Source organism: Solanum lycopersicum, chromosome 2, assembly GCF_036512215.1.
Source record: "Solanum lycopersicum chromosome 2, SLM_r2.1".
NCBI classification, from domain to species: Eukaryota; Viridiplantae; Streptophyta; class Magnoliopsida; order Solanales; family Solanaceae; genus Solanum; species Solanum lycopersicum.
The window spans coordinates 40,191,548-40,263,636 of NC_090801.1; the positions used below are offsets into that span (position 1 = coordinate 40,191,548).

The 72,089-nt window shown below is 36.7% G+C and overlaps 1 protein-coding gene and 1 pseudogene across 2 annotated transcripts; one reads left to right on the forward strand and one right to left on the reverse strand.

Annotated features, from left to right (window-relative positions):
• The first annotated feature begins 6,414 nt into the window (after positions 1-6,414).
• LOC101264268 (twinkle homolog protein, chloroplastic/mitochondrial) lies at positions 6,415-46,871 on the forward strand. Of its 2 annotated transcripts, none has more exons than XM_004231508.5 (21): positions 6,415-6,741; positions 7,002-7,150; positions 8,765-8,820; positions 8,911-8,968; positions 9,061-9,174; positions 12,066-12,149; positions 13,318-13,398; positions 18,172-18,237; positions 18,323-18,439; positions 31,838-31,885; positions 31,977-32,062; positions 32,158-32,218; positions 32,925-33,107; positions 33,955-34,086; positions 36,905-36,966; positions 37,510-37,593; positions 39,456-39,587; positions 45,393-45,489; positions 45,577-45,711; positions 45,840-45,907; positions 46,294-46,871. In XM_004231508.5, the coding sequence occupies exons 1-21, from the start codon at positions 6,510-6,512 to the stop codon at positions 46,340-46,342; spliced, it is 2,094 nt and encodes a 697-aa protein (XP_004231556.2). In that variant the 5' UTR covers positions 6,415-6,509; the 3' UTR covers positions 46,343-46,871. The 2 variants fall into 2 exon arrangements, with proteins under 2 accessions (XP_004231556.2, XP_010315626.2); XM_010317324.4 differs by having other exon boundaries at positions 7,008-7,150.
• A 3,420-nt stretch (positions 46,872-50,291) lies between these two features.
• Positions 50,292-54,002, reverse strand: LOC101248530 (uncharacterized; annotated as a pseudogene).
• Positions 54,003-72,089: the final 18,087 nt, after the last annotated feature.

The following is a 72,089-nucleotide window of genomic DNA, read 5'->3' on the forward strand; positions in this document are numbered from 1 at the left end:
GTGGATGGACCGAAGATTCGTCCTAGTGAACCTTCGTTCGCAATTGGGATTGAAATTGGAAGCGGCCTACGACTCTGGACCATAGACTATGACCTAAGGTTTGTGGGTCCCGGCGTGGGTCAAAACTTAAATAATATTTTTCTAAGGGTTCTGGGGAAGGGTCTCAGGTGGCCATTCACGTACCACCAGCATAGACCGTGGGTAACCATACGGTCTGTGGTTGGCAATCGTAGGTTGCACTTGCAACTCCTGGAAACTTGAATTTTTGTAGTTCTAGCATACATGGTGTTACAATTTCAGTCAATTGTAATAGTTAGGAACTATATATATCTATATATATATAAAACAAAGGTGACATGCCACAGCCAAAACTAAGGCATTAGGTGGGAGGCAACCCACTATTGCTCTAACATGGTTTGGTTAATGTTCAAGAACAACAAGATGTGGTATACGTCACGTGTAAAGGAGTTAAGCTGAAGGAATTTCAAGATATAACTCCACTGGGTTAGGTACCCCAGAGGCGCGTTGTTCCAAGGCTAACCTAGGTTGGTGCCCTGTAACAACCCCCACACCAGTTCACAACTCCTGAAGTCACTGGCTAGGTGCATTGTAGGTGCATCGCGTAGGGCTAATGTCATAGAAGGAACTAGCAAGGGAAGGTTTGACTTAGGCACTGGCATGCGCACTACAGGTGTGCCGCCCCACCATAATGCCTTAACAAAAGACTTTCATGGTTCGGGCCCAAACCTGGCCTAAACCTATATTTTGGTCCCACCCCTTTAAATCCTAAAGCCAAAATTTCCCTCTCTTCAATTCACCAAAACTCGCCGCCCTGAAGCCTGTTTTCTCACAAAAAATCCAAATCATCCATAGCCCCAAAATATACCCAAACCACTACTCTTTCTTACCTTTCCACAAAAATCTTGCAAAATTCCCCCTCTTCTCCTTCCACCAACACCACTCTACTCCCCCCCCCCCCCCCCCCTAAATTTTTATCTTCTTCTCTCAAAATGTTGTTCGTGCCTTTTTAATAGCACTCAAAGGTAATAGAACTGGAAGTAAGCGGATTAAGAAAGGGAACGTTGTCGATGCCTGGGAAGTACTACAAGCCTTAGTGTTATGTTGATGAATTGTCCTTGACGAAATTCCAAAAATTTTAGGATTTCGAATCCAAGTATGAGAAGGGATTATTCTCTTAAATTCTACAAATAAAACCTTAGGTTCTTCTTTTCAAGTGCACGACCAAGGGAGTTTATTATTTATTTATTGTTGGATTCACATGAAAACACCCTTTTTAGGTTTTTGATTAGCATCTATGGTTAAAAGCCTTTATTCTAAGGTTGTAGCTATGAATAATTGTTGAATATCATTGTTGTAGATGAATTAGATTATCATATAAATTATTCTTATAGTCTTGATTAAATATTTCATGTTTGATCATCATTGAAATAAATTACTTGAGAGACGAATAGAAAGAACAGAGAATACGAGGAGTGCAATCTTTCTTTTATATCACTTGTTTAGATTTGTATTTAAGAATCACACTCACACAAATACTATTCTTGGTTATGAGACAAAATAAAAATAAATGTTCGCAGTTGAGTTTGTTTATCCCCGCTCAATCATTTTGTTAGACGGTCAATTGGATAGATAGTTAGAGATCTAGAGATCATGATCACAACATCAACTCTGTAAATCAATAATTTGATAACCTTATGATACCCTTGAAAGAGATATGCTACATGAATTATTAGTTTGTTATAACCCTGAAATAATCCTTATTATCGTTCAAACACTGAAATTGAAGTGGTTTATTGTAGTTACTTTCAAGTTTAATTATTTGCATCAGTAGTATAAATACTAAAAATCCCTCTTTCAAATACATTTAACTTGTAAATTTAATTGAAGTAAATATAAATTTATCATAAGTCCTTTGGGTTTGAAAATCCAACTCTAAAAGAACTATTATATTACTTGCGCGACCGTGTACAATTGCGTTTGTATTTGGGAACAACAATACCCATTACGTGTCATTATGAATTGGCTTACCTATTGATGGGTTATAATATGTGTCATCGTGACTCAAGAAATTGGGTTATGACAAAAATGTTCTTTTAATTTTATCGTCTTTTACAAATTAAATCAACATGTAATTTCGTTAATCATGATAATATAAAATTCATGTAATGTGAACTTATAATCATATCAACTCTTTGTCAACTTATGTTTATAGCCTCAAAAATATCGCTGTGTCTCAAATTTACAGTTGTACAGAACCACTTCAGATTACTACTCACTCCCTTCCTTTATACTTATTCAGTATATTTAAAATAATATTTCTTTTCTGAGTTGAAGGAACTAATGTCCACTTTTTGTATCTATGACTAGACATGGGTGCCCTGCTAGCACGGGCTCAATATATATTATTTTATTAATCTCAATTTATGTAACATACACAAAATTTATGTGATATTTTAAGTTGTTAATTATTGTGATTTATAGTAATTTTTACATAATTTTAAAATAATATATGTTACTCCTCTTGTCCTAATTTATGAGGCACGGATAAGATTTTGAGAATGAACTGATATTTATGTCTTTTAATTTTTAATTATTGTAATCTATATTACTTTTACGTCATTTTAAAATAATATATGTTACTCATCTATCCTTGTCTATGCGACATTGATTCGAGGGTCAATCAAAAAATTTATATGTCTTTTAAATATTTGAAGTTGTTAATTATTGTAATTTATATATTTTTTTACGTTATTTTCAAATAATGTATATTACTCCATTTGCCCCAGTTTATGATGCACATATAGATCCAAAAATCGATCAATTTTTTATATGTGTCTTAAAAAATGTTATGTTGTTAATTATTGAGATTTTTACAATACTTGTTACGTAGTTTTGAAATAATACATGTTAATATTGGCAGAGAAAGTAATATGCAAAACACATATTGAATTTTAGGGTATTCATATTTAAGCCATCTGTGTGCAGTTGTTTAATGACCAATTTACCCTTTAACTTTATAAAAATTGCAAGAAACATACATGTTAAAATCGGTGCTTCAGAGATGGACAGTGTCAGTGCGAGCCTATTATTGATAAATATTATTTTTATTGATGCATTCAAGTGTAGATAGATAACATCAAATGTTAAATGATGAACAATAGTTATGGATGCTATATAGTTTCCAATTGATAACTTGTTTGTAACCAAACATTATAACATTAGATACAAAAATCTACATATACACATATATATGGAGTAATACTATTTATTCAAAAAAGATGATGCATTTTATGTACAAATAAAAATGAACATCTTTCCCTCAATAGACGAAGTTGCTCAAGATCAATGAAGTTATTTCAGGACCAATGGAGTTATCTCTTAACCGATAGCACCTGTAGAATATGAAGTCATGATCAAATGATGGTGACCATATCTTGAATCTTAAGTTGTGTTTGGTAGTTTTTTTTTTTTTTTTTGCTTTGCTCTTTCCTCTTGATTTCCTATATAGATGCTTTTATTTTAGAAAAAAAAAATAGTATATTTGTATAAGAAATATAAATTCTACTATTCTTCTTCCATTACTTTATGTTTGCTTTAGGCAAACTACTTTGTTTCGACCCTTTATTTTCTATTTTGAAACACTTTTGGCTTAAACTCTACTATTTTGAGCTCAAAACCCTTTCTGATGTTCATTCAAATTCATTCCATCTTTTCAGATTCATTCCTTTTCTCTTTCGAAATGATCTTAGTGAAAAAGGACTCAATTTGATAAACTAAAAGTGAAATCAGACTATCACAAACTGAATACAATAATATCAATTTATTACAAGCTCCGATCTTTTCAAAATTGCAAAAGCTAAACTCAGATATCAAAGTTAAATTTTGAAGGAATGAAGAACGTTAATACAAGTTCATTTTTTCAATAATTCATACTACGAACAAAAAATTATTAAATTGCTTTTGAAGAAATATAAGTTTGAACCACTATTGGACGATGTACCTATCATTGTGATAACTCTTTCTCTATTTCTTATCTACTTCCTCCTGTATTTAAAGTACTTCTCTACTTCTTCTTTATTTTCCTTAATATATTAAAAATACTTCGAGGAAAATACTCAAATTTCAAATGTAAAATTTGAGAGGTGTGAGGGGGGTGTAAAAAAACTAATGCATAAATACAACATGTCTAGCATTTAACACAAAAAGTGAAAGAGAAAAAATCTCAAATTGAAACAAATACAGAAAGAGATCCGAGCATATGAATTGTCTAAAGTGGTCATATATAGTTATTTTCTTACATTGACAATTTGGTGTTCAATTTATGAAATTGAAATAGTATACTCAATAATTTAAGATTTCAATAATACTATCAATTAGTGCAAACTAATATTAAGATTCCACATACAATATGTGATCACATAACCAAAGTTTGAAAACAACTCTATTTTATATAAAAGAGAACCCTAAACCAGCCTATGTGACATCACCACAAGTCAGGATTCTCTTTTAACTTATTTATTTCCAAAATTAGCCTTCCTTTTCATTATATGTTGTGACTTTTATGAAAAGTTGCGACTTTTATGAAGAGTTGCAACTTTTATGAAAAATTGTGACTTTTATGAAAGATTGTGACTTTTATTAAAGATTGTGATTTGTTCAAAGAGTCGTGATCTTTCCGATATGAGACAATAAACATTTATTCACACTACACTTTGTTGTCTTTAAATAGAGGGATTCCTTCTAATTTCAAAACAACAAAAATTCTGAACTTCTTCTTCTTCTTCTTCTTCTGCACAATTAACTATTCATGTACTTTGCTCCTGAATAACTAACACCTTGTTTTTCTATCAACACATTGGTGAATAGAGTCGTTCTGTCGTGAGTGGATTTATTCTTTTAAACCTCGGACACTAGAATGAAATGATTTTCTTAAGGGAACAATGTGCATTCAGTGGGCTAGATATTTTCCTTTATGTTTCATTTTATTATTAGAGATCCTTGTATGTTTTTTACAGTCATTAATGTATGATTAATTTTTAATTTTGAGTAGATGTTTTAAATTTTGTTTTTTATGTTTATGCTTTTGATTATTATGTTGAAGTAATGATATGTTAATGATGAGTTTGATGTAATCATTAGACTATTGGGGCATGTACATTGGACTTCTTAAACTTGTAAAATACATGACTTTGATATTTATAGAGTTTTCAAGGGGTAAAAAATCCATGGGATGTCCGAGAAGCGACTTTGAGTGTTCAAAAGTTATGGTGGTTCACACTACCTTAGAGAATTATTTATTCAAAATTCTATCTTATCGAAGCATTCAATCTTAGTGACATCCAAAAAGTAAAGAAATGTAGTGGGATGGTAAGTATTGTACTCAACCTTAATCAAACGTTTGGGGTTCAAATTTTGGGTTTGAAGTCAATGAATTACCCCTCAAAGTAGGATAAATCTATATTAGTCAAATATTAAAGAAATAATTATCTCCTTATAAATGCATAAACAACAAAATATGTCTTTTGACTATCAAAGTAGTGTTATCGATTGCGTATGATTTTGAATAAGACACTTGCCAAGACATCATTTAATCCAAATTATTTGAGCGACATACGTTATTTCATTGAACTCCAAGGGATGTATAATATTAAGATTTTGTATGTAGAGGCTTTGAATAGGAGAAAAACACTTGCAACTGATGAATAAAATGTTTGTACCACCTTTTGAAAATACAAATATAGACAATGAAATAATTACGTATATTTACAAAAGACTTTAGGGATGAACAACTACAGTAAAATAAAGAATTAATATTCACCCCGTTTAAAAAAGATTGACCTAGTTTGACTTGAAATGGAGTTTAAGAAAAGAAAGAAAACTTTTTAATGTTGTGGTTCTAAATTAAAGTTATTTCAAATGTACCAAAATGCCCTTTAATCTTGTGGTCTTAAACATGCCATGTGGAAAGTTAAAGTTAAAGTTAAAGTGTTGCCAAAAAAGGAAAGAGGTCATTCTTTTTGAAACAAACTAAAAAGAAAATAGGGACATTCTTTTTGAAACGGAGCGAGTAACAAAATTCATAAAGACTTAGAATCAAATCTTTTTTCATTTTAAGAATAAAAACAAATTTGATTTCTTCTTTAGACAAAATATTCTTGACAATTTATCATAGGGTTGTAGACTCTCAAAAATACTTATGTTATCAAATCTTCAATAGTAAATTATTCATGTAATTCACCACCGCGTGAAGCGCAAAAAGTTTACCTACTATATATTTATTTTAATAATAAGCTTATGAGGAACTATTTTTGTGAAGGGCGCAAATATGGAGGACCAAAATAGTCCATTTCCAATACATTAAATACCAATTTGAAGTAAATGAGAAACCATAAAACCCTTCCTTAACCCCCTAACGGATGAGTGTAGTTTTGTGTTGTTGAAAATTAGCATTAGCAGCAGCAGGAGCAGGAGCAGGAGCAGGAGCAGGAATGATTCTTCTTCCTTATCGCAGGATTGTAGTGAATAACTCCAACAACTTTGTAATGGGCTCCAAATATTTTCTCCACAAGCCATCCATTACTTTACCAACAATATACAAGTCGATTCCTGTACTTTTTAAAACCCAAAGACTCATCTTTTCAGCATTTGCTTCAAAACCCATATCCCCAAATCGCGGAACTTCAAGCTTCTCATACAGACCTCAACGAATTCCTCCTCCAGGTACCTTTTTTTTCAATTTTATTTGTCGAGGCAGTCATTTCTTAACTTTGCAATGTTCTTCAATCTGTCATTTAGTTGCCGTCTGCACAATAGCTATAAAAATATAAGCCTTATCTTTAAAACAAATACGTGTTTGGATATTTGCGCTAAAACCTTCCTGAATGAACTTATATAAGAATATTTACATTTTTTGTTGCAAGATTCCAAAAAATTTTCACGAAAAATTCCACCTTTGTTATTTTAAATTATTATTTTTATAGTTTCAGTTTCTGGAGTAATGCTGGAAGATCCGAAGGAGGATATTACAGAGTCAGACCACGAGAAGGCACTGAAGCAGAAATTAAGCCAGGTTGGGATAGATATTGGTTCTTGTGGACCAGGCCAGTACAATGGGTTGCTTTGTCCAATGGTGAATTCCTAACTGGTCTTCTGCTATCTTTTTTAAAAGAATATTTTGTACGAAGGAAGTGTGTTCATGAGGGATGGTAGTTATTGTTTAACTAGAAGAACAATCTCTCTATTGAGATGAGAATGTTACTTTGATCAGCAAACTGCCCTGGAAAACTTATCTGCTAGAATTTTTCTGGTTTGGTCTTCTGTGATGACAAAATATTGAAATCATATTGGTTTGTATCATCCTTGCTCTTATAGTAAACAAGAAAAAGTAAGAATTAAGTTCATGTAGACATAAATGTGGTTGTTGCTATTGCACCTGATTAGAAGAATGACATCAACATATTGTTTAGAAATGGAAAAATAAGATGAATGAGGAGCAGTTTGGGATTTATTACAATGATTATACATATCATTAGTTAGATTTACTCATATTCTATTTAGATTAACCCAAACTGCATTATTGACTTCAATTCTAGATTTTTATAGACTTAATGAGGGCAACTCTGTGATATCTGATATCATTGTAGGATCTAACTGAAGTCTAACTGAAAACTTGTTAGATGTATCTATTCAAGAGGATCAAGTGTTAAATGAACTTAGTAGGCGTTTGGACATGCAATTTCATCTCGCGATTTGAAATCAGGTGATAAAATTGGCATTTGAACATGCAAAATATCTCCTGATTTCGAATCATGAAATGAAATCCCAAATTCTTCAAAAAGCTTGATTTGAAAATTTCATATTATAATTTCACATTATTCAAATACAAAAAAAAAAAAAAGTTGCCCGTTACCCTGAAAATTAACCCCACGGGTATCCATTTAGTATGTTTAAACCCCACAGGTTCAGTGAGGCTTGAAGGAGTCGTGTATTCATGTTGCATAAATTTTTGCAATGAGACTGGAATATGGCGGAATGAATTAGACTGGATAGGGCGGAATGGTCCAAGAGAATCCATACAACCAAACTAACTAGTCTAGGATTGATGCATAATGATCAATTCTTTGATAAATATCTGTCATTTTTTCAAGTTGCATTAGGTATCATTGCAGTAGGTGTTGTTGCCCTTACTATATTTTCTATGACTATGTTGTCGATTGCAATTTGAGCTATGATGACTTGAATTTCTTATAACAGGTTGGCTATGTAGAAATAAAATAGATTTTCAATGCATGAATGATCACCGTGTCGGTGTAACAAATTATTCCTGATTTTATTTGAAACTGAAATAGAGTTAGGGAGGTGAACAATTTGGATTTAAATTATAACTTCTTACAATACTTTCAGTAATTAAAAGCGAATGGAGCTATTGCTTTGTCAAGTAGAATGATAAGAAATAAAGTTTAAAAAAAGTAGAAGGAGGAAAAACACTTGCTGTACGAAATAGAAGAAATGAAAGTAATCATAATTATAGATTCCCCTTCTGGTAGTTAAATATTTTTCTGAGAAAGAAAATTGTGATTCATATCTTCAACATGTGGAGTACATGGAGCTGAGAAATAAATTAAACATGGTACTAATAGGTGTTATGAGCTTAAACTCTTTAAAAGTTGTTTAGTATTATTGCATCTGTAAGGCGCTTAGAATGTCCTATATTGACATATAATGCAATGTTTTTGCTTTGTAGTGCAAAGGTGGGGGCTCAAATGAAAAGAGCTTATCTCTCTTTATTACTCCGGATGGGTATCTACCTTCTTACTTTGCACCTTGCTTTTGATGTATGCTTTCTTCCTCTCTAGCAATATATTGCTAAAACATGTGAGTGATATATAGGTATGCAGCTACATGGACATGCTTTCGAGCTAAATGTGGATGGAGAGGTGGTACACGGGTATAACATGGTTTATATGAGCTCAGTAATCCTTTTATATAGCATTTTCTTTGGCAGCTTTTTAAATTGTTGTCTTTCTCGTGCACTTTAAGGCCTTTGCAGATGTGAGGACAGCTTTTGCGGATATGAAAAGGATTGGGAAAGTGAATAAGAAGTACAGACAGATAACTGAGGAGAGTTTGGGGCTGGAACCTTTATGTGATGTGGTATGCTGATCTTTCTTTTTATGCAACTTTACATTAGGTGAAGTGAAATCCAATAATATTTGTATGTGTATGTTGTAGTAGTTTGCTTATGACATGAGAACCTGCTTCATTTTTTACAAGCTGTTGGGCATGGGTTGTATTTTGAGTTAAGTTGTGGTCAATCCTTATTATCGATTACTACAAGTCATTTATTATTCCTTCATGTATCCTCAAGATACTTGATTTTCCCTTTACCGCGTCTGAGTTGTGCATAACTTTCTTGAACGAAATATAGATAAATATCTTTCGAGTCTTTAACTCATGTGAAGTGTCACTCTCTTTGTTTTTCTTTTTCTCTTTCTTTATTTTCTACCTCTACTGCTATCTTGATTCCTCGCTGCTGCTGTTTTCTATTCCTCTTCATCTTTGCTAGCATTGCTGTTATCAGTGAATAGTCCTACACCCTACCCTCCTTTTTTTATTTTTATGATGAGTGTTTCATTTGAGGCAGTATTGATGTCCTGAGCCTATTCTCGGTCTAGCCAACAAAAGTTTGCTACATTGCACAGAATTCAATCCACTAGATTTCCTTTTCAGTTTAGGGGTTGTCAAGATGATCTGACTGAACGAACAGAAAAATTGAATCAAATGGAATTGTTTCTATTCTGTCCAGATTGGAGGAATCGTCTTCTAGATCGCAGTTAGACAGATTCTTAGTGTACATTTCGTTTAGAGGAGACCGCTGGTCTAGATTGAAGAATCATTTGCTAGATTGAGGTTAGACAGATTCATAGTGTCCACTTCTTGGGAGATGTTGTCTCCTAATGTGATTCTGGTTCCTCTTCTGTGGCTGTTAGCAGACCATTCAGCTATCTTGTCGGATGGTGGTAGAGGAAGACGTTCAAGAATTTTTCGGACTTGAGAACATGTGGTTACGTTTGAATGATTTCAAGGATAGAATGGAAGCTTGGTGGGATAGTTATGAGGTGGTAGTAAGGTGATTTGATATCAAAATTTTAAAAGTAAAACCCAACTCTATAAACACATTAAAGATAAAGGATAGAAAGATAAATACACGTAGGAAATTAGACAATAATGGTTAAGAAACCAAAACCTTCAATAATGGATCCGAACAAGCACCTAATCCATAAAGATGACCCTTAAGAAGATAGTTTTTCACCTGGCTCGGTATGGATAGTAAGGTGCCGAGGAAGGTGCGTTTCTTCACGTGGTTAGCTACTAGAGGGGTGATTTTAGCGGTAGTGTCTTAGAAAACGAAAGGTTATCTGCATGAGTTGTTCCCTTTGTAAGGAGATAGGTGGGGACGTGGACTACATTCTGTTACATTGCAAGTAACCACAAGGTTATGGGAGAGTATGTTTAGATGGTTTGGCGTTTCTTGAGCAATGCCATGATCCGTGAAGAAGTTGATGTTTTGCTGGAACTGGAGCTAGGAGAAGAATGCACACAACTTAGAATGTTGCTCCTCTTGCTTTAATGTGGGTTGTTTGGAACGAGAGAAATATGAGAGCTTTTGAAGGGGTGGAGATGAGCTTTGCTCAATTGAGGAGTAGTCTCCGATCCCTTATTTTCTTTTGGTGCACCCATGTAGTTCCTGATAGAGGATTGAGTGTCTTTTGGAGAGAATCATATCTTGTAGGTCTGTCCTCTTTTTGGTATACCACTTCTTTACGGCCAAGTTCGCCTTGTTATTATCAATGAAATCTTTTACTTGATCAACAAAGAAAAAAATGGCACATGGTTTGATTTGGTACAGCTTGGTGTTAAATCTAAAACACTAGCAGAATTTGCTTGGTTTTATATTAAGCATTAACAGTACGGAGCTGAAGCAAGACCGACACACTAACTATATGCATAATTTTTCTAGTTTATAAATCAAAATATTTGTTATTTAAAATTTTGAATATTTTGTTTACATAGTTTATTTTTTTTAGCACTTTGGAATGTGGTCTCTATGTTTTGATCTAAGCCTGCTTGTATTCTAATTTCACTGGGCACCCACTGTAACTTTTTATCTAGTTTAAACAAATACTCTTATTGAGTTTTAACTGCTTTGTCTTTTTGGGGCTTCACATTTATAATTGATTTTATGAATTTCCTAAAAGACTTCTGCAGTTGTCATGGACTCTAAGGTAGATAGGAGGACTCCTACCTCGTACAACTTTTAAAAATTAACAAAACAGACTCAAAAGATTTGGTGTATTCTATTTCTTCATCATTTGGGTCTTATTATTATTTTTTCTTTTGGTTGAAATCTGTAGGATGCCCGTAATAGCAGTGTTCTTGTCTGATTAAGCAAGCTTTGTAGTGTTCAGAAGACTCCCTTTGGGTGTCTTTGTCTCCAGTTGGAAGACTACTCTCCACTTTGTTGCCCTCCCTGTGTTGGTGCTGCATTTCAAACATTTTGTAGCCCATATTTTCCTCCAGTTTCTAAGGCAGAGCTGTTGTACTTCACTATGTTGAGAAGCAACATAGAGTGAACTTATCTGCAATGCACGAGTTTATAATGTAGCAGCATCTAGTCCAGAAAGCAGAGCAACTAAGAAAAATAGTCGGGGAACCCTACTTTCCCTGATCTATTTGATACTTGCAATTTCTTTTCCTATTATTCCTGTTACTCTTACAGAACATCCTTGTATCAATAAACCATTGGCCCATCAATATAAACAGTAGAATGCCTCTGTGATGTATTGCTGCATTTTCCGAAAGAGGAAAAATGCTATTGTAAGGCCCTGTCTGTGATTTTTAGCCACTCTCCAACCTCCAAAGTAAACTGCCGATATTATGTGATTGTCTTCTTTCTTACTCAATATAATGCTCTTGATTATGTTTTATTTGGACGTGAATTAATGAGCTTTTTATTAGTTGATTTTCTCCTTGTTGCTCTTCAGTTACTCACATACTTTTCTGAGCGAATGATATCAAGAGAAACATTGCGGAGAAATGCTGTTATGCAACAAAGACATGGTGATCAGGTCTGACATCTTGTCATTTTCTTACATATTGCTTGATCAGTTTCCGTTTGTGGCTATCATGGGCCCATAGACCTGATAGCCTTTTGCTGGCATGCTAGAACCCGTAAGAGAAAGATATACCTTTAAATTAGTTATTCAGTTAACTGTCTATCAGTTTGCATACTGGTTGACCAGATGAGTTTATGTGATCCCACTTGGTAGAACAGAAATCGATTCAATCATCTAGAGCTATTCATCCTTGAATAACAGAAGTTCAATGAGATTGAATAATCTGCTTGCTTAAATGGATTCAGCATTTGGAAAATTCCTTAACTTGTCATAATTGTATCTTGTGCTTGGTTAACATAAAATAGAACCTCAATATTTTTGTCCAAAATGCTGTGCATTTTGATTTAAAATTTAGAAGATGAATCTTAGTATTACGATGTTTTAGAAGATTTTGGACAAGATTAAAAGCTAGTCAAATTTGGACCACTTTTAATCACTTCTTGGCTTATTTTGGTGTTTGGTAACCAAGTCCTTTTACAGCAAAATAAGCCAAAAGGCATAAATTGGGTACCCTTACGGCTTTTAGCTTCAGGAATCACCCAGATTTCAAATCAGAAATCAGAAAAAAATCAAATCTGTTCCATTGTTATCTGTGGTTGCTATCATTCTCCAGTTAGCTCCTATATTCAGGAAGGTTGAGATCTATTCTCACCCTAACTGTAATTCCTAAACTTTAAAGCAAGAGAATAACCTTTTTCCTATGAAATTCACTTGATACTTTCTCACACGGAAGATTTTCCATTAAAATCAGCAGAACTTGTTAGATTTTCCAAGGAGAGCTGTGAACATCCACTTTACTCATTTAAAATTTCCTTTGTCATTAAAATACAACCCGAAGATTTTTTTTTCTTTTTCTGTTTTTTTTAGCATCACTTTTGTTTGAAACACATCTTCTCTTGACTTTCTTGACATCTAAAAACCAAGAAATATAAGTCTTCCTGCTACACACCAGAACAAATAGACTTCTCTGGGAAATTGCTATTTTTTTGGATAAGACACGGGGGTAAATCGTGTCAAATGAAGCAATTATTGTTCATTTCTCTGCTCAAGGGAGACTCATTTCCTTACTGTAGCCGAGTCACTTCTTGACTCTTCAATCATTGATGTATTTTTTTTTCAGGTTGTTATTGCATTTACGTATCGGAGGGATGGAGCACTTGTAAGCTGTAAGTATCGGAACATGACCAAAAAATTTTGGCAGGTTAGTGTCAATGTTCTTCATTTGCTACTTAACATATTTATTTCAGTTAAATGTAAAGATACTATGACGTATATATATATTTTTTGAGAATGTGAAGACACTATAGAGTACTCCCAAATCGTTTAAGTTGAGATTAAGTCAAACTACACCACATATTTTGTGCTAAGTCAAACTACACCACATATTTTGTAGGTTTCTCCTTGTATATGGCCAAGATGTCCTTGTTATTACCAACGAAATCTTTTACTTGATTAAAATAACAGTGGATCAAATACTATATCAAGTTATTGATAAAGTTCAGATTGCAGCAGTCATGCTTTTCAGTTGTCAAGTTGTCAGCAACCTTGTTCTCTTTATTGTATGTGTTTGATTTCCATATCACTAACTTCAAGCAATTTCAATCAGTACTTAGTTAAGTATGCTGGTCTGCTTTTGAAGTTATTCATTACTACAAATTTTAAAACTTTGGCTATGACTGTCATCTCAATATTTGGAGCTCTGTGTTCATTCTTAAATATATTACTATGTCACTCTATTTCTTAGTGCAAAATATTCAATAAGAAATTCTATGAAATTAAAGAAAACGAACCATATAGTTATCCTGATCTTTTTGTTCCTTATTTATCTTTATTACTATGTCACTTTGTTTCTTGGTGCAAAGTATTCAATAATAGGATTTCTATGAAATTAAGAAAACGATCCTTATAGTTATCTCATCTTTTTGTTCCTTATCATCTTTGTTACTTTATCCACTATTTAGTATTTTTGGAAAAGGGTCAAATTTGCCCCTTTACTATGTGGAAAATATTGATTTTACCCTCTGATATACTATTCGTACAAAAATACATCACATAAATGGTTCAAATATACCTCCCTTATTAAGGATGTCCAAGGTGAACACCCAAATCCATGGGACACTAACATTTTATGATGACATATTATGAGGTGGAATGCCACCTCAAAGCCTAATCAATATTACACTTGTTCTTCCACAATCCAGTACTAGCATTTTCTTCCCCTCCACCTTGCCATTCTTTACACCATCATGACAACTACTATTTTAATGGATCAACATTTATACTTAGCTAATAGATATTCAACTGTTAAAAGTTTAAAAGTTGCGTAGATGGATTCAAATAAAAGAAGTGAACTAACTAATTAAAAATAATCGATATTAAAGAGATTAAGGAAAGAAGATAAAAGAACCACCATTCTTTGAAGTAATTTAGGACTAATCACTTGCACTTGGAACCCTAACATTTGGAAGTGATGAGTTTTTTACAAGACAAAAAATACTACATTAATGAGTGGGGAGAATGAAGGATGAAATATGTTCACTTAATATAATGGTAAAAGCGCTAGAAAAATTGTGCAGGAAAATATTTTCTTGGATTTTTTTAATGTTTTATAATCATAGTGTTCGTGCCAATTTGTGACACCTTTACTAATTCTACGATCTACCTACGACATTCCACAATATGAGGTAACTTTATCCACCAAGGCTAAGGCAGATGAGACGAAATCATCATGGTTTTAGTCTCTGTTGGGATTTGAACCTGGACGTCGTGGTTGTCAACTCATTTCATTAACCATTATGCTTCACCCTTGGGTGCAATTTGGTTTTCTATTATCGATTTCAGTTTTATTACTTGATATTATCCATAATATGATTATGTTATTGTAGTGCAAGGAAAAGTAGTTTTAATTTTATTAGTTCTGTTTGCCAACTATCTATAACCTATTGGTTATTGGCGGTTCATTTTTTTCTTGGACAAACTTTATATCTTAGAAAATGCTTGTATTGGTTAGCATAATCAACTTTGGTCATTATCTCTGTACTCTCTCCATCCCAATTTATGTGGTGTAGTTTGACTTAGCACAAAGTTCAAGAAAGACTTTTTAAAATTTGTGGTCTAAAATATGTCGATGTTTCGTTGCTAAAAATAATTTCATCATGGGTAAATGGGTATTATGAGTTAACATGTTACTTAGTATAGAAATGTTTCATCATTTTAGAGACTAATTAACCAGGGAAGTGAATTGAATAAAACAAGACAAAAGGAGTATTAATTATTACCCATACAACAATATAGTGAAAATATTACAATATCTTCATCATTTATGTATTTTTTAAATTTATTTATTTTTATTATCTTTCAAGTCTCATAGACTATTCCAATGAAATTTTTTTCTCCAAGATAGGTTGTTGTTTTATCTTTTAAGTCTAAATTTGAATTTGGTAAATACATACATTACCCCCTAAACGTATCTGAATAAGTCTGTACAAACTCTTATTTTACAAGTGACGTTTTACACCTCTAATATTGTGTAAAATGGGATACTACATAATATTAATTTCATAGTTGGAAGTGATGTACACACCTGCATAAGTGCCAAGCAGATGACGTGTCAAATATTAACAACATTTCTTTTTTTTTCTTTTGATTACACCATGTCATTTATTTTAAAAATTCTGGTCCCTATCTTCCCTTCTTCTACTTCCTTAATCTCTCAACGCACTCTCTTATTTCTTTTTTCACGTTAGTAACCTTGCTCTTAAGTTTCATTTTTGTGTTTTTCAAGCACTATTACAAAAGTAGTGTGGTAAACCTTTTTTGAACTTAGATTTCTAGTCCAGTGATCCTTTTAATCACTAGAAACCACCTCCTCTTTTTTCTTTCTTTTCTTTCCCTACCTAGTCATAAAATCTGCTCAAGCAACTTTTTCCAAAAATTTTCAGGGATTCTTTGGTTCGCGTTGTTGTGATTTTGGGTATTGTAAGGGTATATTGGTTGAGGAGTTTAAGGGTGTTATTCATAAGATGAGTAGGGGAAAGGCAATTGGGCCAGACGAGATTATAGTGGAATTTTGGTAGAGTGCAGACTGGCATACTTGGAGTGACTGACTAGTTGTTTAATGTCATTTTTAAGAGAACAAAAGTGCCTGAAGAATGGAGGTTGAGTATACTGGTGCCCTTGTACAAGAACAAGGTTGACATTAATAATTGTAATAACTATAGAAGTATCAGGAATGAAACCACACAATGGAAGTTTTGGAGAGGGTGATGGAAATGAAAGTTTTGAGGGGCGTATCTATTATTGAGAACTAATTCAGATTCATGTTTGGGTGATCAACTACGTAGGTCATTCATCTTGTAAGGACACTGGTGGAACAATATAAGGAGAGAAAGAGGGACTTCCACTTGCTGTTCATTGACTTAGAGAAAGCATACGACAAGTCTCGAGGAAGGTTCTACGGAGATGTTCGCAGGCTAGAGGTGTATGATGAAGGACATGTATGATGGAGCCAAGAACTCAGTCAATACACTAGGATGAGACTCATGCTTGGAGGCCAGAGATGTATGATGGAGACAAGACCCGAGATTAAGACAGTGGGATGAAAGTCTGACCACTTCCCAGTAGTGATTGGTCTGCACCAAGGATCACTCTTAGACCATTTTTATTTTCCTTGGTGATTGATGAATTAATGCGGCATGTCCAAGGTGACGTGTCATGGTGTATGTTATTTGCGGATGACATAGTTCTGATTGACGAGACTCACAATGGAGTTAAAGCTAGACGTGAGGTTTAGAGACAAATGATTCTAAAGGGTTTAGGTTGAGCAGAACCAAAAAATTGTACTTAAAGTGCAGGTTCAAGGATGCGTCCCATGAGGCTAGCGTGGAAGCGAAGCTTGATGCCCAGGCTATCCATAAGAGATGAAGTTTCAAGTATCTTAGGTTTATAATTCAAGGTGATCAAGAAATTAACAAGGTTGTCACTCTCTTTATTAATGCAAGGTGGATGAAATAGAGGCTTGCATTCGGTGTCTTGTGTAAGTTCTACGAAGTGGTGGTTGGACCAACTATGTTGTACGGGATTGAGTATCAGCTAGTCAAATACTCATATGTTTAGAATTGGAAGTTGTGGTAATGAGGATGATGAGACGAATGTGTTGGCATACTAGAGAGACAAAATTAGAAATGAAGATATTATAGACAAGGTGAGAGTATCTTCGCTAGAGAACAAGACGAGGGAGGCAAGGCTAAGGTGGTTCATGCATGTGAAGAGGAGACACATAGATGCCTTGTGTGAAGGCGTGAGATGTTAACTTTGGTGAGTTTTAGGATAAGTAGAGACAGGCCGAAGAATTGTTGGAGAGGTGATTAGACAAGGCATGACACAACTTTAGCTTAATGGGGACATGACATTAAATGGAAGGTTATGAAGCGCACGAATTAGGGTAGAGGTTAGTAGATAGTTGTGTGTGGCCTAGCTTTTTAGTAACTAGTTGTGTGTTGCCTAGCTTTTCTTTTCATATCAGTAGTAGTATGTACTGTACTCTTGTAGACTCGTCCTTTAATTTTTGTTACTATTTGTTAATTTTTTCTTGTACTTCGATTTCCATACTATTTTGTCGTAGTGATTGTTCATTTCTTTTCAGCAAACTATCATGCTTTTTAAATTTTTTTTGCCCCAAGGGCAGAAGGAGTTCGAAAGACTCTCTCGTCCAGTCCATGAAAATGCCCCATGTCTTCTTTGCTTCTTATTTCTTTTTCTAGGCTGCTTTGAAATGCTCACTCTTGAGTCAATAATTTATCAGAAACAACATCTCTACCTCTCAGGTAGGGTTAAGGTCTGCGTACACTCTACCCTCTCTAGACCCACTTGTGGAATACACTCGGTATATTTTTATCATCATATTGTTGGATCCGGAAAACTGATACATAAATTGTTATTAGTTTGACCTCATTAATATGCTGTTCATTTGCAGGAAGCTGATACTTTAAAAATATTCTATGGTCTCGACGATATAAAGGGAGCAAGTGATATCATCATTGTAACTTCTGATTCACTCATCATTTCATTTTTGAATAGGCTTTTTCACTTCTGATAATATTTATTGCCTACTTCTCTTATGTTAGGTTGAGGGTGAGATGGACAAGCTTGCTATGGAAGAAGCAGGATTTCGGAATTGTGTGAGCGTTCCAGATGGCGCTCCTCCATCTATTTCAGATAAAGATTTGCCGCCTGTAGAGAAGGTTTTTCCTCTATAGTTTGTCCTACCTATAATTTTTTAATTAAATGCTTTATCATGATAAACTTTTGTGTATATGGATCTGGTAACCAACTTCTGTTTATCTTTGAGAAGGAATGTCTTATCTCAGCTCAATTCTCATGCATTCACTTTATTAGTTTTTAATTAGCCTTTTATGGTTTCAAGCTAGACTCTAGACTAGAGTTATAAATTCTAATTTTCTTCTTGTTCTTTTGACCCCCTCCCCCCCTCCCCCTCCCTAATTGTAGTATGCCCATTATCTTGATCAGTTCATCTTCTTAGGGTTTACTTGGTAAGGTGTATAAGAATAGTGCAGAATATGGTGTATAGTCATGATGGTATTAGTATGCTGAGAGTATTTCTTATGCATTGTTTGGTTTGGTGTATTTAAAATAAAACATGGCATTTGTTTACAAATACGGTGGAAAGGACGTGGAAAGACTTTGAGGGGTAATTATTACTTTAACCATGTTAATGCATGCATTAAAACCCCTTGCATTGCTAATACCATGGTTTTCCCATGTATTTAGTTATACATATCATGTACCAATAGAGGGTGTGTTTGGTACGAGGGAAGGTGTCACGACCCAAACGGGTTGCGACTGGCACCCACACTTACCCTCCTATGTGAGCGAACCAACCAATCTAAACCTTAACATTTCCATATAATATAAACAGAAAGTAATGCGAAAGACTTAAACTCATAAATAATCAACTTCTATAACTCAAAAACTTATCATTATCCCCAGAATCTGGAAGTCATCATCACAAGAACATCTACCTTTAAATTACTAAACTAAGAGTATCTAAAAAGCTAAAAATACATGAGAAGCTAGTCCATGCCGGAAGTTCAAGGCATCAAGACATGAAGGAGAAGATCCAGTCCAAGCTAGAAGCGTTAGCTCACCCTGAAGATCCGGTGTGGCGAAGACTGGCTTGAGTTACTGTTGAGTCGAAGATGACGGCACGTTTGCTGCACTCCACAAATAACAAGAAGAAAAACGTAAAAGTAGGGGTCAGTACAAAACACGGGTACTGAGTAGATATCATCGGCCAACTCAAAATAGGGAACAGTATATATCAATATTATCGTAAATCAACTATAAAACTCAACATGAAGCAACAAGAAGTATTATAATCATCAATAAGTACCATCAAGTTCATCCATGAGGGCTCAAGCCTCAACACCATACTCATTTGGGAATTAAGTATATTAAATTGAATATATTAACATCTTTCAAGATTCATTATCTTTATTCCCCTCGTGTCGGTACGTGACACTCCGCTCCTCAATATACTATCCTGGTGTCGGAACGTGACACTCCGATCCTCATTCTATCCTGGTACCGGAACGTGGCACCCGATCCATATTCTATCCTGGTGTCGGAACGTGACACTCCGATCCTCATATACTATCCTGGTACAGGAACGTGGCACCCGATCCATATTCTATCCTGGTGTCGGAACGTGACACTCCGATCCTCATATACTATCCTGGTACCGGAACGTGGCACCCGATCCATATTCTATCCTGGTGTCGGAACGTGACACTCCGATCCCCTAATCTCACTACTTTCATTCATCAAGCCTTCTTTTATACCAAGGCATCATCATTAACAAAGTAGATTAGGGTTTCTTTTCAAGATTTGGGATTCAATAGCTTCATCATGCTTATTTATTCATAATTACATAATCACATCATTCATGCAAGCATACAATTAAGCATATAGAAGGTTCACAATACTACTAACACATATCATTCGCTATTAAGAGTTTACTACGAATAGCATGAAAACCATAACCTACCTCCACCGAAGAGTTGAATCAAGCAAGAATTTTCCCCAAAGCTTTGTTTCTCCCTTCTCGTTCGATTCCCTCTCTCTCTTGTTGTTCTTTCTATTTTCTTATTCAAACCCTCTTTCTTTTACCCTAATTAGTATATAATTAAGAATAAAAGATGGCAATAATACCCCACTAATTAACTTAGGGTTACCTCTTTTAACCCCTCAAGAATTTTAGTTATTAATATAACCCCACGAAATCTATAATTAAGGAAAGAATAGTCCAAAAACGTCCCTTAAAACTTCACCAGAAATCCGACTCTGCCTGGGATTTGCGCAACCTGTGACGGGCCGTCGTGCCTGCGACGGTCCGTCCTGCATGTCGTCGCGGAGTTCAGAGACCCAAATTTCCACCAAGGGTCTGTGACGGTCCATCACGCCTGTGACGGTCCGTCCTGCCATTCCGTCACGAAGTTCAGAGAGTCGATTTTCAGTACCCAATTTCAGATTTTCTAAGTGTCTTGAAACGAGACCCTGCGACGGTCCGTCGTGCCCATGACGGATCGTCGTTTGGTCCGTCGCCTCAACCTGTTTTTCCAGAATTGAAGTTTGTTGCTCAAAACGACTAAACAGGTCGTTACAATAGATACCAATTTACCCATCGTTCGTCCCCGAACGATCAAAAGAAGGAAAACAAGGGCGAAAAGGAGTACCTGAATCTGTAAACAGATGTGGGTATTTTTCTCGCATATCCGCCTCCTTCTCCCAAGTGGCTTCTTCAACGGGTCGATTCTTCCATTGCACCTTGATGGATGCAATCTCTCTTGACCTCAACTTGCGAACTTCTCTATCTAAAATAGCAACAGGCTCCTCCTCATAAGACAAGTTCTCATCAAGCAAAACTGAATCCCAACGGATGATGTAGTTTCCATCCCCATGGTATCTTTTCAACATCGACACATGGAATACCGGGTGTACTCCGGACAGCCCTGGAGGCAAGGCTAACTCATAAGCCACCTTCCCCACTCGCTTAAGTACTTCAAATGGTTCAATGTACCTTGGACTTAGTTTACCCCTTTTTACCAAACCGCATCACCCCTTTCATTGGTGAAACTTTCAATAAGACTTGTTCACCCTCCATGAACTCTAAGTCTCTAACCTTTCGATCTGCATATTCTTTTTGTCTACTTTGCGCCGCTAGAAGCTTTTCTTGAATAGACTTCACTTTTTCCATTGAATCCCTCAAGAGATCAGTACCCCAAGGTCTAACCTCGAACGCATCAAACCAACCAATGGGAGACCTACATCTTCTCCCATATAATGCTTCAAATGGGGCCATATCAATGCTCGAGTGATAGCTATTATTGTATGAAAATTCCGCTAAGGGTAAAAAGCTATCCCAATGGCCACCAAATTCTATCACACACGCACGGAGCATATCCTCCAACACTTGAATCGTTCGCTCAGACTGACCATCGGTCTGGGGATGGAACGCAGTACTAAGGTCCAACCTAGTACCCAATTCAGCATGCAATGTTTTCCAAAACTTAGAAGTAAACTGCGTACCTCTATATGATATGATGGATAGTGGAACCCCATGCAATCGCACCACTTCCGAGATGTAAAGTTTGGCTAACTTTTCTGTATTGTAAGTCACCTTGACCGGAATGAAATGAGCAGATTTAGTTAACCTATCAACAATCACCCAAATGGAGTCATACTTACCCATTGTCTTCGGAAGACCAACCACAAAATCCATTGCAATTCTTTCCCACTTCCATTCCGGAATGGGCATTTTCTGAAGTGTTCCTCCGGGCCTTTGGTGTTCATACTTTACTTGTTGACAGTTTGGACATTTGGCAATAAAATCCACAATGTCACGCTTCATTCTACTCCACCAAAAGTGTTGCTTTAGGTCACGATACATCTTGGTTGCGCCCGGATGTATAGAATACCTTGAACTATGAGCCTCTGTCAGAATAGTGTTGATCAAACCATCGACGCGGGGTACACATACCCTTCCCTTGATTCTCAAAACACCTTCCTCATCGATTTGTGCTTCCTTAGCCTCTCCTTGCAATACCTTATCTTGGATTCTGCGCAGTTTCTCATCATCGAACTGTCTTCCCTTAATTTTGTCAAGAAAGGAAGATCTTGCCTCCACAGAAGCCAACAATCCTCCCTTCTCATTTACTTCTAATCTCATCAAGTCATTAGCTAGAGTCTGAACCTCTCTAGCCAATGGGCGTCTAGAAGCTTGCAAGTGAGCTAGACTTCCCATGCTTCCCGCCTTCCTACTTAAAGCATCCGCTACAACATTCGCCTTCCCCGGATGATACAAGATAGTGATATCGTAGTCCTTTAGTAACTCCATCCATCTCCTCTGTCTTAAGTTCAAATCTTTCTGAGTAAAGACATACTGAAGGCTACGATGATCCGTATAGATCTCACACTTAACCCCATATAAATAGTGTCTCCATTGTTTTAATGCAAACACTACCGCAGCCAATTCCAAATCGTGGGTCGGATAGTTACGTTCATGCACCTTTAATTGCCTTGAAGCATAAGCAATCACACTCTTCTCTTGCATTAGTACTGCACCCAAACCAGAATAGGATGCATCACAATAAACAATGAAGTTCTTACCCTCTACTGGCAAGGTAAGGATAGGTGCGGTAGTCAACAAAGTCTTGAGCTTCTGAAAGCTTTCCTCACATTCATCCGACCATACAAATGGGACATTCTGCTTAGTCAAGTTCGTCAATTGGGAAGCGATAGAAGAGAATCCCTTGACGAATCGGCGGTAGTAGCTAGCTAACCCAACAAAGCTCCTTATTTCTGACACATTAGTAGGTCTTACCCAATTCTTCACTGTCTCAATCTTAGAAGGATCCACCATCAGTCCATCCTTAGAAACCACGTGTCCCAAGAAGGACACTGCATCTAGCCAAAACTCACACTTAGAGAACTTGGCATAAAGCTTTTTCTCCCTTAACATTTCCAATACCATTCTCAAATGCTCTTCATGTTCCTTCTTGCTCTTTGAGTATACCAATATATCATCAATAAATACGATCACGAAGAGGTCCAAATATGGCTTAAAAATCCCGTTCATCAAGCTCATGAACGCAGCAGGGGCATTCGTAAGACCAAAGGACATCACTACAAATTCGTAATGCCCATACCTCGTTCGAAAAGCAGTCTTTGGTACATCCGTTGCCCGTATTTTCAATTGATGATAACCGGATCTCAAGTCAATCTTAGAGAAGACACAAGCACCTTGTAAATGATCGAACAAGTCATCAATGCGGGGAAGAGGATACTTGTTCTTTATGGTTACCTTGTTTAGTTGTCTGTAGTCTATACACATTCGAAAACTTCCATCCTTCTTCTTTACAAACAAAACCGGAGCACCCCAAGGGGATGCACTTGGTCTAATGAAGCCTTTGTTCAATAACTCTTGAAGTTGTGCCTTTAACTCTCTTAACTCCGCGGGAGCCATTCTATAAGGGGTATAGAAATGGGGCGAGTACCGGGTTCAAGATCAATACAGAAGTCAATATCCCTATCCGGTGGCATACCAGGAAGATCTGCAGGGAACACGTCTAGAAACTCATGAACTACTGAAACCGACTCAATCGAAGGTACTTGGGTAGTGTCATCCTTGAGATGTGCCAAGAAAGCTAAACACCCTTTACTAACCATTTTCTTAGCACGAAGAAAGGAGATGATACGTACCGGATTGGAAGTGTAGTTACCCTCCCACACTAACGGGTCTGTCCCAGGCTTGGCTAACGTCACCGTTTTAGCATTACAATCCAAGATTGCAAATTGCGGAGAAAGCCAAGTCATACCCAGAATCACATCAAAATCATCCATTTCTAAGATAATCAAATCTACATAAGTGTTGCTCCCCACAAAGTTTACCAAACAAGACCTATGTACCTTTTTAACTACCACAGACTCACCCACCGGAGTAGAGACACGAATAGGCATATCAAGTAATTCACAATGTAAATTTAGACCATTAGCAAATGAGGAAGATACATAAGAAAATGTGGATCCAGGATCGAACAATACAGAAGCCATGCAATCACAAACCAAAAGATTACCTGTGATGACAGCATCAGATGCCTCCGCTTCAGACCGCCCAGGGAAAGCATAGCAATGGGCCCTATCGTTCATCTGTCCGTTGCCCCTACCTTGTGGTGATGTAGTGGCTCCAGTTTGCCCATCACCTCGGCCGTTTTGGTGACCACCATTTCCTCGACCACCACGTCCTCCAGAATAACGGCCTCTGCCATGACCACCTCTACCTCTAACATTTGGAGGTCTGTAACTCTGTTTTGGACAATATCTCTTAATATGTCCAATCTCCCCACATCCATAGCACTCTCTGGGTTCATGCATAGGTCTCTCAGAGAAGTGTTGACCGGTCGGAGGTGGACCCCCAACTACAGTCTGTAGTGAAGACTGAATGGGTCGAACTGCGTAACTTCCCGAACCCTGTCCTTTAGTGTAAGAACCACTAAACTCACCTCCCTTTCGAAACCTTTTTGATGTCGATGTTGTGGTGAAGTCGTCTGGCTTCACTCCTTCCACTTCTATCACAAAGTCTACCACTTCTTGGAAGGATTTTGCCGTTGCCGCTATCTGTAAGGCCGAAATCCGCAATTCTGACCTCAACCCCTTCACAAACCGGCGAATCCGCTCTTGAGGACTGAAACAGAGTTGAGTGGCATATCTGGATAGTGCACGAAACTTAGCCTCATAAGCATTAACCGACATTCTACCTTGCTCTAGGCTCAAGAACTCATCCCTTTTCCGATCCCTCAAAGTCCGGGGAATATACTTCTCCATAAACAAACTTGAGAACGAGGCCCAAGTCATAGGTGGTGCCTCTATTGGTTGACACTCGATATGTGACCGCCACCACATTTTGGCGTTCCCTTGAAACTGATAAGTCACAAACTCCACACCAAACCGTTCTACTATACCCATCTTGTGTAGTAGCTCGTGACAGTCAACCAGAAAATCATAAGCATCCTCCGATTCAGCACCCTTGAAGACCGGAGGTTTCAATTTCAAGAACTTACTGAAAAGTTCATGCTGATCATTTGTCATTATAGGCCCAGTAGTCAGACGTGGAAATGTGCCTATGTCCAATGGAACATCCATGCGGGGAGCCATAGTAGCCGCATGTTGCACTTCTGAAACCGGAGGTGTTGGCGCAGAAAACACTGGAGGTGCCTGACCCTGATCAGACAACCCACTAAGATAAGCGAGAACCTGATTGATCATCTCTGGGGTAGGTTGGGGTGGCAATTCCTCATTTTGCACTCGTTCATTCTCCCCTTCCTCACCCTCTCTTACCACTTCCTCAGTCGGTGGAGGAGTCACTGCCCTAGTATCAGATGGGCTAGGTGTTCGTCCTCTTCCCCTAGAGGACGTCCTCCCACGACCTCTTCCACGGCCCCTCGCCGCTGTTCTTCCTCGAGCCACAGCCCCAGTGGCTGGCTCAGTTGTTTCTTGTCTGGCCGGTGTTGGTGTTGACGTAGTCGTTGCTCTAGTTCTAACCATCTGCGAAAGAGAGTGAAGATGGTCAGATACCAATTCGTATCGCCTAGATACCAATTGGACTCAAGTAGTAGCACGAAAGAAAGAATGAAAGAGTGAAATTTTCCTAAAGTCTTATAGCCTCTCAAGGAAAAGTAAAGGCGTCCCCCTACCGTTCCTTAAGACTCTACTAGACCTGTTCTTGTGTGATGAGACCAACGAACCTAAGGCTCTGATACCAAGTTTGTCACGACCCAAACGGGTTGCGACTGGCACCCACACTTACCCTCCTATGTGAGCGAACCAACCAATCTAAACCTTAACATTTCCATATAATATAAACAGAAAGTAATGCGGAAGACTTAAACTCATAAATAATCAACTTCTATAACTCAAAAACTTATCATTATCCCCAGAATCTGGAAGTCATCATCACAAGAACATCTACCTTTAAATTACTAAACTAAGAGTATCTAAAAAGCTAAAAATACATGAGAAGCTAGTCCATGTCGGAAGTTCAAGGCATCAAGACATGAAGGAGAAGATCCAGTCCAAGCTAGAAGCGTTAGCTCACCCTGAAGATCCGGTGTGGCGAAGACTGGCTTGAGTTACTGTTGAGTCGAAGATGACGGCACGTTTGCTGCACTCCACAAATAACAAGAAGAAAAACGTAAAAGTAGGGGTCAGTACAAAACACGGGTACTGAGTAGATATCATCGGCCAACTCAAAATAGGGAACAGTATATATCAATATTATCGTAAATCAACTATAAAACTCAACATGAAGCAACAACAAGTATTATAATCATCAATAAGTACCATCAAGTTCATCCATGAGGGCTCAAGCCTCAACACCATACTCATTTGGGAATTAAGTATATTAAATTGAATATATTAACATCTTTCAAGATTCATTATCTTTATTCCCCTCGTGTCGGTACGTGACACTCCGCTCCTCAATATACTATCCTGGTGTCGGAACGTGACACTCCGATCCTCATTCTATCCTGGTACCGGAACGTGGCACCCGATCCATATTCTATCCTGGTGTCGGAACGTGACACTCCGATCCTCATATACTATCCTGGTACAGGAACGTGGCACCCGATCCATATTCTATCCTGGTGTCGGAACGTGACACTCCGATCCTCATATACTATCCTGGTACCGGAACGTGGCACCCGATCCATATTCTATCCTGGTGTCGGAACGTGACACTCCGATCCCCTAATCTCACTACTTTCATTCATCAAGCCTTCTTTTATACCAAGGCATCATCATTAACAAAGTAGATTAGGGTTTCTTTTCAAGATTTGGGATTCAATAGCTTCATCATGCTTATTTATTCATAATTACATAATCACATCATTCATGCAAGCATACAATTAAGCATATAGAAGGTTCACAATACTACTAACACATATCATTCGCTATTAAGAGTTTACTACGAATAGCATGAAAACCATAACCTACCTCCACCGAAGAGTTGAATCAAGCAAGAATTTTCCCCAAAGCTTTGTTTCTCCCTTCTCGTTCGATTCCCTCTCTCTCTTGTTGTTCTTTCTATTTTCTTATTTAAACCCTCTTTCTTTTACCCTAATTAGTATATAATTAAGAATTAAAGATGGCAATAATACCCCACTAATTAACTTAGGGTTACCTCTTTTAACCCCTCAAGAATTTTAGTTATTAATATAACCCCACGAAATCTATAATTAAGGAAAGAATAGTCCAAAAACGTCCCTTAAAACTTCACCAGAAATCCGACTCTGCCTGGGATTTGCGCAACCTGTGACGGGCCGTCGTGCCTGCGACAGTCCGTCCTGCATGTCGTCGCGGAGTTCAGAGACCCAAATTTCCACCAAGGGTCTGTGACGGTCCGTCACGCCTGTGACGGTCCGTCCTGCCATTCCGTCACGAAGTTCAGAGAGTCGATTTTCAGTACCCAATTTCAGATTTTCTAAGTGTCTTGAAACGAGACCCTGCGACGGTCCGTCGTGCCCATGACGGATCGTCGTTTGGTCCGTCGCCTCAACCTGTTTTTTCAGAATTGAAGTTTGTTGCTCAAAACGACTAAACAGATCGTTACAAAAGGTGTTTTTCTAGAAAATATTTTCTTGGAAAACAAGTGGATTTCTAACTTATTTTCTCATGGTTGGTTGGTGAGTAGAGAACTAGGACAAGACCTCGATGACCGTTCCAAAATCTAATGTAGCATAAAAATAAAAATCTAAAATTTGAAATATTTTTCAAAAAAAAAATTTAATTTTTTTTCGATGGGGTGGCGCAATAAATGAAAACAAGTTAAAATTTGAAATATTTCCCATAAAATGTATTTTTTTTTTAAATTGACGGGGGAGGGGACGTGAGTGACCTTGTTTTGGTGGGGGGGGGGGGGAGGGAATGGCGTAAAAAATAAAATTTGAAATATTTTTCAAAAGAATTTTTTTGGGGGTTTTTTGAGGGGGGGGATGAGGAGGTTGGAGATAGAGATAAAAATATATTTCAAATTTAAAAAAAAAAGAATTTTTTTTTTAATTATTTCTTTTGAATGAGAGGGTCGGGTACAGGGTAGGGGTAGAGTTTTGGAAAATGTTTTCCTTAATTTTGGAAGGGAAGTCATTTTCCTTAAATTTGAGGAAAATGAGTTGATTTGGAAAACATTTTCCAAACAATTTAAGTCAACCAATTGGAAAACATTTTTTTCCAGAAAATGATTTCCTCTTTATACCAAACACAATCAAAATCTTGCATTATTATAAATAGGTTGAAAAATGTACCAAATAAAGTATTAGTAGTACACAAAGCTAATGCATGAATTAATTTTTTTAATGCATCCTACCAAACCACCCCTTATTGCATTATGACCATGTGTACCTTTTTCGATCCATGCATGTATTTACTGTGTATCCTCATCCACATTCTGGCTCCATCCTTTATAACAGTGCAAAGAAGAGCTTTGCTCCATATATTTGTATAACTCGGTAAAACTACTTGTGAACTATTTATTAAGCTAACATATGATCATTCGGTAATATTCGTATTTTTGATACATACACTATAGTCAAGAACATTTTATCTTAAGGCAAAGCATTACTACAAAATTTTAAAGTGCTATATTTTTTTAATTTTCATTTTGTTATAGAAAAATTGTGAGTCAAATTTTAAGTATAAGAAAGAAGTCTAAGAAAATCTCCATTGAAATAGTTGGTCAGAAGTAATGAAAATTTCTTAATTCAAAAAAGTCATAAAGAACAACATCAAACGTTATAGAAGATACCAAAAAGCCTCGAACAACAACACTCCCAAGTAAGTTGAACATCACGTCCATACAAGAACATAATTAACTAAATTCAAATGGAGGACCTTCGACTCCTTTCTTATGAACCTCCATCAATCTCTTTTTTATTATTGTATGATGTATATGTTAAAAATGACCTTAAAATTGTAAATATCATTATTGTTTTTCCTCATTGTCTTAGAATAGTCATTACTATTGCTTAGTTTTCATATCACCTGCCCCAACTTATTTGGAATTGAACCATAGTTATTGTTATGGTTATAGTATGCAGTTTCAAAGAATTAATGCCAAGCAGTAGGTGACATCTGAATGAAACAGTTCACAACTGGATATTTTAAACCAAAATTTTAACACATTATGTACTAAAATCTCACAACATAATTGTGAGCATTTGAACTCACAAATATATTTTTTTTGAAACTGGTAACATACTTGAACTCACAAATATCCACAAATAATAATCAAAACGGTCTTATTTTCCTAATAATCAAGAAGAAAAAAGCATGTTGCTTAATACATTTTTCAAAAAGATAGTTTGTCGAGCTGTATCCAAGTTTACTGTTCACAAATTAATTGAAAGAAACCAAAAGGAAGAGTTGTTGCTTCTTTATCAAAAAATATTAAACAAAAATCTTTATCAAAAGAAAGAGTTATCACTATAGTAAAAATGTTCTTTAACGATAATTAATTGCTTAATTGCCGCTAAATATGATTTTTAAGAGGCAATTGGTACTCTATATAAATGTCCCAAAAGTGTATAGCAACATTGAATCTAATGACAATTAATTAATGTTGGTAAAGACTCTACCACTCTTTATTAATGTGAATTTTTATTGCCGTTAAAAATTATTTTTGTTATATTGTATTTTGGATAGTTGTTATTTCAAGAAAACTTGATCTTTTATTATGCCCAAAAAGAAGAGATGAAGAAATATGGCAAATTAGTTGGCTTGGATAAAATAAGTGGACTAATTGTCTCTATACTAATGTTCTAGGAAGGATGCATTGACATACAAAATGTTTGTACCTCTGACAAAACAATCAAAATAATATACTAACTGTGGCAAGCAAGAGAGCCAAGAGAGCAATCTGTTTGGTTCTTTTAGCAAATTTCATCTTTGGTTCCGTATTAGTTATATCACATATTTGTTGTTGTGTGCTATCTAATATAGCACAACCCACAAGCAATTTTCTCAAAAGTATATGAAGAAACCCGTAGAAAGGGACAAAAGAGAGGATAAAATTTTCAATCATCCTCACTGAAATTTCTAAAAGAGCTCAAAAAAGTCACCAAAATAGCAAAAACAAATTGCAGAGTTACATGAATCACTAACTTACACTAAAAGATTAAGCTTCATGAAATAGGAGGAAAAAGACTTTGGGGAATGAAACACAATTCATAAGAAGCTTAATTAATGTATTTGAATTTAACTCACCTATAGGGAAAAAAATCTACAAATAATAGTGGCAGAAATAAAAATTTTGTTTACTAAATAACCAAATGTAATGAATTCAACCATTTCAGTAGCGAGCATTATGAGTTGTGGACTCAAGGTGCAAGAGTAGTAATGTCTTATTGCTTTTGTTTACTAAAGAACCAAATGTAATGAATTCAACCATTTCAGTAGTGTTATGAGTTGTGGACGGAAAGGTGCAAGAGTAGTAATGTCACATTGCAATTAAAACAAATTTTCTTTGTTTATATGAAGAAACTTGTAGAGAGAGACAAAAGAGAAGTTCAATCATCCTTGCCGAAATTTTTAACACTGTCAAAAAAAAGTCACCAAAATAGCAAAAGGAATTGCCATAGTTACACGAATCACTATGACTTGTAGTAAAGATTAAGCTCTATGAAAAAGGAGGAAGAAAACTTTGAGGAATGAAACAAACTTCATAAGAAACTTAATTAATGTATTTGAAATCAACTATCCTTAAGCGGAGAAAATCCTACAAATAATAGTGGCAGGAAATCCCTCTATTTATAGACAACAAAGGATAGTTGGAACAAAAGCTTATTGTGCCTTATCAGAAAGGTCAAACTCTTTGGAAAAGTTACAACCCTTTGAAAAGTCACAACCTTTCATATAAATCTCAATTTTTCATAAAAATTGCAACTCTTTATAAAAGGGGAAGGCTAGTTTTGGAAATAAATAAATTAAAAAGGAATTCTGGTTTGTGTAAAAAGCGCAGAAAAGCTCGCTTTGAGGCGAGGCGATGCTCCTGCGCTTTTAGCTCCTGAGGCGAGGCGATAATGAAAAGGCGCTTGCTTCTACTGTAAAAGCGAGAAGTGCGATAAAGCGCCTTTTTTATTGAAAAGCGCCAATTAGGGTTCTTTTAAAAAAAAAATTGTAAGGTTATTTTTTTTTAAAAATTTCTGAAAGATACGTGACTTCACATACTATTTCTGTCTTTCGCGACTTCACTCACAGCTGCGACTGCTTCTCTTCTTCAGACTCTTCTGCGATTTTTTTTTGTATTTTTGGTTGGTTGCTGCCAAGTTGCTGTAAGTTTTTTCTTCTTCTTCTCTACTAAGCTGCTGCGATCTGCTACTGTTTTTTTTTTATTGCTGCTGGGTGTTTTTTTATATTTTTATTGCTTCATTTTGAAGAGTTTGAGGATCTTGTTGAAGAATAGGAGTTTGATTCTTTGTGATGTAATTATGTTTTTGTTTTTGATATGATTAAGCTGATATTTTAACATGTTGTGGAACTAATGCTCCTTTTGGTGCATTTTGTGAAGCTAGGACACAAAATATCAGTATCTTTGGAACTGCAAAGAATATCTGGAAAAGGTTTGAAGACCCCTCTTTGCTAATTATGTTTCCTGTGTTGTTATGTGTCAGTCATGTAACAAGAATGTTTTTGTTCTTTCACCATTTATAGGCATCTCGCATTATACTGGCAACTGATGGGGATCCACCTGGTCAAGCATTAGCTGAAGAGCTTGCCCGCCGGTTAGGGAGAGAAAGGTCTAGTGTACTTTATTCCAGTGCAAATGATGGTAGTTTTGGTATATTATACCTTAATAATGAGTGCTCTTAACTTTTTCTCTTTGACAATGTAGGTGCTGGCGAGTTACATGGCCAAAAAAGAGCACTATAGATCACTTCAAAGATGCAAATGAGGTCTTCATGCATGGAATTTTCTTACCTATTTGTTTATAGGAGAAGAAAAAAAAGAAATTTTTGAATCAGATCTTTTTTCATATTCCACGAGCTTTCTGATTTGTGATTGACAGTTGTGTACTTTCCCAAGCCCCTTGTTGGAATTTCTTCTCTTCAATTTTATATTCTGATTTTTAATATGGAAATGCAAGTTTATAGTTAATAGCAGTCTTGTTAAGTCTACTTTAATTTCAAGCACTAGTAAAGTTGGGAGTTGTTTTTTTTTTTTAAATTTAAAATTGAGAGTTGTTTTGAATGGCATTTCTCTTGTTTCTCAAAGTCGAATCTGTTTGCAAATATTGGTTGCATAACTGCTTTGTAGTTCTCTCAATGATTACTCCATCTGTTACTATCACACAGTTATGTAATTTTACAGTCGGTTTATATCATGCCTACACAATAACGTTCTTCCTGGGGCAAAACGAAATCCTCCTTTTTGATAAATATGGACAGGGTAAACTATGCTCATGATTTTACATGCACGAATCTTTGTATGCTAGATCCTTGGTATCCTAGTTCTAGCCATTATGAGTTAGGATTTACCTACTGATAATACTTTTCTAGCTGTCTTACTCATTTTAGTGCATCAAAGATGCTCATTTCACCTGTTTTCTTTATGACTCTCCAGTAACCTCAAGTTTATCTTTCTTCATTTGGGCATTAATAGGTACTTATGTGTCTGGGGCCTGGTGCACTGAGAGAGGTTATTGAAGGTGCAGAGCTGTACCCGATACAAGGATTATTCAACTTTAATAATTACTTTACTGAGATTGATGCATATTATCATCAAACAATTGGCTACGAGCTTGGGGTTCCAACTGGATGGAGGTCCTTAAATCATCTATACAATGTGAGTGGGTTCTTATTTGGGAACTAAATGTTTCTCTAGTCTCTCAGTACTTAAATAGGATTAGGAAATATGTGTTTTCATGCCAGGGACAGCAGCTACGTTGTAGGGTTTGTGATATACCAATTAGATTTGACAATTATGTGAAGAAAGCTTAATGGAAGGTTCTTTTTGGGTATACTTTTGGAGCATGTGATATCCCAGTTAGCATAGATAATCTTCTTCATATTAGATTCTTTGTTTTTCTTACACTTTGTATTTAGAGGATTTTGTGTATCACTTCACTAAGGTTATTTACTTAATCAAGTCCCCAAGGAGGTGGTCTAGCAGTTGAAAAGTTGGAGTGGCAACCTTGGCAATCATAGTTCGAAACCAACAGAGTAAACACAAGGTTATTTCTTCCCATCTGCCTAATCTTGGTGGGCTGAATTTCTTGGTACTCCTGTTTGTGGGAAATACAAGGTACCTGGTGGAGATTAGTGGAGGTGTGCACAAGCTAACTTGAACACCAGTTTTATCCAAATAAAATAGTTACTTAAATTGTACGGAGAAAAGTAACATAGTGAACAAAAAAAATGATGAGAGATTCTTGGGAATGGAGAGGGATGGTACAGTGTTAACAGGCCTTGTAACACTAGTATATTACCTAAAGACAAGGTACTGAAGTAAAGAACCAAAACGACTGAACTTTCCCCAAGAAATGATACAGAATCCTATTCTTCAGCATAACATTCTGAAAACGTATTATTACTCTAGATTAGGACTTATTATTGTCATATCAGCATGTAACCATGACATGAAATTCTACAGCCTGGCTGATTTTTGTTTCTTTCTTCTTGATTCTATACAGGTTGTACCGGGAGAGTTGACTATTGTTACAGGAGTCCCAAACTCCGGGAAGAGTGAATGGATTGATGCTCTTCTATGCAATCTCAATCACAGTGTTGGCTGGAAATTTGCACTTTGCTCTATGGAAAACAGGGTTGGCACTTATAAATCTGTTTCTCATCATATCAAGCTAGGATAAATAAGAGTGATTGAATTCATCAGAAATTAGTTGCCGAGTTGTTTTTGCTACCTCAGTTAACTAGATGAGGGTTGTGATAAATGGATCCTACGAAGATTCTTAGTTCTTACCCTCTAGAAAGATATTGGTAGTATGGCGTTGCAGGATGTCATGCAAAACATAACGTATTTCTGCATTATCTGGATCTTCTATTTTAGTCAAAAAATTGGAGTTCCAAGATATATATAACCTGCACAAGGATTAGATTGCTTAAAGTCTTATGAGGTGTTTCTAAAAAATAAATTAAAAAATAAGTGATTTACTTTTGTGCCCTGCTTATTGGTTGAAGATTGCCTAGACCCTAAATCATTCTGCAATTTGGATAAACATAAGTAATGTTTTAGTCCTGTTGTACTAACTAGGTGTTGGGAGAACCCTTAAGTCAAACCATAGTCCTACTTGTCTTTACAAGCTTGTTTGGTTTGGATTAATTGACCTGTTTTGGCAAGCTTTATTAGTTTTAATTGTGCTCAACTCCATTTATCAACTATTGATGTGAGAGTTTCACATTCATTTGTGAGTTGATATTATCCTATGAAGCCTAAAAAAGTTTATCCTCCCCATATTGGTGCTGGGTGGTGTGAGATACAAAAGGGTTCCCGCATCTTAATGGATGATGATTGTAAAAAGCTAGAGCAAAGAGTCAAATTCAAATAGGTTGTTGAGCATTGGTGCGCCGAAAGGGAAGTCAATAAGTTAGTGGATACTACATAGAGGAGGTGAGTTGATATTAGGTCATTGTATGTCTAAAAGACAGTAAAGAGACGAGAGAAGGCTACTAACTTGGAATATAGTTTTGTCGATAAAGAAGTCAACAGAGTTACTGGATATCTTAGAAAGGGAAGAGTTGATGTTCACAGTTCACACAAGTTGATCCAACATTTTAAATTAAAATATCATGGTCCTATGGTATATTTATAAAAGTACGAAGAGTGAGAATCAGCATTGAGCTAGTATTTAAGGGTAAAGTTGAAGTAAAAAGAATTGGTGAAAGAGCTGAGGGGTTTGACCACTATGGTTCAACATATCTACAAGATGAATATCATGTAAATTTGGATATTAAGTCGTGGAACTTTAGACAGGATTGGAAATAATTACATCCAACAAAAGGTTCAACTGTTCAAGTACCACAACAGGGATAAACTGAGAGAAGATTGTCCAAGTTGGTTTCACCATGTCTTACATTGATATCCCAAACACTGGTTTATAAGTGACGACATTACAGTGATGAAAGGTATTAGAAGATAGGAATCACATGGAAGAAAATTATCTCATATTTTTTTTGGTAAGTGCATTCCTCATTGATGTCGGTGTTGCATGAGCCTGGCAGCCCAAAAATTATCTCAAGAATATCAGTATCTTGAAAATTAGCAGATCACTATTGGGTTTTGTCTTATATTGGTGTTATATTTTCTGATGGTTGAACCAAGAGTATGATATGACCACGATTTAAATGCTTGTTAAAGTTCCTTTTCCTTCTGTTGAGGATGGATGCATGAGTCTGTAAACTTGAATAGAGACCACGAGGTGTCCTGTTCTATCAGGCTTTAATTGAGAACTGTGGGTTAACAGTCTCTCATGAGTCATGAACAACCAAAGACGATCACTTCTGACAAGATTGATTGCATCGTGATTATTGTGGAAAGCCAAGACATACAAAGGAGACATGAAAGAACAACAAGAGGTCGTTTGGGCAACATGTTCCCATCAAGGGTTTGGCTAATATTATAGAAAATGTGGAGACATTCAGGGTAATGGTTTCGTGAGAAGTTTTGTCTCCGGATGAAATTTAGCACCTTTGTTGACTCCTGAAATTTGACTCACCTCTGTTGCCACATCCCAAGTTGCTCAGACTTTTTACTTTTGGCGCCACACTCATGTTGACACGACATCGGTGTGGGATTCTTACCAGATCCAGTTAATCAATTTTGGGTACTTGGACCAAAATCGATAAAGAAATTCAAGACATATGCAATGATTTCTGGAACATCAAAACATAAGTTAGGGGAAATTATAATTTAGGGATATGATTTTTTCTATCGTCAAATCATGTTAATTTTTGGTGTTTGATTGTGTTAAAGTCAAGCTTTGAGCTAATAATGACAGGTATACGAATAGAAGTTAGTTAATTTCAGATAGATTGTTTAATAGACACTTATTAGATTAATCAGATTCAATTTATACTGTCAAACCAAGTAAATCCTACATCTTGAATTCTTGTGAAACAAGATGAAAATATTGCTTAAATAATGTTTCAGCTCGTGTAGTTTTGTTTTGGACCGATGTTAATACATGCATTATTGTGTTGCCACCCAAAGGCTTCAAAGGTTAATTGTGTTTAGAACAGTTTGAAAATCGCGCCTCTGACCATAAAATGAAATGTGAATAACCCGTCCTGCTCTCTTTGAAAGAAGGGGCACTTTTGGTTTTGTCAGTGCGTGAAAGGATTTTTTCTTCTCCATATTACTATATCTTTCTTGAGTCTTGTCATAGTCAACAATCACCTTTGTTTTTCTTCAATGCTTAATGGGAGCTTTTAAAATCTGTTAGAAGGAGCTGTTTTACAGCTCAGCCTTCACCTTTCACTAAATATTATCTCATAAAATTAGGGTATTCCACTTTTTTTTTCTTTTTTACCACAGTACGAAACAATGTATCCTTCAGCGCATTCACCCTTGCCCAGTTGTTGTTTGCTTGTTTTTTCTTACTTTCTTTTTGCTTTACTGATTTGTAGGTACGGGAGCATGCTAGAAAACTTTTGGAGAAGCACATAAAGAAACCTTTTTTTGATGTGAGGCAAGTAGGAAACATCCTATACTTCTTAAGTCTCTTTGTCATTTTCTTTTTAGTATTGTTACATTGAAATCATTTATCACCATAAGCAAATCTGCAACTCTTTGAACCTCCCAATCATTTAGGTATCCATGTACTATTTTGCGCACCTTATCTTATACACACAATAGTAACTGGTTTCCAAAAAAGACAATGATTTAGGTATCAGAAACATACTGCTTCCATTCTTGCAAATGTGTGGCACATGTTTGAAGCTTTCATTCTTTGCAAACATAGATTGCTGGTTGGACCAACAGCCTTTTCTTTAGCTTTCTAGAATATAGACCCACTTTAACTTCTCTGTGGCTTGGTCTATGAAGGTGGGATAGTAATATCCTGCTACTTATTTGTAAAGCTTTTGTTGTTTTCCTCTTTCAGCTTTTTTTCCTGTAAGCAGAACCTGACTTTCTGTTACACGAGAGAAATATCTTACTCATACTTGTGAAATCATCTATCTTTTATTCGTTGTTAGTTTGTATGTTAATGTTTTGATCATTGATAATGCAGATATGGGGAATCTGTTGAACGGATGAGCGCTCAGGAGTTTGAAGAGGGAAAACAATGGCTCAGTGATACATTTTTCCTCATAAGGTGATGGTGGCAGTTTCCTAAAATATGAATCTTGAAGCTTGCCTGATGATCTCACTGACCTCTATTTTGAACTGACATATGTTCTCTAAGCTTACTCTCCATGTTCTGTAGTTCAATTTAATGAAAATCCTGGACTAACTGATTGTGTATATACATCAAGGATGCCATGTTTTGAATAGGTAGTATCCGATAAGGAATCTAGTGTTATCTTTTGTCTCCCACATCAGTTGAGTGAATAAACTATTGTCCCTTATTTGGTATTAGCAATCCTCACCTCACGAGGTTGAGTTAGGCATAAAGTGCACTTTTTTACATGGTATAAGAGGCCCATTGCTATTTTATGGTTCATCCTATCAGAGTGCGTTATAGTCCCACATTGGTTGGGGAATGGACTGGTGGTGTGCTTATATGGACTTGGACAATATTCCCCTCATGAGCTAGTTTTTGGTGTTGAGTTAGGTCTAGGTGTCATCTTTTCATGGTATCAGAGCCAGATAGATTCTTGTTTGGGCTCCCGGCCCACGCTACAGTTGGGTCTGGGCGTGAAGGGGGGGTTAAAGTCCCTCATTGGTTGGGAAATGGGTTGATGGTTTGCTTATGTGGACTTGGACAATCCTTCCTTCATGAGCTAGCTTTTGGTGTTGAGTTAGGCCCAGGTGGCATATCTTTCAAGATCCAATATTAGGGCCTTATATCTTATGTTGTCCACGTAATGATATCCAACCGGGGAATGTGATGGGGCATTAGATCCCAGATTGGTTTGAGTGTATGAGTTGTTGTCTCTTTATATGATCTTGAGAAATCCTTATAAAATAATGGTCTTTTCTATTCTCACCTCATGAGTTTGTCTTTTGTATTGAGTTAGGCTCAAAGTCCATCTTTATTTACCATATCAAGCAACAAAATGAACGAGGTGTTATTGCTCTTAATAGGTGAATCAATGCGATGTGTAAGAAAACACATTTAGACTCAAGCTAGAAATGGTCTCTTTTATGCATCAAACAGAGAGAGAGAGAGAGAGAGACAGAGAGAGAGAGAGAGAGGGAGAGGGAGAGGGAGAGGGAGAGGGAGAGAGAGAGAGAGAGCTTAATGGGTGAATCAATGCGATGTGCAAGAAAAACACATTTAGACTCAAGCTAGAACAGAGAGAGAGAGAGAGTTATTCCCCATATATCTTATCGCTACTGTACTTCTCTTTAGCTTTTTTAAATATCTCAATGATTTCTTTATAACTTTTCTTGTCTAATGTGTCATAGTCTATTGGTGTCTTAAGTTGCAAAGAAAAATTGAAGCGTGAGCTTTAACAAAGCGATGCACTAATGAGGAAAAGATTATGTGCCTGTGGTATGGAAAAATCTCTACAAATACTAACAACACTCATTTGGACAAAATAACTGAAATATTGTACTCCAATGAAATGTTTGAAGTGAAATCAATTTCAATCAAGTTCACAACTATTTTAAATCTCTAATTTAGATGAGAAGATTTAACTTTTAAGTTTTTTGAACTAGCTTTCTTAGGGTCTTTTTATGTTTTTGGGGCTAGCTTTCTTATACTACTTTTTTTTTTTTTACTATCCAGAATTACTAAAAATTGATTCATACTGTCTTTTTAGCAAATAGTATGTCAGTTTACTAACTATATTTGTTGTTTAGTATTACCTTCTTATGATAGAGCCCATGGGTGATGGATGAGGCACATGCCTTGCTGCTTAAGCTAGGGAAAGCTCGTAACCTTGAGCCATCTTTTTCTTTTTTATTTGAATCTCGTATTTTGAAGAAGCTTACCTTATCTTTTCTTTTTTGTTTGTTTGTTGAATCTCTTTTTTCTTCACTAACCAGAAAAGTAGGTTAATTGAACAGGTGTGAGAATGATTGCCTGCCGAATATTGACTGGGTTCTCTCGCTTGCAAAAGCTGCAGTTTTAAGACATGGGGTGAATGGACTTGTAATTGACCCATACAATGAACTTGATCATCAACGTCCTTCAAGCCAGTGAGTAACCTTTTATGCATTTTTTATGGTTGGTGAATCCATATTAACACGCAGTCTCCTGATTATCCCAGGATAACAAAATCTGTAGCTCAATTTTAAAATACTTCTTGCCACCTGTTCTTGGTAGTTGCTTGAGAATATTTTGTGCTGATACCTTGTATAGGGTGAATTCCTACGTTCTCTTTGCATTTTCTCCTTGCTATATTTGTTTGCTACTACTATTCTCTTCCTCATACTGCTGCCATCTGATGCTCCATTTAAAAGAAATCTTTTGGTAGTCCATTCTGCTGAAGTATCTTGACAGGCTAACAGATTCCAAGAAGTAGAGCAAGGGAAGTGAAATTCCAAAAGCTTCATGGATTCTTGTCTTTGTTGTAATTCAAAAATCAGAAGATGTGTTCTTTGAATTTTGAAATGCAAGAGAGAATGATGTGGCCATAAGTGAAAGAAGGGAAATCGTCCCTTTCCTATTGTTGAGAGTGTAAATACGGAAGGTTCTTATATTATCTAGAAAGGTTAATCTGTGTAACTTTGTGAGTAAGAGATATATAAGATGTAGGGTTCTTGTACACACTATCTAAACCCCAAGCTTTGAAGAAATAATCAAACTTTGCAATTCTTAGAAAATGTTCCTCCTATTTGTCTTATTGTTAGACACTTGAGCTTTTGGTAGTTATTGAATCGAGTGAACTAAATTGAAGGGACTGCTTGTGAGGTTTTGATGGACTGGGGTTGGTACCGCTCTCTGGTCTCCCAATTTTGCTTCATGAATTTTTAAGAGCTAGATGGAGTAGGATGCAGTGATGTAAAATCTAGGTGAAGTAGGGTTTGGCTCTTCAGGCGAGGCAAGGTGGAAGAAGCAGCTTCTTCTTGGATAGAAGCGTTAAGCATTTCCCTTTTTCTTTATTTTATTTCTTGTAGAAATGTTTACTTTTAATTGGAACAATGGTGTTAAGGAGTAGAGAGAGAAGGCTCCCAGGCACTACCCCCAAGGTAATTTCTTAGAGCTGATTTTCAAGCTGGGGTCCTGAATCCGGTGGACTTCTGATCACTGAAAAACATCTTCCCATCCTTTCTACCATTCTTCCTTTTTCCCCTCATTTACAGCAACAAAAATTCGACGGGGGAGAACAGAATGTATTTTTGCGGTGGGGTCAGAACTTTGGTACGACTGGGTGGAACAAAGCCGTAATCTGAGCGAAGAACGGCATTCAACAAGAAAACCATGGAGTGGATTGGCTACTTCCTACAGGAAGCTTCAAGGGATAAAGAAGCACAGACGAGGAGATGAAAACTTAAGTAGCAATATGCACTATTTTTCTGTCCAAGAGAAAACAACAATATCGGCAGATTTATAAGTATTTTTTCGGTACAAGGAGACAACAGATTTGTCATTATTATCCCTGAAGTGACATTAAATGCTTGTCACGTTTAAGATCAACAGATTCATCAAAAAAGTACAAGTCCGACCGGAAGACAGACCCAGAAATTCCATATGCTGAAACTGTCAGAACCAGTAAATGGTAATCAAAGGGGGCAAACGGAACATTGATCAGTACAAGCGACTATAAAATCACCATAACTGAGGGAAAGCATCGGCTGAGAGCGATGACTTGGGATGATGTGTGGTCTGTCATTTTAACAGTTATTTGAATGTAAAACCAACACTATCAGATATAAGAAGGTGGTTGGTGTCGACTTGAAAGAATGCATTCAGGGTGAACATTTACGAAATAGCTGACAGTCAATTTTTATTCAAGTTCCCAACAAAATACATGGTGGAACAAGTTCTTCAAGGTGAGTGGAGCTGGAAAAAAGAAAAAATTTACTTGGAGTGGTGGGCTCCAGTCACTGGATGTTGTTTGAATGGATGACAAAAAGAATGAACTTGGGTCAAAGCTATGGGTCTCTTCACCTTTGGGTCAGATAGATATTCAAAGCAGTCAGAGAACAGTCTGGAGGATGGTAAAAAATGGAGGAGACATCTCCGGAAAACCATCTTCAATGGGCTAGATTAAAAGTGAAGAGATACAGTAGCAGCATTCTAAAGGAAGTGAAGATTGAGGGAAAAGGGTTAATTTTTATTGGAAGACGAGAAAAACAAGGCTCTGGCTACTCTGGAAGTGATAGAGGCATAGAGCAAAGTGAGAGAGTGCTTCCTGATGAAGGACAAGCAGAAATAGAGAGGAATTTTATCAAGAGGTAACTGGAGAAGTGGCAAAGTCTGAAGAATTATTTTTGCTGATAAAATCTCAGAGTTTTGTGGATCGAACAAGTGAACAAGAAACACAAAATGCACTATTGACAAAATGTTAGCACTCCTTGGCTCCTAAAGGCTTACAACAGTAGTTATTTGCACCATCTCATTCCAGTAGAGTTATCTGTAGCTTTGGACTCCAGTGACGTTAGGAAACCGTGTCCTCGTTTCTAGGGGTAGTTGTCTTACCAGTATAGTATTAAACTCCATTTATCATATGAAATCTAAGCAGAAACTTATTCCAGTTTTTGAGTATACTTTAACTCTTGAGATTGCAGCTTCTCTTTTAACAAACCAGCACCATAGGTCGTGGGAAGAAAACATCAGACTCATTTTGCAGCGTCCCCATAACTAGATCCATGTCATGTGATCATAACAACTTGGTATCAGAGACGGAAGTTATGGGAAACCAAATCCGATGACAACTAGCACAGTTGGGGAACTTGTTCCAAGAAAAACCTGCAGCCAATCTAGCCAGACAAGAAGCCATAATTGCTCGTTTGGATACAATCACCAAGGGTTTAGCAAATTTGAAGATTGATTCTGAATCAAATGAAAAGTATCAGTCATAATCAAAGGTTGGAAGGGTAAAACTACTGTGGCAGGAGGGTCAGGATCAGAAACTGGAGGACGTTCTATCATTCTTAGATATACAAGGTTGGATTTTACTTGATTTAATGACCCCTTGGGATGGCTGAACAGGTCCGAGCATTTCTTTTGCACTAGCAAACACTAGAAGAAGAAAAAGTTGCACTGCCAGTGTACTAGATGGAATGGCTTCATTATTATGCCCTTTTTACCTACAACTGCAGCATTGGAGAGTAGTTGAATTTCATAAGGGATATGTTCTTGTGGAATGGTAATGCCATTAAAAGGAAGATACAATACATCTCTTAAAATTGGAAGTGGTCATTAACGGTAAAATCAGGGGGTTTGGGAGAGAAAAAACTGAAATTATACAGAAAGAGCCTACTGGTTAAACTGATTGTGGAGATACTGTTGGGAAAGGTAAGGCACTAACAATGAATATCCTACAGGATAATAGCAGAATAATATCCAAGTCTAAACTTTCCTTTCAATTTGAACCAAGAGAAGAACTAAATCAAGCAATACGAAGAATGGACAGCAAGTATATCAACCAAACAAAAACAACATGACAAGAATAAGCCAATCACACAACACACAAAGATTTATGTGGAAAACCCTTCGATGTGAAGGGTAAAAAACCACAGGACCAAAAGCTCCACTATAAACACCAGTGTTGAAATATTGTTCTCCAAAATTGGCCACAAAACAAGTGCCAAACAACGAGCAATAATGAAACAAGTTGCACCAAAACTAGAGAATTAAAGGAGACATTTCACTCAAAAACGAGCTACTGTTCACGCCCCAAAATCAGAAGCTACAAACAACCAAGTCCGATCTCCACCGTTGAATAGCAAGAACCAGATGCTGAGAACTCCCAGTTCAAATTTGAGCATGAACACGATCCACCGGTTAAAAAAGAGTAGCAGCAAACTCTGAAGCGGACTGCCTGAGCAGAAAATTTCCTGAAGCAAAAACGGGATTTTTCTCTCTTCCTCTCAATCTCTAAAACGGCTCTCTTGATTTTTCTCCCGTGTGTTTATGAAAATAAGACCTAAATAAGCCTTGTATATGCCACATAATGTTGGGCTTATGGGCTTAAGTGGGCTGGTCCAAATAAGACTTCCATTTATCCAACATAGGAAGGGAAAAAAGATCCTAAACCCAACAGATACATCAAGGGTGGTGATGAAATCTGGGAAAGATTAATCGATTTTATCTGAGGCAAGATGGATGGTTGAAGACAATCCCACACGATTGAGAGTAACAGGGGGAGTCAGGAAAGGGTTAAGTGTACTGTGGGGTGAAGAGTGGGGGAGATCTTTTACAACGTACTGATCCAGAAGTGGGAATAAGGCCAGAACTAAATTTTGGTCAGACATCTGATTGGTAATACAAGTTTGAAGAACTGGTTTCCAGATATTTTTAGCTGCTCTATGGTTAAGGATGGCTACATCTCTGAGTTTTCCATTCAAATTCTGGTTGGCAATTACACTTAAGAAGGAATCTAATTAACTTAGATTGGAAGGTTTCTGTCAACTGTTTCAACAATTGGTTTCAGTTTCAATTGTTCAAAACAAAGAGAATTGCTCTTATGTTCTCAATCAAAAATTTCTAGTCTGTTATTAAAGCTAACAATGTGTAGGGATTTCTCACTGGTCCGGAATATCTTGCAAAAGAGAGATTTTGATTTTAAAGAGTAAAAGCTATCTGTGTGAAGAGAACCAGGAAACAGTGGGACATATTTTCCTATATTGCAGGTGCTCTAGATAGTATTCAGTGTTGTTTCTTAATGTTATTGGTATGGGTGATGCCTCTGAAGATTAAGAGCTTACTAGAATGCTGGCAAAGCCAAAGGATTTCAAGACATCTGAAGCAAATTTGGAAGACCATATCCATATGCATTTTTTGGATCATTTGGCTGGATTGAAACAAAGCTTACTTTAAAGGAAAAAGGATACATATTTCTAGAACTAAGAATAAATGTTTGCATAACTTTTATGTTTGATGTAATAGTAGTTTGTTAGGAGAGATCACATGACAGATTGATGGTATGATGTGTAGAAGGTTGTTGAGTCCTGCACTACATGTGTAAGCTTGGTACTTCATTTGTAAATCTACACCTTTTTTAAAAAAATGAAGATAGAGATTCTAAACATGAATTTCACAGGAAATGTTATAGGTGGGAGTGGCAGGGAAGCAAGGGTTGGGGAGTAGGAGGGGATGAAACTTACCCTCTAATTGGATTGGGCGTCAATTACACAATCCACATTTGATTGGCAAATCCCGTCCAGTTGCTTCATTTCATTAGAAACCGAGAAGAATTTGCAATACCCTGGGCCTTGACCCTGTTCAGCACTTGGCTATCAACTGACCCCTTAGCACTTTCAAACTGTTGGAGTATCGCCCGCAATCTATATAATTCTTGCTTTTGAAATTTGTTCTGTAGATTTGTCCTGCTCTTTAGGAATTTTGACTTGTATATCAAGCAACAGTTTTTACTACAATGTTGTTGGTTGGCTTTTCTTCTTCGACATCTTCCTCTCAAGAGGAAACTCTTACTTCTTTAGATCTCGAGCACTCATTTTTCTCCACAGAGATTGATTACCATTGTCAACCCCGAAGGCTGAAATTTTTGTAAGTTCAGGATTCTTGGTTGTATCCCCTTTTCAAGATATTACCTGCAGAAATATTCAACTTGGTGAAGCTTGTTCTTGTCCAACTCTTCATTATGATAACATCCTTAGGTTGCTCTGTTACCTATTGTTTCATTTCTATACTATGTTTCACTCTTGAAATTAATACGAGTTCTCTTTGTGCTTGAAACATTGAAATTGTAGTTGTAGTGTTCCATGTTCATCACCATTCAGTTTTCTCCAATATTGAGATCATTAGGAACATGGTCTCTTTCGCTGTGACTTGTTGGAGTTGGGTCATTTATAACCATTCATTTAACTTTTCAGGACCGAAACAGAGTATGTCAGCCAGATGCTGACGAAGATAAAACGGTTTGCACAACACCATTCATGTCATGTTTGGTTTGTTGCACATCCGAGACAGGTTGGATGACTTAAATTGTTGTGCTACTGCTGTTGCCTTTGTTATTCAATTCAATAATATCAATGACCATCAAATATATTTTGCTAGTTGCATCATTGGGTAGGAGGTCCTCCAAATCTGTACGATATTAGTGGAAGTGCACACTTCATAAACAAATGTGACAATGGTATTGTTATTCATCGTAACAGAGATCCTTCGGCTGGCCCCGTGGATCAAGTGCAGGTTTGTTTTGCTTAGTAAGATCATTAGTTGTTTACCTTAGATATTTTGCTTAATGTTCTTTTTTTCTAGTAAGATCATTAGTTGTTTACCTTAGATATTTTGCTTAATGTTCTTTTTTTCTACTCTAGGTTTGTGTAAGAAAGGTACGGAATAAAGTTAGTGGAACAATTGGTGATGCCTTCTTATCATATGACAGGTACTTGATATTTTTAATGCGAACTCCCCAAACATTTTATGGAGTCCTTATGTTATTATTTCTTCTAACAACATGCTGTGTACTAAGAACTCAAAGTGAAACTAGATCTGTTTATATTTTCAATCTCATAGCTAATTTACTTCTGAGGAGTTTTTGCTTTTCCTTTGTTTTTGTTAACAACAAAATAAAGATGTTTCTAAGAGTGCTGGAATTGGTTACATAACACCCTTTTTCAAATAAAAAGAAACATTGCTTTGATATTTATGACTTAGCTCTAAGACACTGTAACAGTCTAGAAATTCAGCTACCCATAAAAGAAAAATCGATTCAGAATAACAACTTGCTAAAGCGTTAGATGGTGATACTTGCCTCTCTCTGTTTTGCAGGGTTACTGGTGAATTCATGGACATTGATGAGCACCCAAGGAAAGGCTAGTTAGCAAATTCTGGATATTCTTCCATTGTACATAACGGGAATGATACTTACTTGACCTGTGATGAATGATCACATCGCTCCTAGAAGAAGTTTGCAGCCATATTATGTGGAAATCAGGCAGAAAAATGTCGCAGTGGTTGGCATACATATATGTAGTGGAGCATTGTGCCTAGTGAAGTTCTTCGCTTTAGTGGCTCTTGTAAGATAAGGTAACAAGCAACTATTAAGCTTAGAACATCAATTTTCTTAGGGCGGCGGTGTTGGAAGCTTTAAAATTTACCTCTTGTTGAATTGTTCAGTAAGTGTGCTTGATTCCTGGCAGATTAAATTAGTCTGATAGTGCTTAGGTGATCCAATGCCATATTCTCAAGTTAACATTTGTTTTGGTCGTGGCTTATTTTTGTAAAATTAATTGGGTTGATCCCAATAGGAAATATTGATGATTGATTGTAGGCATCCTTCTTTCACAGATGTTATTGGCTTTGCCTATGTATTCACTATATTACTATTGTATGTGTTCTCTAGTCTAGCCAATTGTGTGGTTGTAGGTTAATGTTAGCTCCTTTTTGCTCTGGGCTTCTTACTCAACTACACAGGTGAAAAAAAGTTTATGCCTAGTGTATTTATGTGTTATAAATAGCTATATAATGTATCAATTCGAAATTTTATATTAATGTATAATTGTGTATATATGATGCATAATATGTAGTGGAAATTTAACAGTGTTGTACAATGTTATATATTGCAACTGTTCGAGGAAGAAGCCCCGGCTAACTCCGTGCCAGCAGCTGCGGCAAAACGCGGGGGGGGGGGGGGGGCGTAAAGGGCACGTAGGCGGTGAATCGGGTTGAAAGTGAAAGCCGCCAAAAATTGGCGGAATGCTCTCGAAACCAATTCACTTGAGTGAGATAGAGGAGAGTGGAATTTCGTGTGTAGATCTTTTTTCATGAGTTGATTTTTTTTAAAAAAAAATCGCGATCAGCAACTCTTTAAACAATTTCATCTTTTTTCATGAGGATTTTTTTTTATATCGCGATCGGCATCTCTTTAAACAATTTCAAATTTTAAATATGAGCTTTTTTCGATGTTTCAATTTTTTTTCATGTATTATTCACTTAAAACCATTTGTGTGTAGTTGAACTTCAAAATTTTACCTTGGAAGCTTTTCAAGTGGGGAGTGTAATACACATTCGACTCAAATTCCTCTGGACAGTCCCAAATTAAAATTGTGAGTTCCTCTTGAAATTTCGTATTTATGATACATTAGTTGCTACTATTTCAACAAGGAGTCTGCAAGAAAATTGTAGGTAGACAACAAATGCCTAAATGCAACAAGATTGATACTTCCATTTAGCTACTTTTGAGGGTTGAGTTTTTATGCTTAAACATACTTTTCTATTCTATACTATCCATTACTTTATTTCAAGTTGATTAAATTTCTTTATAGGATTGGGCATGCACCTACTCTATTTTGACTAAATAAACAAAATCCTTGCTACTCATTCTCAATTATAAAGAACATACAACAAAAATAAGAAAAATTCATTGTTTTAAAAAAATTTTAACAATATTTCTAAGAATCTAGCCTAAATAGGTGCAAGAGCTTCTAACAGAGTACAAAGAAAGAAGAAAGATAAAACAAGATTAAAAAACCACTCAAGGTCGCAGTAAGCCGATAAGTAGAAGAGTAACCGTCATTCTCAGACTTAATCAATTTGAAACAGCCTTACACCAACTCCCTTTTTCTCATTATCAAATAGGAGTCCTTTTTTTCTTTCACAGTTGTGATATCTTAACACAAATTTAAATACCAATAATCACTTTATAGTTGGAATTTGTGTTAAAGAAAGTAACGAGTAGAACATAGAAATATATTGAAGGAAAAGAAAACATTTTACTGTCGGAGAGATTTAAATCAACTTACAACAAACTATCTTCTACAACTTATAAAGAAAAGGAAATAACTTAACCACAAACAATAACTGAAACCTAAAAGCCAGGACCTGCTAAAGACGTGGGAAACATGTAGAAAGTAAATGTCTCCACTAATAACTGTAACATAGAATTAATAGTTAAATTAAATTCTTGACATTCCCTCCCTTTCAGTTTAATTTCTTGAATATACATCCACAAAAGTACAAACTCCAAGTGATTCCCTAATGTCACGGGGTGAATTTTTCCGCACCGTGAAGGACAGTCAAGAAGGCTTGCACGGCTCTTCTAACTCAGTCCAACCAAACGTCCAAAGAATCTAAAGCAAGAGTCCACAAGCAAAGCCACAAAATAGAAAATGAAAGCATGAATGAAGGCAAGAAAGGCAACCGAGTTTGGGAGGCAGCAAGGCCAATTTTCCAATATTTCCAAGAGAGAGCTTCCAAGAGCTTTTTACAAAGTAAGAGAGAAAGTATTTTTCTAACTATCCTATCTGAATGGCAACTTCTACAATATACAAAGGCTCCAAAAGTGAGCCAAAAACGTGTGGGCAAGCATTCAAAATAAAAGCTACAAGTGGCAAATTTTCTGAGGCTAGAAAAGAGGCAGTTTTGTCTTCACAGCTTTACTGCCACATGGCAGATTGCTTGCACAGAATTTTGTCTTTCAGCCCTTGGCTGGCCTGGTGAGCATGGCCTGTTTTCTCCATGTTGGCAAGCAACCTCCAGCATTTGGGGAGGCAGTTTGACAAGGCATTTGGACCCTCCAAGCTTTGAGGAAGTGCTGCTGGATTATTGGAGACGCTGGAATTTAATGTTCCGCCTTGCGGGGCGGGACACGCTCCACCGCCTGAATTGGCGACGACCCCGACGCCACACAACTGCATGTACCGATGGACCTTGTCGCGGAACTGCCACAAGTCTTCGTACTTCTCCCAAGTTGCCTTCTCCAGTGCCGTTCCCTTCCAGTGCACTAGAAACTGTGAACTGGAATTGTTCCAGCCTTTCCCACGAACGAGCTGGTGATCGATGATAGCCTCAATCTGTTTGTCCACAGTGGGCGGAGTGATGAAGATTCTGGCCCTCTCGGACTGCCCCCGATCCTTGTCTTCTTTGTCTTCAAAATAGGGCTTTAATTGGCTTGCGTGGAAGACAGGATAAATCTTCAGATGGTGCGGCATGTCTACCCGATAGGAGATCTTGTCAGCCTTGGCAATAATCTCAAATGGCCCCTCGTACTTGCGAATCAAATTCTGATTCACGCCTCGCAGCGACTTGAGTTGCCGGGGATTCAGTTTCACCATGACTCTATCTCCAATCTGATAATTCACCGGACGTCGCCTACGATCAACAAATTTTTTCATCTTTCGGGCAGCCTTATCAAGGTACGACCGTGCAAGGTCGACCTGTTCTTCCCAGGCCTTGGCCATTTGATAGGCACCTGGACTTTTGAAACCAGCATCAACAGGCAAGGACTGGGGTGTGGTTGGCTGCTGCCCCGTCGCTAGCTCAAATGGACTTTTCCCCGTTGCCTCACTGCGCTGCAGGTTATATGAGAATTGGGCAGTATCAAGCAGCCTTTCCCAGTCCCTCTGATTGGCACTAACATAATGCCTCAAGTAGCACTCCAATAGTGCATTGATCCTCTCCGTCTGACCATCCGTCTGAGGGTGGAAACTGGTCGAGAAATGCAACTCCGACCCCAGCAAGCTAAACAGCTCCCTCCAAAACAAACCCGTAAATCGGGGATCACGGTCGTTGATGATGTGTTTAGGAATGCCCCAGTATTTGACAACATCACGTAGGAAGATTCTGGCAGCTTCCTTGGCTTTGCAGTTAGCCGTGGTGGTGGTGAACGTCGCATATTTGGAGAAGCGATCCACCACGACCATAATTGTTCCGAAGCCCTCTGAATTTGGCAAACAGGTTATGAAATCCATTGTGACGCTGTCCCAAGGCTTTTCAGCAATGGGCAGCGGCTCCAGCAATCCGTCCGGTACCTTTGTCTCAACTTTGTCCTATTGGCAGATAAGGCACGTTCGCGCATACACATCGATGCCATCCCGCATCCGAGGCCAGTAGTATGAAGCTTCAAGTAAGGCCAAGGTCCTCTTCTGCCCCGGGTGACCAGCCCAAGCAGAGTCGTGGCCTTCCTTCATCAAGGTACGCCGAAGTCTAGCCCACTTCGGGACGTACACACGCCTGCCCGTTGTATAGAGCAGGTCGTCTTCCTCCCAAAACTTCTTCGTCTTGCCTTGTTGGGCCAAGGTGAAGAGTTGTTTAGCAATGGGATCATGCTGCAATCCCTCCTTAATGTCATCAACAAGTGAGCTGCTGCTTGAGCTCACAATGGCTGCCAATGAAGTCCTGCGGCTAAGGGCGTCAGCCACCACATTCGCTTTCCCCGGCTTGTACTCCAGAGTAAAGTCGAACTCTGCTAGGTAGTCTTGCCATCGAGCCTGCTTGGCGGACAACTTCTTTTGGGACTGAAAATATGTTGTCACGACGTTGTCCGTCTTGACGACAAAGTGAGCTCCCAGCAAGTAGTGGCGCCACGTTCTCAGGCAGTGCACCACGGCTGTCATTTCCTTCTCATGTGCTGAGTACCGCTGCTCCGCTTCATTCAGCTTCCTGCTCTCATAGGCTATCGGGTGGCCCTCTTGCATTAGGACGCCACCGATAGAGAAGTCTGATGCATCCGTGTGGACTTCGAATGGCTTGGAGAAGTCTGGCAAGGCCAACACAGGATCTTTCGTCACAGCCAACTTCAGCCTCTCAAAGGCAGCTTGGCAAGCTGCCGACCAATTCCAGTCACGGTCCTTCTTCAGCAAGTCTGTGAGAGGAGCTGCTATGGCGGAATAATTGAAGATGAAGCGCCGGTAGTAATTAGCAAGGCAAAGGAAGGACCTCAATTCTGGTACCTTCGTTGGTGCTTCCCAATTGTTGATAGCAGCTATCTTGTCGCTATCCATATGAATCTTGCCATGGCTGATAGTGTGCCCAAGGAAATGGACAGTTGGTTGCACGAAACTGCACTTCTCACGCTTCACATACAGCTCGTTGTTGCGCAGGATCTCAAACACTTTGCACAAGTGCTCTACATGGTCCTCCATGTTGTTGTTGTAGACCACGATATCATCCAAATAAATCACAACAAACTGATCCAAGTAAGATTGGAACAGTCTGTTCATCAGCGTGCAGAATGTCGCTGGTGCGTTCGTCAACCCAAATGGCATCACCAGCCAATCGAACGCACCATAACGCGTTACACAGGCAGCCTTCGGCTCATCACCTTCGGCAATCCGAACTTGGTGATACCCTCTTCTCAAATCCATTTTGGTGAACACCTTCGCCTGTCCCAACCTGTTTGAACAAATCTGCAATCAAAGGCATGGGGTATTTGTTCTTTACCGTGACCTTGTTGAGGGCCCGGTAGTCGATGCACAACCGCAGCGTCCCGTCCTTCTTCTTCTGGAATAGCACAGGCGCACCAAATGGCGCCTTGGACGGCCTGATGTGTCCAACATCCAGCAACTCCTTGAGCTGCTTCCTTAACTCCTCCAGTTCCGGGGGTGCCATGCGATAAGGCGTCATGGCAGGCGGCTTTGCCCCTGGAACTAGCTCAATTTGATGGTCAACTTCCCTCCGGGGTGGTAGCCGTTGGGGAAGTTCTGTTGGCATAACGTCCTTGTTGCTTCTAAGGACATGTTCGATGCAAGGCGGCAATGGAACTGCCTCAGGGCAGCTCCCAGTGTCTTCAATCAGAGTGGCAAGAAATGTTGGATCGCCTCTCTTGAAGCCCTTGATGATCTGCATTGCCGACAATTGCATTCCAGTTTGTGGTACCCGAATAAGGGGTACCACGCAAGACCCACCGGTGTCACTGATATGAAGCTGGTTGTGACGCGGCGAGATGAAGGCATTGACTTCATACCAAAAGTCAAGTCCTAGGATGACATCAAATACATCCATCGGGGCAATTGTAAAATCAGTCTGCCCGGCCCACTCTCCTAACTCAATCGGAACTCTAGGCGCGAAGCCAGTGACAGTAGTAGGAGTGGCATTGACGGTCTTCAACTTGGTATTACTGGCAACATAACTTAGGCCCAGCTCCCTGGCCTTCTGCTCAGTCACAAAGTTGTGGGTTGCCCCTGTGTCTACCATGATCCGCACGTCTGTGCCGTTCAGCTTGGCATCGACGAACAGAGATTCTCGAGGCCTGACGCTAGCTGGTTTGGCAACCAAAGCAGCAATGGAGATGTGGCTGATAAGCTCCATATGATTGAACATGCCTACGGCCACGTTCTTGCCTTTGTCAGCTCCGCTACTCTGCCCACGTTTCTCACCGGCAGAGCTGTCCGCTTGCGCTGCAGCCTTCTCTTGCTGCTTCTCGGCAGCTACCACGGCACTCAGCTTCCTCAAAGACGGACAGTACCGAGCGGCATGTGTCGTCTCTTCGCAGATGTAACAGCCTTCCCGCTGAGGAGCACCCCTCTTGCGGTCTTCATAATTTTTCCGAAAGTTTGAAGGCTCATTATGAGGGTTGCTTCTCGTGTCACTGCTCCGGCTGGTATTTGGTCTGCTCCGTCCACTGTTGTTGTTGTCGACTTTGGGAGGAATAGTTTTGCTCCTGTTATCCCTCCCTTTTGCAGCATCACCACGGAAATCATTGAGCGATTCCGCCACTACGATCGCCTCGTCAACGTCATGCACTTGACGTCGTTGCAGCTCCTGACTGGCCCAATTCTGAAGGCCATCAAGGAAATAGAATAGAAAGTCCTCACTCGTCAAACTAGGAATCTGAAGTGTTAACTTCGTGAATTCCTTCACATACTCCCGGATGGAGGAAGTCTGCTTTAGCTCCCTCAACTTCCTGCGGGCTTCGTGGACGACGTTCTGGGGATAGAACTGCCGTTTGAGCTCAGTTTTAAACTGCTCCCAATCATCAATCTGGCAAGCCCCTCTCTCCATATCAGCCTTTTTGCGTCGCCACCACAGCATGGTTGTGTCCGTCAAGTACATAGCCGCTGTCTGGATCTTGGCCGCTTCCGTGCGCATCTCAACATGTTCAAAATAGGACTCCATTTTCCATATGAAGTTCTCTACGTCCTGAGCACTCCTATCCCCTCTAAATTCTTTGGGTTTAGGAGCCTCAATCCGGGTTTCTCGAACAGTAACGGGAGGAGCAACTCCCGCCTCGACAGTCTTATCAACCTGCCGTTTCAAAGCCTCCACCTCTCTTTGAAGGGCAGAGATGGCTTCGTTGAACTTGATTTCAAGGGCGGACAGACCCTCTCTTTGAACATCTTCAAGATCAGCCAAGCTGTTCTTCACCTCGTCCAGCCCTTCAATAGCTACGGACTCGAGGGAACTAAAATTATTTTCAACCACCACAATTCTCCTGTTCAAGGCCGACAACCCCACCTCAACTCCGACGATTCTCTCGTCGAGTGGGTTGTTGTCCGCGCCTCCTTCCTCTTCAACAGCAGTACGACCAGCAAGAGAAGGGTTAGAAGAGGGCTCTCTTACCTTGCTCTTGTCTCGCTTCTTCGATGGTTCTTTCCGAACTTCTGGTTCCTTATCTTGAACAATCTCCTCATTCCTTTGTGACCTGGACGTCATGCTCAACTGTTGCTCTGATACCAACTTGTCACGGGGTGAATTTTTTCGCACCGTGAAGGACAGTCAAGAAGGCTTGCACGGCTCTTCTAACTCAGTCCAACCAAACGTCCAAAAGAGTCCACAAGCAAAGCCACAAAACAGAAAATGAAAGCAAGAATGAAGGCAAGAAAGGCAATCGAGTTTGGGAGGTAGCAAGGCCAATTTTCCAATATTTCCAAGAGAGAGCTTCCAAGAGCTTTTTACAAAGTAAGAGAGAAAGTATTTTTCTAACTATCCTATCTGAATGGCAACTTCTACAATATACAAAGGCTCCAAAAGTGAGCCAAAAAAGTGTGGGCAAGCATTCAAAATAAAAGCTACAAGTGGCAGATTTTCTGAGGCTAGAAAAGAGGCAGTTTTGTCTTCACAGCTTTACTTCCACATGGCAGATTGCTTGCACAGAATTTTGTCTTTCAGCCCTTGGCTGGCCTGGTGAGCATGGCCTGTTTTCTCCATGTTGGCAAGCAACCTCCAGCATTTGGGGAGGCAGTTTGACAAGGCATTTGGACCCTCCAAGCTTTGAGGAAGTGCTGCTGGATTATTGGAGACGCTGGAATTTAATGTTCCGCCTTGCGGGGCGGGACACTAAGCTTCACAAACTATGCATATTTGAGGGATTTAGTGAATATGTCAGCGACCTGCTGATCTTCACTTGTTCATTACATAAGATCAATTACCCCATCTTCAGTAAGATTTTTCAAAAAATAAAACTTTACATCAATACGCTTGCTTCTCCCGTGTAAAGCAGGACAATTTTATAGCTGAAATGTTGTCATAATAAATTGTTGAAATTCAGCTCAATTAGAATATTTCTTAGCCAAATGGCTTGCGAGACATGTGCAGTAGCTACAACAAATTCAACTGACAAAGTGATGATTGGCTACTTCACTGATGACCATGAGACTGCACCTCAACTCAGCATAAACACATAGCATCAAGTACTCTTCCTATTATCCAAGTTTCCAACATAATCACTATAAAAAAAAACAAAAAAAAAGACCAAATGAGCACTGCATTTTCTCCCTTTCTGTACAACAATCCAAAGTCTATAATACCTTTTAAGTATCGAAAAATCTCTTCTGCAATTCTCCATGAATTTGCTAATGAGACCTACAACGTGTGTGATATCTGGCCTTGTTGTTGTCAAATACATCAGACTTTCCACAATCTATTCTTAAAAGTTTTCATCGATCTTTATTCCTCCAACATCCTTTGTAAGTTGTGAAGTCACAGGATTGCAATTGCTCATTTGAAATTGATTTGAGATAAGAAATATATATTTTTAATTATTATTTGACTCATATTTATCATTTATATCTATTCTTTTTAACATAAATTTTATACATTGTTTTAAATAGTGTATTTTATTTGTAGGATTAAATTAACATAAAGTTGAAGAAATTTGAAGCTAAAACAAATTAAATATAAAAGATTGAAAATAGGAAATCAAGCAAGTAACTTAATAGATTATATATATATATCCAAAGAACGTCAATTGACATTGGTCTTACCACGTGGCAGCAATTGAAGACACAAGAATGTGAGGTGGTTCGGCTGAAAAAAGAGAGAGTCAAATTTCATTTGATTTTGGATTCCTAATTTACTTTGGACTCAATTATTGTATTTAGGGTATATTATATCTATAAATAGTCTATACAAATAAATATTGGAGGCATTCAACTAGAGGAACGAATCTAGAGGAGGTACTTTGGAAGAGAAAGCCGTCAATACTTTTTAGGGTTCTTTTCTTCTTCTTATTTTCTTAGAAATTAGTAGTTAAAACCCTTATTCTAGGGTTGTAGCTTAGGATTGAATGTTGAGTATTAATGGCATTTTGAATTAATTTTTTTTTGTCATTATAAGTTACTTTTGATCATCATGAGATAAATCTATTGTCCAATCTTAAAATCGAGAGACGAGAGGTTAGATAGACCAGAGATTAGATAGACCAGAGAATATAGAAAGCTCGATCGACCCATTAGATTGAGGTGATTTGTGTTAGGAGTGATGCCCGGACGAAAAACTTTCTTGGTTACGAAATAGGATGAAATATAAATGCTCACCAATTGGTTTTATTTATCCCCGCTCAACAAAGTTGTTAGGTTTCTAATTGGAGTAGGCGGCGAGAGTTGTGTAGCCCGACTCATACAATTAATCCTATAAACTAGTAACTTGACAATTAAAATTAGTTCTAAGCCAAAAATTTGATACATGAAATTCAATATATGTTGCATCCCTGGGATTTTCCGAACTATTGTAAGTAATTTTATTATTTTATTTCTGCTTTTTTTTCTTTTGCACTCTTTAATATATAATTAGACTGGTATAATTTTAGTAAGAATAGTTAACTGACAAGTCCTTTGGGATCGATAATGTGGTTCTTTTAGAAGCCACTATATTATTTGCGTGATCAGGTACATTTGTGTGCGCAATTGGGAGCACCAAGTTTTTGGTGCCGCAGCCGGGGACTTAGAAATTAACTATTCTTATATATTATACTTTTTTCTTTTTATTTATTTAAATTTTTTTATTTTTGTTAATTTTTTTCTAAATAATTAATGTTTTTTCTTTTCTTTCTTTCTTTGAATAATTTGATACTCTTATTGATATGAATGATTAAAATAAATCGTGGTTGGGTGACGAAAGTCATTTATGTCATATATGTGATCGTCAGTGTATTCATTGGAATGGTGAATAATTTGATACTCTTATTGATAGGGATGATTAAAATAAATTGTGGTTGGGTGACAAAAATCTTTTATGTCATATATGTGATCGTTAGTGTATTAATTGGAATGGTTGTCCGAAATCTGATTCCTTCCCCCAAACCCCTATTATGATTCTTCTATTATTTGTGATGTTGGTAGGGGCGATGAAGTGCAAAATGCCAAACAAGTTTTACTTATTGAATGTATGGACATGTTGGATAAAGTTAGTTCAAACATCACTGGAGAAATATTTGGATGCACAGAAGGGCACAAAGCAATCATGAAATCCATGTATGAGCTTGACACTATTCAATTAGAAATTACAGCCCTAGCTAAATCAGTAGAGATTGCAGTTCAACAAAAAGAAAGCTATGAAAAAGCAGAGATAGTGAGTCAATCTTGGCTACAAGAACAAACTTGACTTCTAAAGTTTCAAGAGTGTATCTGTGATGGCATGATATACATGACAACCCAATTGATTGAAGAAAGAGTTGATCTACACAAGAAATAGATCAATTTGGTTCATATACATGACTTAGAGGCTCACTTGAACAAAAACAATTAGGGTGTCTGAAGCCAAATTATCAATTGTCTTGGATAACGATCAACTAGTGGAGCAAAAAGGGAAATTTCAACCATTCAACTATACTTTATTCCTTAATAGCGATGTTGAGAAAGAGTACAAAAGTGAGAATGTTGTAAATAATTATGCTTTAGAATTGAGGGAACTTGAATCTCATTCAAAATATTTTTCTATAAAATCTGAACTAATGGATGAGTGTATTGACGAGGAACAAGGTCCCTACATTCTAATGTTTTTTAGTCCACGTAGACAAAACAACATTCCTCACTTTAAGGGCCAAAAAGTGCAAGATGCGACATATATTACTTGGTTCCTTTATCGTTATACTCACCCCTTGAGAGGAGTAGAAAAATAGATGCAAAGTTAGGGGTAAAATTCATAATTCAAAGTGGAAAGAAAAGTAGTAAATTTTTTTGTGTTGTATACATTAAATTAAGCACTTATTGGGAGGCAACCCAATTTATAGTGTAACTTCTTATTTTTATTTTTTATTATTGGTATTTTTTTGTGTGTTGTTCTTACAGGTTTTGGAGAATTCTGAGTATCCAAAATTTGAAGCTAAGGAGCACGTTGGAGCTTAAGTCTGGGGTGTGTACGAATCTTGATGAAAATTGAGAGAACATGCCACTAGCTAGGCCTCAAGGAGTTTTCCTAACCCTTGTTTTAAATTTTGATTGATGCTTTGGAGAGATAACATCTTTTTAAGTGCGGGGTGGAGGAATAAATTTCTAGTTTTTATTGTTTTATTGAGTCTTTTATTTTTTAGGACGGGTTCTTGACTTTTGTTTTTGGTTCTTTTCCCAAGAATATGTCTTTTGAACAGAGTATCTTTTATTTTATTTTTTTAGGAATAAGTTTTTTATTTCATTCTTTAAAGAAAAGAAAAAATCATTTTAAGTGTTGTGATACTTGCCATTTAGGTCTAATTTTTTTGTAGTACTTTCTTGTGAATACTTGATTACAAAAAAAAATGCAAATTTTTTGTCACCTAAGCTCATGGTTGTGACTTTGTATAAAGCTTTTATTTTGTAGTTTGTTATGATCATGTTTATCTTAGAAGTGGAATGGATCCATATTGATACTTGTGCCATGTGTGGTGAGATTTTATTTATTCCATGTTTTGCATCTTAGCATAGAACTTGTCGTGCATGTTATTGAAGCGAAATAAAAGGTAATGTTTTTTTTAGGAGATGATAATAGGCTTTCTTTGATTTTTCTAGTAAATTTTAGCCTTTTTAGATATTATATCACTAGTTAGCCTTTTTAGATATAATATCACTAGTTAGCCTTTTTTAGCCTATAGTCTTTTGTTGGTAGTCATATTTTGCCCTTGACTATCTGTTGAAGCCCTAGTTTTTGCACCTTGCTTCCTTGAGCATTATAGCATAAACTTATTCTAATTATCAATGCTGAGAAAAGGGGATGGGGATGGTTGAGTGAAAAAGTAATCAATGATAGTTACAGAGTACTTAAAAATCCTCTTTGAAAGAATGTGATGCGAAGAAAAAGATAAACAAAAGAAATTACCTTGATGATGGCCCTAGTCCTTCCAAGGACATCATGCACCTTAACACATGTAAAATATGTAAGTTGGGTTTGGCTACTATGAAGGAAACTTTTGAAAAAATGATTGAAACATTCTTGAGATGATGAGAATCACTTGTGAAATAATTGTTGAAGAGATGACTGAAAATAAAGAAAAGAAAATAGTAGGCGATAGAGTCTAAAATTGCAAAGTGCTTAAGAAAGTGCAAAATCACTGTTATATAATTTTCCTACGCGTCCCCTAGCCTACATTACAACTCATTAAAATCCTATTTGATTTTATTTAATCATGCTTATTAGTAGAGAGGTACATAATGGGCAAGCTTATGGTTCTTTGTGCATACATGTGAATTTTCTTATAAGTGTGAGAGTTGTTCTTTGATGTTAAGTCCTTAATTAATATTCAATCTTTTGATTTAGTGTGTAGACTATTTCTTTTTGTGAGGGCACTTGTTTCAGGATAGATAGGTGATTTTATTAGCTTTCTTTGATGGAAATAGGTGAACAAGCTTGAAATTGATGAGTTTAAAGTTTTTCCTTGATGCTAGGAGGTTACAGGTTTGATGTTTATATGGATGTCTTGCATAATGATTGAGAATTGCACTATATGTTTTGAAATTGGTATATGACTTAATTGTTTATATTAACCAAATTGATGGCAATCCCAATATGATTTATTTGAGATGAGTTATATATTGCTAAAGGACGAGCAAAAGTTTTAGTGTGGGGTGATGATGTGAGATCAAAAATACATATTTTTAATCATTATTTGCCTCATATTTATTATTTATATAAGTCCTTTTTGAACATGAATTTTATGGATTGTGCTAGATAGTGTATTTTATTTGTAGGATTAAATTGACATAAAGTTGAAAAAGTTTGAAGCTAAAACGAATTAAATATGAAATATTAAAGAAAGAAATCAAGCAGGCATCTTAATGGGTGGTTCGGCCGAAAAAAAGAAGAAAATCAAATTTCGTTTGATTTTGGATTCCTAATTTGCTTTAGACTTAATTATTTTATTTAGGATTTATTACATCTATAAATAGTCCATACAAATAATTATTGGAGGCATTCAACTAGAGGAACGAATCTAGAGGAGGTACTTTGAAAGAGAAAGTCGTCAATACTTTTTAGGGTTCTTTTCTTTTTCTTGTTTTCTTAGAGATTTGTAGCTAAAACCCTTGTTTTGGGGCTGTAGCTACGGATTAAATGTTGATTATTAATGGCGTTTTGAATTAATTTTTGGTTGTCATTATAAGTTACTTCCATATTCATGTTTTAGTATTTCGTGTCTGATCACCATGAGATAAATCTATTGTCTAATTTTAAAATTGAGAGAAGAGAGGTTAGATAGACCATAGAATATAGAGAGCTCGATCGACCCATTAGATTGAGGTGATTTGTGTTTAGGAGTGACTCCCGGACGAATAACTTTCTTGGTTACAAAATAGGAAGAAATATAAATGATCGCCAATTAGTTTACTTCTCCCTATTCAACGATATAGTTAGATATCCAATTGGAGTAGGCGAAGAGAGTTGTGTAGCACGAATTATATAATTAAACCTATAAACCAGTAACTTGACAACTAAAATTACTTCTAGGCCAAAAATATAATACATAAAATTCAATATATGTTGCAGCTCTGGATTTTTCAAACTATTGTAAGTAATTTTATTATTTTATTTCTGCATTAATTTTCTTTTGCACTCTTTAATAAATAATTAGACTAGTATAATTTAGTATAAATATTTAGTCGACAAGTCTTTTGGGATCAATAATCTGGTTCTTTTAAGAACCACTATATTACTTATGCGACCACGTACACTTGCGTGTGCAATTCGGAGAAACACAAATCTGTCCAAACTTTCTCGCACATACTTCTTTTTAGAAATAAATATTTCATATTCATGATAAAACAATATTTCCTTTCACATACTCCATTTTGCTGGGGTGAGCAGGCTGATGTAAGTTGCAGTTTTATTTCATGGAGCTCACGAAAAATTGCAAATTCATGTGAATTATATTCTCCCACATGATCTGAGCGCTGAGCTTTTGTTGGTCTATCGATCTCTTTTTCAACAAGCACTTTATAGCTTTTAAAACCTTTGAAAGCTTCAAATTTCACCTGTATACCCAACTTTTTCGAGTAAAATTAGCAATGAAGGTAATTACATAACTTTTACCTCCATTAGAAGATAGTGTTATAGGTCCAAAAATATCGAAAAGGACAAGTTCTAGTGCCTTCTTTTCTCTCCATGAACCCATTTTTGAAAAAGAGTTGCGAGACTGCTTGCTAACAACATACACTTCACAAATTTAAGAGGGAGCTGAAATTTGAGGAACTCCAATCACCATATTCTTCTGTTGCAAGGTATTTGTTCCAACGAAATGAAGATCAATTTTATTAAATGCGAAAAACACAAAAAATCTCTAAGGTTCATAGGGGCTTTAAGCGCAAAGCACAAATAAAAAGTGGCTTTAATGAAAAAAGGCTCAAAGGAGAAAAGATATATATATATATATATATATATATATATATATATATATATATATATATATGTATAGTCCAAGACTAATAATTATAAACATGAATGACAAATATATGACCAAAGAAATTGAAAAAAAAAATATGATAAAGTGAAATATCAATTATTTAGTTTCACTTCTTCATAAGGCTCATTGGGAAGGAAACATTTATCTTAGAACCTTCATGACAATACTTAAGTGCACATAAAGCAAGCGAAGCGCTCAACACATTAACACATTTTTTTGTGGTCATTTTCACTTGAGCAATTTATGCTTAATTATCATTTTGAATCCGACAAATTTCATTTTTAATGACAAGTTCATAGTTGACTTCAACTCTAAAAGATAAAGTACATTAGAAATTATTTGAGCAATATCCCTTTTAGCTCGAATACTTACCTCTCCTTTTTCCATGATTGAAACTTTTGAGTTATTTTGAACTTAACAAATCTCGATATGACTCATCCAATGTGTAGAAAGTGAGTTGTTTTCGCACATACGGTTGTTGTAACTGATGTCTAAGTATAGTACATTCTGCTAAATTTCCTCCATCACTTATTCCTTCTCTTGATAAGCTATTAATAAAGAGATCTCTTCTTCTTTTTCTGCAAAATTGGACTACCTTCCACTATCTTTTCTTAAGTTAGTTCTACATTCTGATTTATTCTAATTTATAATGGACATATATGTGAGATTGTTGTTGCTTGTTGGTTTGTCGATTTATTTTCTGCTCATGAATCAACAGTGAACTTTGCAATAAATCAAAGGAAAGTTCATTGTTTTTTTTTTATTCCTCAATTGAACAAACAACATAATTGAATTTCGACATTATGGAGCGAAGGATGTTTTCAATAAATAGTGACATTTTTGAGCTTTTCACCATGTATCCACATCTTATTTTCTAGTTTCATCTTCCTCTACTCTGAAACTGATTCTCCCATCTTTATTTGTTGTGTCTCAAAGTCAGCACGAAAAAATTGTGATAGAGTCTTTTTTTGCCTTTGTTGTTCCCTGATACTTCCGTTTAATGGAATCTTATGTTTTTTTTACAAGTATCCTTACCAGTGTTCTAAAAATCGTTTTTGGGGGAGTTTCAGCGCGAGTTTCTGATGGGGCGTACCAAAAATGCTTCGGGGCGTAAATGAAAGACATAGATCCATAAGGCATAAGTCCTAAAATTTTAGGCGTAAGCCCTGATCATAAAAACATAAGTCATGGGCGTAAAAATGTACAACACGTCGTTTTTAATTTATTGTTTTAAACTTTTTTTGCTTTAAATCATATTTTTACTATTGATGTGATGATATTTCTCAAATATTAGTTATAGTATTTTTTTTCTTCATTATTGTTTATTAATAGTTATCTCAAATAAAAACCAAAAATCACTGAAAGATTTAGTTTTGTTTTGCTTATTAGTAATAAAATTATAAAAATGAGTACGCTCCGTAGATCCATGGAATTTACGTACTGTATCTCGGGGCTTATGCCTCGTCCTATACTGTATAAAACGACCCGACTCACACCCCCGTCTTTTAAAACACTATTCCTTACAAAGAATGATTTTCAGTATTGAGCAATCAATATCTTGGACACGATAATTCTTTGCTTTGAGATCTTTCAACTTAGAACATCCAACTCTACTTCTTGTGATTCTGACGAAGCAGTATCAGTTGCTGGATCTTGCGAATCTCTGGACCTAAGGTAATTCTCCATCAACATGCTTCAATGATCGTAATGACCATCGAAATGTGGAATAAGGGGCTGAATAAAACTTTTCGATGTCATGTTTTGCTGCAACAATAGCACTTAAAGAAAAAAAACACTTTCGATAAGAAGTATCCAACACTCACTCGATTTGAGAAACTCTCAACTTGGATTATCTAATACCAAAAATGTTAATAATGTAACACGTTGAATAGAGAAATATATTGAAGGAAAAAGAAAAATTCTAATTGCTGGAGAGATTTAAACCAATTTACTATGGGAACCTAAAAGTTAGGACCTGCTAGAGAAGTGAGAAACATGTAGAAAGTAAATGTCTCCACTAACAACTATAACAAAGAATTATCAGTTAAATATAATTCTTGACAATTTGAGCATCTATTGTGTTTTTTTTTTTTTTTGAAATCATCTTATTTATTACTTCACGAGGATAGAGGTTGTGATGTTGTTCTAAAGATTACTATTGTGTATTTTTCCGTTATTTTCTATTCATGCATATCCAATATGATTTTTAGAACTAAGTATAACTCAACAAACTCAGGAGAAGAGTTAATTTCAAAGTTCCACAAAAAAAACATGTCCCTTCAATTAATAAGAACTCTTTTTTTTTACTAACTTTTATGCTCTCTAGATTTGTGTGTGTACAAATCAAATAAAGACCATTATTATTATAATTGGAGATGTCTTCCTAAAAATAAATATGAAGATTATAAAATAGTAAATAGTTAAAATAAATAATCTACGTGTTAGATGAGTTATAATGGTTTTAATAGAAAATAAACCACTGTTTACCAACCATCAATGGCCACTAACATTTGATGGTTGAACCGCATCAGCAATGAGTAGCAAAGAAGTGCTCAAGAACCTCAACGGAAAAAAAGAAGTAAAGCAGCACAATACTTCGAAAATTCTCCATGAAGCAAAAGATAGGAATTAGGCCCAATGAATGCCCACCAACGTATAGGAAAGAGCAGCACCAAAAAATTGTAATATTTTTGTAGGGATAATGCACAAGTATCCCTTAACCTATGCCCGAAATTCCAGAGACACGCTTATACTATACTAAGGTCCTATTACCCCCCTGAACTTATTTTATAAGTAATTTTCTACCCCTTTTTAGCCTACGTGGCACTAGTTTGAAAAAAAAAGTCAACCATCGTTGGGCCCACAAGATAGTGCCACGTAGGTCGAAAAGGGGTAAAAAATTATTAATAAAATAGTTCGGGTGGTAATAGGACCTTAGTATAGTATAAGTGTATCTCTGAGATTTCGGGCATAGGTTGAGGGGGTACTTGGGCATTATCCCTATTTTTGTACCCCATAGTAACACAAATTAATATATAAAATATTAATTAAAATGAAACACCAACAACCCCCACTCATTTTAAATATCAACTAAGAGAGTCTATCAGCCGAACGAAAATTACTATGCATAATGAAGATGTGCTCTGCATTAAACCTTCACTTAGTAAAATAGTAACTTTTACTTCAGAGTCGCTATCACTGCTCACACACAATAATCAAGGTGTTGACATGAGCTTTAAAAATATCACCTTACGATCTTGTGCTATCCTGGTTTCCTAAGTGCTTTTGAGTATTAGCCTAATTCTCAAAAGAAACGATCTATTTCCACACTCACATACGTAAAATATTTCGAGAATGTTCCTATAAGTTTAACACTCCACCATACGTGCTACCATTTTTCGTTAAGAATTTTTTGAACTCAACCTCCACAATTTACTGTAGGAAACAATGCACCCACATAATAGGGAGGGAATAAAAAGATATTGCATTTTTTACAAGAAGTCATCATATGATTCGTTTTTCCCATTGAACCGGGTTATAAAGATTCTAGCCACAAGTTGGGTTTCCTCAAATATCTCAATGATTTATAGTCTTCAATCTCAACCCTCTTTATTTACTCTAGACTTTTCTCTTGTTAGGCCTTAGTAAAAGGATATGTAAAATTATCACAACATTTGACATAATCAACTTTAATGGTATCACTTGTTAAATACGATCTGATATTACTGTTTTTCCTCTTGATAGGTCTCGATTTTACGGATTTAATAACATTTTTTAACTCTACCTATTGCGACAGTGCTATCACAATGAATCAAAAATAAGAGGAAGTGTATTTTAAATTATAAATCTCTCAACCATTTCACTTCCTTACTAACTAAAGCTAAAACAATTAGTTCAGTCTCCATGGCAGAGCTAGCAATTATTGTCTGCTTTTTTTATTTCCAACAAACATCACCATCACTCAAAGTCAAAATATAAACAGTGGTAGAACAGAAATCACCTAATAAAGTGTTTCAGTCTGCATTAGAAAAACCTTCAGGTACAGAAGGATATTTTTCATAGAACAAATTTAAAAAATTAATTACATATCTCATAACTCTTTTTATAGTATGTCAATTTTCATTATCTTACTTGCTTGTAAACCTGCTAATTACTCTTATTGCATATGCAATATTCGACTTAATGAAATCAGTCACATAAAAATTCAAACTTTCAATTAAGTTAGCATAATCCTTTTGATTTATTATATCTTTTCACTTTCAACCGGATATAAGTGAACACTTGAATCAAAAGGAGTTACTACATGCTTGCAATTAAGAAAGTTATATTTTTTCAAAATTTTCTCTACATAATGTGACTGCCTAAGAAAAATTTCATCGCATAAAAGTCATAAATTTCAGTTATTTTTAAGTTGAAAAAAAGTCATAATATTTAGAGCCTGTCAAAATGAACTTCAAAAATTAATTTTTTTAAAAATGCTTTAAATAATTATATATTTAAATAGAAATACTTAAACGATAAAAAAATTATTGATGTATTTGGTACACAAACGCTATTGACCACATATTTTCTTATTTAAATCTGTAGAAAGTAACTTTAAATTAATTGAAATCTTGTCATAATTTCTAACTTTGATATTGATACACAACAAAATATTGACTTTTATTCGTATCTAATTTCTCACTATAACAAATAAAATAATTCTTAATCAATATCAACATAATTTTAATTTTAATATCAATAATGTAATTCTGTTCACTATATTAATCTTAGTTCTTAATTATTATGATGGAGAGTTATCTTATTTTAACTTATCTTAAAATATTTTTGTTATTTTTAAAAAGTTTTATACTTTATAAACTAAGTATTCACATCAATTTATTATTTTTATATATTTTTATTATTTCATCGATTTGAAATAGAAGGCCTAATTTGACTAAGTACAAAGTTAAAAAAAAATCGACTTTTTAATTGTGGTCCTAAATTATAATTATATTAAATATATTAAAATATTCTTTAATTTTGTGACCTTAAACATGCCATAAATATATTCTTAGAAGTGTATTAATCAAAGTGATACATACATGCAAAACGTATGCACTTAACTAGTTACTTTAAAAGCACGAGATCATTGAAATGTGTTAAACTTTTTCCCTTCATTAAAAGACTATATTATAGAAACATATTGTTCTACTGTTTTTTCTCATTGGACTATCTTTATAATATTTTAAATTAAGGAGTTCTAAAATATATGGTAAGAGAAAAATATATTTTAAAAATTATAGAACCCTAAAATCTATAGTAAGAGGTATTATGAGATTTAATATTTAAGGAATTCTAAAACATATGGTAAGAGAAAATATATTTTTAAAATTAAAAAATCTTAAAATATAAGACTAAATAAATATACGGTAAGATACAGAGCAGTCAATATGGGCTAGCCCACCCCATCCGGGATAATCCATACAATCTTTGATTTTTACTGGTCAGGTCGGACTAGTCCATTTTCAGTATGAGCTAAAAAATGATCGGCACAACCCACAAGTATGTGAGCTACAGGCTTGTCGGGTCAACCCACTTTATTAAGAAATTATTATTATTTATAATTATTAAATTAAATTATAAATTATAATTTAAAAATATTATCATAAATATTGACAAAATAAAATTACAGGATTTAATGTTACTACTTGTTAATCATTTCCACAAATAAAATTATCTTTATAATATTATTTAGTTTTTTTTCAAGTAAAAGTATAAATACCTAGATAGAAATATTAACCTAATTGTTTTGAGTTTGAAATCTCTTTAGTTTTAAATTTTAATATTATACTATATTTTTTAATTTATTTTTGTTAGCCCAAGGGCCGACTCTACTGATATTTCTCAAGCCCCATAAATCAGCAGACTTATTCATGTCGGGCCAAAATTTTTTTTTCTTAAATGGGCTATAAAAAACTTAGCCTAGCCCTATTAAATTCCGAGTTAGGTCAGGCCAGCCCAACGGGCCTAGTCCATATTGACGGCTCTAGTAAGATGTATTAGGAAAATAAATAATTAATAAATTATAATATATATGGTAAAAAAAAGTGGCTATATAATAATATTTTTATTTTATAGTGTCGTTATTATCTTTCAATTATTTTAAACAATGTATTCTTCATTAAAAAAATTTATGTTAATATTTAAAATAAATTATATAAAATATACTTTTTTTAAAATGGATGACCAGACATGACTCGTAGCCCACGTAATGATGATTTAGACTGATTATTTTTTGGCCCGCAAAAGATGAACAATCCGACTTAGCCCGTCAATTTCAAATCTGTATAGACTAGCTCGAATGGAGTGGGTTAATCCATATTGACAAACCCTAAATACTAACATGAGTTGGTATAAAAAGAAAACATTACCTTACGAGATTGAAAAAGGGTCAAAATGCCCTTAAGGTGTTGAAAATGGCTCAAAATACCCTTCTTCCATGAGTAATTTCCTTAGATAGTCACCCATGTTTGGGAAATTACCTATGAATATCAATTATGTTTATTTTAGGACTACAATATCACCCAACTTTGCCTATTTTTCTCAAATATACTTGACACAAAAAAATACATTATTTCTCTCCTACTAGGGTGTCATGTCACATTTTTTAATTTATTATTAATATTTTTCTAATTATTTTAAAGAACCGAAGAACCCATATATTTTCTTGAAGAACCGGAGGAGCTCATAGTATAGTCCTTAATGTAACATTTTTACTGGGTATAATTGTCACGACCCAAATCCGGGCCGCGACTGGCACCCACACTTACCCTCCTATGTGAGCGAACCAACCAAATCTAAACCTTAACATTTCAATATAATATCAACAAAAGTAATGCGGAAGACTTAACTCATTAATAAAATCAATAACTATTATTATCCCCAAAATCTGGAAGTCATCATCACAAGAACATCTACGATCAAATGACTAAACTAAGAGTATTCTAAAAGCTAAAAATACATAAGAAGCTAGTCCATGCCGGAGGTTCAAGGCATCAAGACATGAAGGAGAAGATCCAGTCCAAGCTAGAAGCGTTAGCTCACCCTGAAGATCCGGTGTGACGAAGACTGGCTTGAGTTACTGTTGAGTCGAAGATGACGGCACGTTTGCTGCACTCCACAAATAACAAGAAGAAAAACATAAAAGTAGGGGTCAGTACAAAACACGGGTACTGAGTAGATATCATCGGCCAACTCAAAATAGGGAACAGTATATATCAAATATTATCATAAATCAACTATAAAACTCAACATGTAGCAACAACAAGTACTATAATCATCAATAAGTACCATCAAGTTCATCCATGAGGGCTCAAGCCTCAACACCATACTCATTTGGGAAATAAGTATATTAAGTTGAGTATATTATCATCTTTCAAGATTCATTATCTTTCCTCCTCTTGTGTCGGTACGTGACACTCCGATCCCCTACTACTATGTGTCGGTACGTGACACTCCGATCCCCTAATTCTATGTGTCGGAACGTGACACTCCGATCCCCTACATGTGTCGGAACGTGACACTCCGATCCCCTACATGTGTCGGTACGTGACACTCCGATCCCCTACATGTGTCGGTACGTGATACTCCGATCCCCTACATGTGTCGGAACGTGACACTCCGATCCCCTAATTCTATGTGTCGGAACGTGACACTCCGATCCACTAATACTATGTGTCGGAACGTGACACTCCGATCCACTAATACTATGTGTCGGAACGTGACACTCCGATCCACTAATATCATTCTGTAAATCATCAAGCCTTCTCTATTCCAAGGCATCATCAACCCCATTACTTTAATTCATCAAGCCCTCTTCTATACCAAGGCATCATCATTAATAATGTATATTAAAGTTTCTTTTCAAGATTTGGGAGTCAATATTTTCATCATGCTTATCTTATCACAATCACATAATCATATTCATGCAAACATACCATTAAGCATATAGTAGGGTTTACAATACTACCAATACATATCATTCACTATTAAGAGTTTACTTATGAAAGCATGAAACCATAACCTACCTCCACCGAAGAATTGAATCAAGCAAGAATTTTCCCAAAGCTTTGTTTCTCCCTTCTCGTTCGATTCTCTCTCTCTCTCAACTTTCTCTCTCTTTCTCTTGTTCTTTCTATTTTCTTTATTCAAACCCTCTTTCTTTTACCCTAATTAGTATATAATTAAGAATAAAAGATGGCAATAATACCCCACTAATTAACTTAGGGTTACCTCTTTTAACCCCCAAGAATTTAAGTTATTAATATGAACCCACGAACTTTATAATTAAGGCAAGAATAGTCAAAAACGTCCCTTAAAACTTAACCAGAAATCCGACTCCAACTGGGATTATGCAAACTGTGACGGGCCGTCGCGCCTGCGACGGTCCGTCCTGCTGTCCGTCGCATAGTTCAAAAACTTGATTTTGGGTGAATGGCATGTGACGGTCCGTCCTGCCACTCCGTTACAAAGTTCAAAGAGTCGATTTTCAGTACCCAATTTCAGATTTTCTAAGTGTTTTGAAACGAGACCCTGCGACGGTCCGTCGTGCCCATGACGGTCCGTCGTGGGGTCCGTCGCCTCAGCCTATTTTTTTTTCCAGAATAAAATCTGCTGCTCAAACGACTAAACAGGTCGTTACAATAGATACCAATTTACCCATCGTTCGTCCCCGAACGATCACAAGAAGGAAAACAAGGGCGAAAAAGAGTACCTGAATCTGTAAACAGATGTGGGTATTTTTCTCGCATATCCGCCTCCTTCTCCCAAGTGGCTTCTTCAACGGGTCGATTCTTCCATTGCACCTTGATGGATGCAATCTCTCTTGACCTCAACTTGTGAACTTCTCTATCTAAAATAGCAACAGGCTCCTCCTCATAAGACAAGTTCTCATCAAGCAAAACTGAATCCCAACGGATAATGTAGTTTCCATCCCCATGGTATCTTTTCAACATCGACACATGGAATACCGGATGTACTCCGGACAGCCCTGGAGGCAAGGCTAACTCATAAGCCACCTCTCGTACTCGCTTAAGTACTTCAAATGGTCCAATGTACCTTGGACTTAGTTTACCCCTTTTTCCAAACCGCATCACCCCTTTCATGGGCGAAACTTTCAACAAGACTTGTTCACCCTCCATGAACTCTAAGTCTCTAACCTTTCGATCTGCATATTCTTTTTGTCTACTTTGCGCCGCTAGAAGCTTTTCTTGAATAGACTTCACTTTCTCTATCGAATCCCTCAAAAGGTCAGTACCCCAAGGCCTAACCTCAAATGCATCAAACCAACCAATGGGAGACCTACATCTCCTACCATACAATGCTTCAAATGGAGCCATATCAATGCTTGAGTGATAGCTATTATTGTATGAAAACTCCGCTAAGGGTAAGAAGCTATCCCAATGGCCACCAAACTCTATCACACATGCACGAAGCATATCCTCCAACACTTGAATCGTTCGCTCAGACTGACCATCGGTCTGAGGATGGAACGCAGTACTAAGGTCCAACCTAGTACCCAATTCCGCATGCAATGTTTTCCAAAACTTAGAAGTAAACTGCGTACCTCTATCTGATATGATGGATAGTGGAACCCCATGCAATTGCACCACTTCCGAGATGTAAAGTCTGGCTAACTTCTCTGCATTGTAAGTCACCTTAACCGGAATAAAATGAGCAGACTTAGTTAACCTATCAACAATCACCCAAATGGAGTCATACTTACCCATCGTTTTTGGAAGACCAACCACTAAGTCCATTGCGATCCTCTCCCATTTCCATTCCGGAATGGGCATTCTCTGAAGTGTTCCTCCGGGCCTTTGGTGTTCATACTTTACTTGTTGACAGTTTGGACACTTGGCAATAAAGTCAACAACATCACGCTTCATTCTACTCCACCAAAAGTGTTGCTTTAGGTCATGATACATCTTGGTTGCACCCGGATGTATAGAATACCTTGAACTATGAGCCTCTGTCAGAATAGTGTTGATCAAATCATCGACGCGGGGTACGCATACCCTTCCCTTGATCCTCAAAACACCTTCCTCATCAATTTGTGCTTCCTTAGCCTCTCCTCGCAATACCTTATCTTGAATTCTGCGCAGTTTCTCATCATCAGACTGTCTTCCCTTAATCTTGTCAAGAAAGGAAGATCTTGCCTCCACAGAAGCCAACAATCCTCCCTTCTCGTTTACTTCTAATCTCATCAAGTCATTAGCTAGAGTCTGAACCTCTCTAGCCAGTGGGCGTCTAGAAGCTTGCAAGTGAGCTAGACTTCCCATGCTTCCTGCCTTTCTACTTAGAGCATCCGCTACAATATTCGCCTTCCCCGGATGATACAAAATAGTGATGTCGTAGTCCTTCAGTAGTTCCATCCATCTCCTCTGCCTTAAGTTCAAATCTTTCTGAGTAAAGACATACTGAAGGCTACGATGATCCGTGTAGACCTCACACTTAACCCCATATAAATAGTGTCTCCATTGCTTTAATGCAAACACCACCGCAGCCAATTCCAAATCGTGGGTCGGATAGTTACGTTCATGCACCTTTAATTGCCTTGAAGCATAAGCAATCACACTCTTCTCTTGCATTAGTACTGCACCCAAACCAGAATAGGATGCATCACAATAAACAATGAAGTTCTTACCCTCTACTGGCAAGGTAAGGATAGGTGCGGTAGTCAACAAAGTCTTGAGCTTCTGAAAGCTTTCCTCACATTCGT

Excerpts from the sequence above, each read along its gene's own strand:
- LOC101264268 (XM_004231508.5), top strand. The coding sequence starts at position 6,510 with ATGATTCTTCTTCCTTATCGCAGGATTGTAGTGAATAACTCCAACAAC. Across the intron at positions 18,440-31,837 it reads ATTTGCCGCCTGTAGAGAAG|GACACAAAATATCAGTATCT; the intron begins GTTTTTCCTCTA and ends TTGTGAAGCTAG. Across the intron at positions 36,967-37,509 it reads AAACCTTTTTTTGATGTGAG|ATATGGGGAATCTGTTGAAC; the intron begins GCAAGTAGGAAA and ends TTGATAATGCAG.